A 72,089-nucleotide genomic window follows, 5' to 3' on the forward strand; every position below is an offset into this window, starting at 1 on the left:
GGTGTTCATCGGTGGATTCCGAGGAACTTGGCCCTGAAACTTTGGTAAATTCTGGAATGGCTCATCTTTGTGGATTCGACATTGGTATTGTGAATTCAACGTTAGGCAAAGCAATTCCAAAATGAAAACGGTGTTGGTAGATGCATTTCGTTCAATTCGGGCGTAAATTCTCTAAGTAATTAAGGGTTCTCGTGTGTAATTTTTGTCTTAATAGGCATTTTACCTATCTAAATATTACTATAAAGTATATATTTTATTTTGCCTATCAACTATTTCATATTTCTACTCCAACCATGCTCTTTATTTTAGCTATTCATCTAAATACTATTAATTTTATAAAATGCCACATCAGCAACAAAGATGGAGGGAAATGATCCTAATGATTAAATATATTTTGCCTAGTCTTGAAGGCTAGCTACATGTAGCTAGTGAATGTGAGTTGAGCTAAAATGCCTAATCGTATGCCTAGTGCATTGGAGTTGAAAAAAATAAGTTATACTAGGCATTTTGACTAACAAGCATGATATGCCTAGTGGGTTGGAGATGCTCAGTGGATTATCTTGTGACTTTGACCCGCGATTTTTTTATCACAATTGGAGAAGTCCAATTATAATTTTTTTCGCGTTAAATCATTGTGCCGATTTGTTATTGATTGTTTGATTATGATTATTATTTATTGTTTAAAATTAAATCATAATTGCAAATTAATATCTAGGGAGTTTTTCAAGATTTTTCAGGATTGTCGGTCTCATTCAAATCATCTTGATAATCTAAACCATTTATTTTGTAGAGTCCGCCAAACAGAAGAAATAGGTTCAATTATCCATTACAGTGATATGTCTGCCATAGAAGCTTTAAACAAGAAATAGTTTCATAATCCGTATAATGTGATATTTGCAGTGCAAAACAGGAGAACATAATAATAATACATGGATAGGCTATTGAATAGGAGCTTACCCATCCAAAGAAAGAGAAAAAAAATAAAATAAAAATGAAAATGAAAATTATATTACAATTAATAGCCAAGAAACAATGACCAATGGAAGACAGTCCAAAACCTTCGCCCAGGTGTATATTATAAATCCCATCTTTACAATCAATTGACTTTTGCCAAATAATTTTGTGGCAGACTCACAAAATCTGCTCACACTATATAGGTTTGATTTGGCCTCTTTGGACCACGTTTTGTTCGTGGGTTGGCACTGACCATGCAAGAGAAGGCATTGACAAGCTCAGAATCTTCTTCAGTAATCAGAATCTTGGCTGCACTAGGGTCAGCAAGGAGTTGTTTGGCAACAAGATATCCTGCAATTGACCAGGTCTGGAACAACCGCGATTGTTTCCCAATGAACCTTGCTCTTTTGGTGTCGTAATATTCAGGCCACTTGTCTCTGGATATGCGCTTCTCTGCAACCTCTACTGCTTTTGCAGCAATTTCTGGTCTATTCATCTTAATGCATGCAACAGTGAGCTGCAAAAGACCAGTTAAATTATTACAACATACTATTTCTAATTTTTACAAAGGAACTACTATGTACTATGTTAAAAAAATCAAATTAGACAAGCATAACTCCATTTAACCATAATTTCTGTTATCATCAAAATGATAAAGCGATGTTATGAAAAACAAAGATTACTTATCCTAGGAGATATCAAGTAAGCTCAAATCGTCTGTTCTTCACGTTCTGCAACATTGGGGGTTCTAAAGATGAATGATGGAGGGTGGAAGCCGGTTCTTAAAAAACGGAGGATGGGTCTGCAAACTGGTCGATCAAGGATGAATGATTTGGTCTCTCTTTTCGTGGATGAAGTACCAGAGGCTATGACCCCTTCAGACTTATTTAATTTGTTCAGCAAGTTTGGAGTGGTGAAGGATGTATTCATACCACTTAAAAGGAGGAAAACTACAAGCTCAAGATTTGGATTTGTTAGGTACGATTGCACGGTGGCCGCAGAGGTGGCAGTAAGCAAAGCTGATGGATTATGGTGTCATAACAAGGCCTTGAGAGTAAAGTTGGCTGAGTACAGCAAGTACAATCAAAGGAGACAGAGGTTAACAAATGCTAAACAGGGCGGCATGGCGCAGAACAAGCAGGGGATCCCCATCCAACCTATCATGGGAATCAAAGGCAAGTCCTACGCAGAAGTAGTTCAAACTGGAGGTAAAAATGGTGGAGAATATGGAAAGCAAAACATCTCAATTCGAGCTGTGGAGGCTGGGAATGGGTGGTTATACGATAGTGTTCTCGTCAAGCTTAAACCATTTTTCTCCTTTCATGATTTTCAAAAGGAGATCTATAAGAGGACTGGTAAGGAAGTAGTAGTTAGACAAGTAGGAGGAAGGGTTGCAATTTTATCATTCAGTTCCAACCAACAGATGAAGGAAGAAAGAGCAAAGATGGAGGAGTGGATTCATGACTGGAGTGATGAAGTATTTGAATGGGAAGAAAGGAAGTTCTTGGAATGTGACAGATATCTCTGGATCACTTGTGTGGGAGTTCCTCTCAATCTCTGGAGTATCAAAACTTTTGAAGCCATTGGCAAGGTATGGGGAGAAGTGGTCCAGTATGATGCAGATACAGTAGGAGGCCATCACTTTATGTTCGGTAAAGTCAGGATTCTTACAAAAAGGATGGAGCCCATTAATACGGTAATTACACTAGTAGGAAGTTTGAGGGATTATCAAGTGCGAGTGTTCGAAGAGCCATTAGTCAGTTTCTGTCAATGCAATGGTGGCTATAGCTGCCACAAAAATGAAGTATTGGAATCCAATATGCACAATGAGAGTGAACACTTGTCCAAAAGCAGCCGTCAAGTTGATCATGTTCATGCAGAGGTAGCTGTTAATGGTGTTAAAGGTGTTAAAGGTGGGGATGAAGGTGAAGTCGGTTCAGTTGCAGAGGAGGAAAATGATGATGATGATGTGGCACAAACTGATGACATGTCACACAATGGAACACACACAGCCGACAGAACTTTAGTAGTGGAGGATGGAGGCCATCATTGCATGTCTGGAGTAGCTGACAAACTAACTGAGCGTGCTCTAGGGAAAGAAAGGATGGTGCAGGCGGTCTGCTCAAGGGCTGTGGAGAATGGGATAAAGCAACGGGTGGAAAATCTGGAAGGCAACAAAGGTTTTATGTGTAGTGCATCTGGGTTGGAGTGCGGCAGGCCCAACATAAATCTAGAGGTGGTGCTACATGGAGCCCAAGTTCAGCCCATAATTAATGGGCCAAGATGGGAAGCTAATTCTAATCTAAGTGATTGCATAGCCCAATCACAGTTTCTGGCGGTAGAGGAAGCTGTAGTTCAGCAAGTTAATCACGAGAAGGGGGGCCCATATCAGCAAGCTCAGGCTAGATTAAGAAAGAAGTCTGACCTGAAGAGGAAAGGCAGTGAAAAGGGGAAAGAAAGAGTGAAGCACGGTGGTCTACCAAAACAGAAAGGGATCCTATTCAACAACTGTCTCAGAGGTGGTGTGATCCTTCGAGCGGCAGCAGCTGCTATGTCTCTACAAGCGTCACAAAACAGCAGTTCCCAAAGGAGAAGAAAGATAATCAAGGAGGCCCAAGCTACGATTGAGGTAGGGAAGGCATTAGGGCTCAACTGTGACGGGAAGGAAGAGGAAGTGGTGACTAAAATAATGGAGCTGGAGGAGAAAGATATGGAAAGAGCTGAAGGAAGAGTAAAGGCAGATTAAGCTGCCGAAAATATGAAGGAGAATAGAGGCTGTGTTGTAGATTGTTTAATGAAGATCATGTCTTGGAATGTTAGGGGGCTTAGAAAACCGGAAAAAAGGAGTAGAATAAAGGCTTTGGTGAGAGCAAAATTAGTAGATGTTTTGTTGTTGCAGGAGACTAAGAGAGAAACTATTGATGGTAATTTTGTCAAATCCTTATGGCCCGTGGATGATATGGGTTTTATGGAGGTGGGTTCAGAAGGAAGTGCAGGTGGCCTCCTTTGCATTTGGAACACCCAAATTTTTCAATTGGTAGATTGCTGCAGTACCAGGAACTTCATTCTTCTATCAGGTATCTTATCTCAATCATTTCATTGTGTTATTTGCAATATTTATGCCCCGACTGATGCATTGAAGAGGAGGAAACTATGGGAGAGTCTTGTAAAGCTTAAACTCTCTTATCCTAACCCCTGGTGTCTGGGTGGAGATTTTAATGAGATTAGAGTTATGAGTGAGAGGAAAGGTTGCTCAAGAAGGGAAAGGGGTATGAAAGATTTTAACAACTTTATAGAGAGCTTGGAATTAATTGATCTGAATATGCATGGTAGACTATTCACATGGTGTAATGCATTGGATGGGGAGAGGTGGAGTAGGATTGATAGGTTTTTGCTTGATCCTGATTGGTTGGCGAGGTACAAATTTAAACAATGGGGATTGCCTAGAGTCATTTCAGATCACTGTCCAGTTTTGCTAATGGAGGATGGAAGGGATTGGGGGCCAAAACCTTTTCGGTTTATTAATGCTTGGACATCACATCCTCAGTTTAAGAAGGAAGTGGAGAAGGTCTGGGAGGAGGTACAGATTCAGGGATGGGCTAGTTTCAGAATCATGATTAAGCTCAAAAGACTGAGAGCGTATCTGCGTAGGTGGAATATGGAGGTCTTTGGTAATATTGATGATCTACTTAAACAAGCTGAAGATGAACTTCATGAGTGGGACTTGAAGGCGGAATCTAGATCCTTGTTGGAACCAGAGGTGAATAGAAGACGTGAGATCAGAAGTCAAGTTTGGCAGCTAAGTAGAAGCAAGGAGAGGATGTGGCTACAAAAATCTAGAATGTCATGGGCACAAAATGGGGATAAAAATACTAGACTATTTCACTTGATGGCAAGCAACAGGCAGCGAAAAAATTTATTGGATTCCGTTCAGGTAAATGGTGTTGCGGTGGAAGACCCAAGCATAGTGAAGCAAGTAGTGGAGAATTATTTTACAAGGGTCTTTGCTGAAAGCTGGGAGAGTAGGCCTAAGTTGGCAGGGTCCTTTTTGGCCATTACTGATGTTGATTCAAAGGAAGTGCTAGAGGCTAATTTTAGTGAAGCAGAAATCTGGGCAGCCATTCAAGATTGTGATGGGAATAAAGCGCCTGGTCCTGATGGCTTCAACCTGCATTGCATTCAAAAGTGCTGGTCTATAATGAAAGGCGAGTTCATGCAGTTGTTCCAAGAGTTTCATCGTAATGGGAAGTTGGCTAAAGGGGTAAACAGCTCTTTCATTACCTTGATTCCTAAAAAGAAGAACCCACTAGACTTGAGTGATTTCAGGCCTATAAGTTTGGTTAGCTCGATCTATAAAGTGTTGGCTAAAGTGTTGTCTAGAAGAATAAGACAAGTGCTCCCAAAACTCATAGGAGAGGTTCAAACAGCCTTTCTTTCGGGTAGATGCATCCTTGATGGGGTCTTAATAGCTAATGAAGTGGTGGATTGGTGGAGAAAGACCAAGAAAAAAGGAATCATTCTTAAATTGGACTTTGAGAAGGCCTATGATTCAGTTAACTGGGAGTTTTTGTTGTCAATGATGGAAAATTTTGGGTTTGGAGTTAAATGGGTGGGTTGGATTAGGTCGTGTATTTCTACGTCAAGGACCTCAGTGCTTGTAAACGGGTCACCCACAGCAGAGTTCTCTCCTCAGAGGGGCTTAAGGCAAGGAGATCCACTATCGCCTTTCCTTTTTACTATGGTTGCAGAAGGTCTAAATATTCTGTTAGAGAGAGCCAAAGAACAGGGGATGATCAGAGGAGCTTCAGTTGGCCATCAAGACTTCATAATTTCTCATTTACAATTTGCAGATGACACTATTATATTTTGTGAAGCCAATTGGGATGAAATCAGGGTGCTTAAAAGAATTTTGAGGTGTTTTGAAGTCATGTCAGGCCTCAAGATTAATTTTCATAAAAGTATTGTTTGCGGAATTGGAGTGGGAGAGGAGTTAGTTAAGGAGTTTGCTAACAACCTGAATTGCCTCAGCCAGAGTCTACCTTTCTCATATCTTGGCTTACCCTTAGGGGCCAACCCAAGAAAAAAAAGTACTTGGAAACCAGTGGTGGAGAAGTTTAAAAAGAAATTAGCATCTTGGAAGAGGAGATTCTTGTCTTTTGCCGGTAGATTGACCCTAATTAAGTCTGGATTGTCAAATCTTCCAGTGTATTTTCTATCTATTTTCAAATTGCCTATTGGTGTTGCTAAAACAATTGATAGGATTCAATCAAACTTCTTGTGGGGTGGTTCGGAAGTTCAAAGGAAAATTCACTTAGTCCAATGGAAAGAGGTGTGTAAAAGTAAAGACCAAGGGGGGCTGGGTGTGAGAAGTCTCAGTGATGTTAATATCTGTCTAATGGTAAAATGGTGGTGGAGGTATGGTCATCAACAACAGTCACTATGGAAAATGGTGGTATGTAGCAGATATGGGGGGAATGGGGGCAGGTGGAAACCAGAAACAGTGTCAACTGCAATGGTATCTACAGTGTGGAAGGACATTGTATCAGTAATTTCCGCAAATAGTGTAGCGGCAGAGTTTTTCTCACAAAACTTTAGGATTATTGTGGGAAATGGGGAAAGAATCCATTTTTGGACGGATAGATGGTTCAATGATATGAGTCTTAGGAGTGAATTTCCTAGACTATTTAGCCTATCAGTGGAGAAGGAAGGTTCCTTGCAATTTTTTTACCACCGGAAAGGGCCGGGCAGTGATTGGAAGTTGGCATTTAGAAGATCACTTTTAGCTTGGGAGGAGGAGGAAGTTCATAGGCTAAATGTATTACTAGCAGAGGTACCTAATCTAAATCCTATAACTGAGGATCACTGTTTGTGGAGAGCAAGTAATTCTGGAGTATTCTCTGTGGCATCAATGTGGAAAAGGTTGGAATTAGCTAATGGACCCACAGTTCCCATTACAAAGTTCCTGTGGAAAAATGCAGCCCCCCCCAAGGCTCAGTTCTTCACCTGGCTAGCTTGGAAAGGGAGACTTAAAACAGCAGAATTCATGCAAAGGATTGGAGCTATACCTGCCAATGTCAGCCCACTTTGTGTATTTTGCAAAGCAGAGGTAGAAACCATAAATCATGTATTGCTGTTATGCCCATTGGTATGGAAGTTATGGTCTGCGTTGGTAAACTGGTGGGAAGTGCAGTGGGCAACGCCAGGATCTGTGGCTATTTTGCTTGACTGGTGGTCTGGTATGAAATTCAGGAAGAAGGAGTTCAACATTTGGAAGGTGGTCCCTTTGGCCATGCTTTGGTCCTTATGGAAACTTAGGAATGAATGCTTATTTAACAATGGTAGTGCAGATTTTGCACAGGTAGTAGAGCTACTGAAAGTAAGAATTGCATTATGGATCAAGTCATATGTTAAAGGGGTGAATTACAATGTGCATGATATTGTCGCAAATTTGAAGCAGGTGAGAGGTTGCATCTCGTAGGCTGTGCTTGGTCTGTCATTATGCAGAGTGGTAGCAGTGTGGGAAGTAGCAGATTTGCTTCTAGAAGTCTGGTCTGCAGCTATCTCTCTGGTTCCAGTGAAGCTCCTGTACGTGAAGCTTATGTTATGATGCAGAATGCTAGCAGATGGACTTGGAGCAGATTGGCATGTATGCAGTTTGATTGCAGAGTGGTAGGTACCAGCTTCGGGTCTGTCACGGCAGTGCAGAGGCCTGCGTGGTTCTGGTCTGGGCAGCAGTGCACTTGCCCTCATTTTGCGCCCTCATTCTGGAGCCCTCATGCTGACTTTCCTGCCTCACTGATGGTCTGAATCTTGTTACTGTGGGGTATGTTTGCTTTGCTGATGCTAAACAACCACTGTGTGTGGTCTGCTGCTGGATGCTCCAGCAGAGGGAAAGATGGTTAGCTTCATTGGCCGGTTGTATTTCTTTTCTGTTGGCTTTGGTCTGTTCTGATTTTGGTTGTTTTGTGGGTTGGGTTTGGTGATTGTGGTTGGTTACTCACCAACTCACCAGCTTTCCCCTACCCCTTCCCCCTCCCCTTCTCCCTTATTGATGTATTCCCTTTCTCGGTTTTCATCAATAAAGATCCTTTTCTTCGCTGATCAAAAAAAATCAAAATGATAAAGCAGTGTCAACACTAAACTACTACTAGAATGATACCCAGAATATGTGCGTGGAACAATGATGCAGATCCACATATATGAAAATAGTGTATACCCAGCTGGTCATCCTAAAGTACAAACTCATTAGTGTATAGTGCTAATTAAACATCATTACAAAGGAAAAAAGCAAATATCCTAAAGTACAAACTCATGTTCTGACTAATAGAGAGTATATGTTGAGGGTTCAGATGTATCTTAAAGCAACAGAGACCTCAGATTGTGAGGATGTGAGGGCTGTGAGGATGTGACAAGGATTATATTAAGGGTTGTGAGGATGTGATCTAAATTTATAAAACATAGTTCCTTCTCAAACTCTAAAATGGCCCTAATAGATAGTAAATTTAGCATTGTCAGGTGTTTCTTCAAAGATGCATGATAAAAAATAAGGAATAAAAAATTGAAGTACTAAAAAATAACAAAACATTTTCTGTGTTACATTAAAAGAGTAGGTCTTCCATTGAAGTTAAGCACTTGGAAACCACAAAAATAGGCAAAATAAAATGTTTCCTACAGCATTTGACGGCAGTGCATCAAAATCTTAAGAGAAAAGATACGGATCATGAAAAAATTTTCATGAAATTGATCATGAAAAATTTATGGCTCTTGGATTACCTTGGTTAGTGTGTGGTGTTTTATTTTAAGTGTAATCCAAGGGTCATAAATCTTTCATGATCATTTTCATGAAAGTTTTTTCATGATACCTAGCATTGCTCAAATCTTAATAATCAATAACAAGTGCAAACTTCGCACATACAATGAAATAGTCATGTGCAAGCATGGACATGCAGAGACTTAGTGATAATACAAGTCCTACAAAAAATAAAAATTAAACATAATAAAAGACTTATTTCCATGCTATGTGATGCTTCATCAAATTAGTGGGACAACTTCTTCTTCTTCTCTTTGAAAATTTTCTCTCTCTAAAAAAACCTCCACCTCAGGGCCTCACCGCTGGCCAGCCGGCCGCCGCCTTTGGCCATGGCGGTTGGCTGGCCTAGCTTTTCCTCTTGTGTTGTTGCTTTTTCTCCTATTAATCTTGAGCCCCCTTTTGTTTTTCGGTTTTCTCCTTTTACAGATCTAATCTCTAGATTTGATTAGGATGCTGTTTTGTCCTTTCGTTTTTGTTTAGGGTGTCTGTTCTCTCAGGTTTTCTTTTGGGTCTTTAGCTGTGTTTTCCTTGGGAGGTTTTAGATCTATCTTTGCTTCGGCCATGGTGTTCAGTTTTGGCCATGGATTTCGGTTTAGGGTGGCTGCGTTGATCATGGGTGGGTTGGTTCAGGAACTTCATTCGGGCACTTCCACTGCGAGCGGGAGTTTGAGGGGTGAAGGTTTCATAGTTGTTTAGGTTCTTCATTCGAGCGCTCCGTGCGAGTGGGAGTTTGAGGGGTGATTTCCGTTCAAATCTTTGGTGGTTGGTGCTTTTGTTCGGTTAAGAGGTGAATGGCGCCGGGTCTTCTTAGAGGGGACTGCTCAGCGTTTGTTGGTGAGGATCAACTGAGGGAGTTGTTTGGGTGAGTAAACCGTGGCAGAAGTTTAAGTTGGTAATTTGGGTTTTCAGAGTAATAGCGTGGCTGCTGAAGCAGCTCCATTTCCAGAGGCAGAGCAACTCCAACACCAGCGGCAGTAGAGGAGGCACCAGCAGCTCCATTTCCAGAGGCAGAGCCAGTGGCTGCTGAAGAAGAACCTAAGGAGGCCGCAGCAGCTGTACAGGAGGCACCAGTAGCAGTTTCCGGCGGAGGTTGAAGACGAGAGCTAGGATTTTGTTGAGCCAAGGAGGAGTAACCAGCAGGGTTTGCAGTCATGGATGGTTCTCGGCAGCAGTAGGCGTGGGGCTCAGTGTTTTAGGTGTCAGTGCTTTAGGTGGTCTTCGGCAGGTGTGGGTGTTCTTTGTGTTTCAGTGGTAGGTGTGGGGCTCAAGAGTTTGAGTTGTAGTTTTTTTGGGTTTGTTTTGTTGTTTTATTTGTATTTTAAAATATATTTTGTGAGGTTAAGGGGTCGGTTGTAAAGACGTGAGCAGTAGTAGTAGGAGAGTGAATTTTTACTCTTCGAATCTCTCTCAATACGTTTTTTTTCTTGTACCTTTTAAATTTCATGTTTTAATGGAACTTTTTCTTTGCCGATCAAAAAAAAAAAAAAAAAAAAAAAAAAAAAATTAGTGGGACAGTTACAGAAATGCACCAACCGGATTGCTGGGTGGGGTGGAGCTCAGGTTATTTATTATTATTATTATTATTATTATTTGGAACACTCGGTGGGGTGCTAGGTTTCAAACAAGTGAAAACTGCATTAAAAGAGTTAATACTAACATCACTAGCATCTTAAAGATGCTATGCAGAAGCAGTACAGACTCATTTCAGATACTCTGTAAAACGTGACAAATAACTCACAAAGAAAGCCCACTCTACCAGCTGATCAGTTTTTATAATCCAGCTGTAGTTGGAATTAGGAATGAATCCAGAGAGAAGCAAATTATAATCCCACAGAAAATTAGAAATGAAGTGGAGTCGATATAACACAGTAATAGGCCCCTCAACTCAACCCACCATCCTATCTAAAAAAAAAAAAAACTCAACCCACCATGGTTTCTGTTAAGCATCAATTGAATCAAGAAACTTAAAGCAGTAAAACATGAGCATTTAGCACCACAACCAAAAATCAAAGGCAACTGACTACCTGCCAGAGTAAAGTAGGCCAGGCACCTGCATTATGGTAGGACCAAGGACTGCACCAAAAACCACAAAGGATGGTGAGATACAATTTATTTATTTATTTTTTAAGCCTTAGTTCAAGGATGAAGAACTATCACTTCTTCAAGGTAGAAATATTACGTGTTCTTTGGATCACTGCCTGTAATAATCGGCCACTCCTGACCTTCAAGAGCAGGATAACATATCTTGAATGGCATGTCTGCTACCAAATCTGCCCATTTGGCTTCAATGAGATCCAATATTGCGTGTGACTGATCTGCTGTCGCAAGACTACTCACCACAGACCACAAGTTTCCAAGAGAAAAGAAACGGAAATCCATGTGAGCGGGTTGTAAGTTTCCAATTAAATAACCTCCTTTATTAGGCATCCATTCCACAAGCCAAGGAGAAATCTGATCTGGGTAGATATTGAACTTGTTCACAGCATCATATGAGTACTCTTCTGTCTTGTAGCGGTAAATCTCATTGAGTTTTCTCATATCAATCCAATAATACTCTCTGATATGGAACGATAATGCCACAAGACGATTGTTCACTGCTCGGATTAGGTCAGCTGATCCATCCTCCGGAGCAAGCATTTCACGTGCACAAAGTAATGCTGAATAAAATAGTGCCTGCAACAACAACATGAAACACCCTACCAAAATAATACTGTTTTATCTTACCAAGCATAAAGATGATAAAAATAAAGAAAATCTACCCTGGTACAGTTTACATATATCCAACATATAAGAGAAACATTTCAACAAATAAATAAATAAATATCAACAACATTTTGCTAGTGATATCTAAAGAACAATCAGTACCACATAGATGTCAAGATTTGTATCAAATTTTAGATTTAAATTTTTTATCAGATTCAAATGTTAACTAGAGAATCATCTGACCGCCACTGTATCTTCTCTAAAATCATCAACCTTCAGCATAGTCAACCACAACTAAAAATAACCACCTCTCTAGGACAATCATTTCTAACATTAGGATTGGCAATATGTCTTTCATAGGCACACACAATGGCCATAGCCCAAGAAACTTTCTTCTTAAAAAGAAACTGAAAACACATCCAAATAACAATAATATGAACAATTTACTAACCTGAATTTCCAGAGGGTGACCATGAATCCCCATGCAGCGATCTATCATACAAGAACCATCTGTCACTAATAAAGTTGGGAACATATCAAAACCATCAGCAAGACATAGCCTCAGAATCATTTTAATTCCAGTTTGGACATCAATTCTCTCCTGAACTGAGAGATCTCCGGAGCATTTTCCATATGCACGCAACAGTATAATCCACCACAATCCTGGAATTAATATCATAAAATGAACAGAAAAAAAAAATGCATAAAATTCTAATACCAGGATATGTATATTTTGCTTAATAGGCTTTTTGAAATAATATGTTTATTTACCAGAATCAACAGGTGCAACACGACCAATTGCTGCCTCTCCGAAATCAGGATCCAATACCTCCTCTGCTGCTGAGTCATCACCATCCAGGGGAACTGTGCGCACCTTGAAACTAGCAGGCATCAATCCTTGACCAGGACTATGACAGTCCATAGTTTTCTCCCAGCTCTACAAAATAAGGACTACACAAGTCATGCATACACAAGTCATGCACAATTATACACTAAAATGATCAATTCTAATCACATAATTAACTATGTCAGTTGTATGCATTACAAGTAAACACCTGTGGACCAAATACACAACTAAGGATTACATATATGCAGTGTATTTGCGACTAGTTCAGTACTCAGTTTCCATATGACATGAAATCCAGAATGGCATAAGCACCATTGTTCTATTATTCAACTATCCATCTTACATACAAATGCATGCAAGGAGCGTGTAACTATGTTACATGGAAAGCATATTGCTTTAGTGAGCAGGGATGAGGTATGCCACTTTTTCTAGTTAATAAGTAGCAGAACACAGTATGCCCTTCTTTTCTTCTTTGGTAAGTACAAGAACATGGTGTGCTGCATACCCTAAAACAAAGTACACTAGATGCAGACTTGTACAAGTCTCATAGTTCCAATTGGCGAGGGGTTTTTGTTATCGTACTAGTTTTCTTTTTCTTTTCTTTTCTTTTTTTGGCCCAAGTTTCATTAGAATTGTTGCCCTTTTTTAAGAAATGCAAGAGTGATTTTCTTTTAACATGTCATCAATAATGAAATAATATTATGAAAATGCATTGTTTATCGTGTTCAAACTTTCTTATACTAGAATTAGTTCCCAAAATAACATCAAAGCCCTTCATGGGCATGACAACAAACGGAAAAGGAAGTCTATGGTCGGCGACCTCTATATCACAACCGCTAACACCTTGTTTCAAGATCAGTTCACCCCCAAGAGGTGACACTACACAAATAGGAGATGCTAACTATGCTAACTCCAATTCCAAAACAGATGCAAATGCAGCACATACAAAAGAATGAGATGCACCCGTGTCTATCAACACACTAGCAACCGAGTTGCAAAACAGAAAAGTACCTCTCACTACTGATGGAGCCGATACTAAATCCTGCGCGGTAACAGCATACACGCGCCCTGTAGGCCCCTGATCCACCTGCTCACCTCTAGGAGCAAAAGACTGTGCACAGACTGGGATGACGAAGCTCCCGGATTGGCCCTCGAGGCCTGCACAGACTGAGCTGGCTGAAATCCCTGCGTCTACCTAGAACTAGACGCTCCCGATGCGGCACCCAACTGCGGGCAATACCTCTTCAGGTGCCCAGGCTGACCACACTGATAACAAGATAAGGACTGGCCCCTGCCCTGACTCTGGCCCTGAGGTCTAGCTGAAGAAGAAGCAGCTCGCTGACCCCCTCCCTTCTGCGGGCAAACCGAAGCTTTGTGACCCAGCTGGCCACACTTGTAACAAGCAAAGTCCCCCTGACTACCTCTCCCGGAGCCTGCACTCGGCACTGGAAAGGTCGATCTAGCAACACCACCCTGCAACTGCGGAGGGTTAGAACCCCTCTGCCTCCTGCCATCGCCCTGGCCATCTTGGCTCCTCTTGGAGCCTCTCTGCCCCTCATCCTCCTCCTGCATCATGAGCTCCATATGAGCTGCAGCGTCTACTAAGTGTCTATACTCTCGGATGTAAGACCCACCAACCCTCAGCTTGAGGCCCCGCCTCAACTTCCGCTCAAACTCATAACAACGGCGTTCTTCGGACGCCACCAACTCTGGTGCAAACCTGGACAAACTAGTGAAAGTGGCCTCAAACTCCGCCACAGACATGCCCTGCTGATTAAGCCGGCTAAACTGATCCCTCAGCTTCTCCCTAGCCACTGCAGACAAGAACCTCTCCTGGAAAGCATTCACAAACGCCTCCCATGTACCACCAACACGAGCCTTCTCGTACTTCCACCATTGACCCGCATCTCCCTTCAGCTGGAAGGATGCCAAGGTCACTTTCAATGCTCCGTCCTCGATGCCAAGCATCTCGAACGTCTTACTCATCTGTTCCAACCACTCGTCAGCCTTCAGTGGCTCTTTTGGATCCCCAACAAACTCATCCGGATTTGACCGGAAGAACTCCCTTTTCAAGAAGGAAGGCCCTACCTCAGCTGCCTGATTCTCAGCTCTGAGAATACCCAAAGCTTCCGCTATCTCTCGGGCCAAGGCGCCCATAGCCTGCTGACCCGCTGGCTCGGCTACATTGGCCTGACCAACTCCCTCCTGTACTGCCGGAACGTCATCCGGTACAGGTACCTCCTGCCTCGCAGGTCTACCGCGCCTAGCACCTCTTTCTCGTCCTAACATCCTAATAAAGGTGGTACAGAACGTCAGCACATTCACAAATGTGCCAAAACTAAACACTCACGTCTTAGTACATGGACAACAGTAATTCACTCCACGTAAGCACATAAACACATAAGCACTTACGAATTTCATTTCCGGATAATGATAGTCCCGAGGCGTTACTAGAGTTCCGGTTAGAAACAGCATTGATCAAGTGTTTCCAACAAGACTCCCAGAAACCCAAAGGTCCAATCAACATCCTAGAAACTAAATCCCATACCCACATAGTCACATAAGCATGTTATCAATTAAGCACATAGCATATGACACTACATCTAAGTCTCTATCAAGCGAGACAAACCCATTGTGATACTAGTCACTTCCCACGTACCCAAAGTATTCGAACCCGGTACGCTCTGATACCAAGTTGTAACGTCCTCAAAATAATGATATAAAACCCATCAATAAAGACATGCAATGGTAATAAAGATTGACATTCTTCTATTCATGGAAGTAGTTCCTTACAAAGGTATTACATGTTAACAACAAAAGCAAATGCCCTACGGGCTTACAGCTTTCCAAGTTAACACTTGGTTACAACAAAAGAGTACTAGCTCGTTTACACATTAAGCCCTTGGCTTGAGTTTACATGTAATACATCAAAAATAAGACAACAAAAGTGTGTCCGCCTCTAGCCTCCCAAGCTACGTCCTTGGAGGTGGCATGCTACCTGTACCTGAAAATGATATTCCCATATAGGGTGAGCCACAGCCCAGTAGAAACATACTAAACCAAATATGAACAATGACTAAAAGATTAGCAGTTGATAGATGGCCAACACAGATACTTTCGCTTATCACACTTTACAGTTTCATGACATGCAAGTCCATATTACAATTCATTTTCAATTCTTTTCGATTCTCAATTTACAACCATGGCTCAGAACCTGGCCAAACAACTCATATGAGACAGTAACTCATATCAAACACTTCCCATTTCATAATAGATAAGCATACTAGCTATATCACACAACAACAGATAAGCATACAAGCTATATCATCACTTCCACAGATATGCATATGAGCACTATCACACTTCCAATGACAAGCATATGAGCTCTGTCAATACATCACTAGATAAGCATATGAGCTCTATCTACGGAGTCCATCCCCTATCTCCTCCCAACACATCCGGTTTAGAGGTCCATCCCCTATCTTCCCCTAAACCGCGGAGTACATCCCCTATCTCCTCCAACACAACACAATGCATAAAAACAATAATTATACACATCATCACACAACACATAAATTTAACGTGTTCTTTCCATCATCATACTCAATGACTCATTCTAGTGATTAGTTTCCGTTTGCCTAATCATCATGCATTGTCTACAACAATCACGACTATCCTCCACCGATAGCCCAAGCAGTTATTTCTATACAGAAAGTAAATGCAACAATAGATATTTAATCAACACTTCAATTATGTGAGTGATAAATAATTCAACTACACCCTTTAACCCCTTCCCTTTTCCAATTTCCACATTCTCAACTCAATTTCTCATTCCCAACAATTAATTATACAAATTAATCAATCAATGTAATTAGGGCATTTTCCATAATTAACATTACAACCCTGAAGGTCCCATTTTCATCAATGATTCAACATTTATTCCATTTCTCTATACCAAACATGCATCTAGGTTTATTACGAATAAAACCCCAACTTTTGTAAAATTACACAAAAGCCCCAAACTTTCACAAAATTACCAAACCAACCCCAACATCTCAAAATACTAAAATTTAAAGACAAAATCCATAGAGAGGAGTAGGATATCCCTATCTCAAATTCGGAGCTCCAATGGAGATGAAGACCAAAACCAAAATGCTCCAAATTCTGAAATTTTCAGATTAAGAAGTAGCCCTCGACGATCAACAACCTTTTTGTAAAGGCCAAAGATGAGCAATTAACTCTTACTAGATCAAATCTAAGAGAGAAGGGCCGGTTTTAGAGTGAGAAGCTCTGAAAATGGCTTTTTGGAAAAGTAAGAGAGAGAAAAGGTCTTGAAAAAGTGATCCAAAAGTCGGATCTCGGATTTATATAAAAGTCTCCCCGCTCGAGCGGCCAAACCCCCGCTCGAGCGTCACTCACAGACTCCCGCTCGAGCGGCCACTCCCCAGCTCGAACGCCGGATACACACTCCCAGAACTTATGCAGACAGTTCTCCCGCTCGAGCGCTCGAATCGTCGCTCGAGCGGCACTCACACAATCCCGCTCGAGCGTCCAACACTGCACAGGAAAAACTTGATGGGTGAAATCCCCGCTCGAGCGTCAAACTCCCCGCTCGAGCGGACAGGTCAAAATCTGGGCAACTAGTTTTGGTTTCTAAACTTAACCAACCTATAACAAACCTGCCCAACACATCCTACAACTCAAATACAAAGTAAGAAGGGATGTAAACAAGATAATGATCAACTACCAACATCCACGGACATATATCCGGATCACTGTGAAACAAGGGTAAACCCGGGATCGCTATATAAATCATACAAATTATACAATTACCTGATTCACCTCATCAATTGTGTTCGAATCATTTTTCCACACTGCTGCTTCAACACTACCGTATTGGCCCATAGGCTGCTTGGAATCAGGAGAAACATCGAAAAATAGTCGTCGTTGCTTAATGTGCGGTGTACTTGGATCCACCAACCCAGTTTTGCAGCGAACGGGCAATGACTCCGCATTGTACTCACGGTCAGTTATGTGGGGTGTATCTGCATCTGAGTTAGTACCCACTGTTCGGCTAAACCGAACCTTAGGACACGTTCGCTTTGTGTGCCCAATGCATTTGCAATTCCCACATTTTCTTGGTCTTCGACAGTTGGACGAGGCCCATCCTGGGTTCCCTTTTGTCTTCACAACATCAGGATCTTCTACTCCAAATTGTCGACGGAATGAATGTTTCCCTTTGTCTCCATTCCCACCGTTCAAATTCCTCTCATATAACTCCTTCATCCGGCTCGTCATCGGAAGACATGCATCCCTAGCCTCTTTGAAACCTTCCGTTGATTGCGAGGCATAGAAACACATTTCGTTGTAGGAAGAACTCAATATCCCATACCGGGCCGTCTGTGTTGTAGTGCTATCAATTGAGGGTTGAGGCCATTGCTGGCCATCCTTGCTTGCAGCCCTTGTCCATCTATGCAGCACACAAGTTGGGGGAATTTGCGTTAAATTTTCAGCTTTCATAACACATATCATGTGGCAGCAAGGTTGCCCCAACGACTCGAACTTCATGCAAGAACATCTCATTGCAGCATCCACTGGACTGTGTGTTACTATCCATGATCTGTCCTTCACTTTGTACTTATGAATATAGTAGCATTTCTGATCATCCGGCAAAGGGAACACGTCCTTGACATTCAACTTCCCCTCTTCTAAGATTTCATCACGGAACATTCTAAATATATTTCGGGTGAATAGCTCAGCTCCATGTCTCTCTATATCTCGCAATGGAGTAATCAATACCGAAAAAGTGTTATTTGTTTCAGCATCATCTCCAGCCTCGTTATACCTTATCCTTGCAAGAGCCCGATCATAGTGCCTAACAAATTCATATAGCTTCAATTTGTGTTGGAGGAAGGGATTGAAATAAGCATTCATACACTCCGAGCGCTGAGTGCTCTTCATCCCAACAAAGAAATGTCCACACATATATGCCTCAGCCCACATATGACGCTTCTCATATGTCTCCAACACCCAACTGTTGGTTTGAAGTCCAAATTTTTCGACCATTGTCGTCCAGCCATGCTCAAACTTTGTCTCGTCCGTTTCCATGTCCATGCACTGCTTGAAAGCATGTGCTGTGAGAACCCAAATATAAAAATTAAGTAAATAATTAAATAATAACAATAATAATATTACAATCTCAAATATTTTGATGGTGAATCTTAAAGTGCAAATTAAATATTTGGAGGGTCTTTTAATTAATTTTAAAACCTAAAATAAATTTATGGTGAAAGTCTTCAATTTAAAGGCAAGATTTATTATTTTAATAAATAAATAAAATAAAATTAAGTGTCAAATTAGTAAGCATATTTTGATCTAATAGTAGTTGTATTTTATTTAAATTAATGGAGAGACAAAATAAAATAAAATAAAACAAAGGACATTTTTGTCTAGAGTCATTTATGTTATGTATAACAAAGAAAAGAAAAGAAAAAACCCTAGGTTCCTAATACATTCTATAGCAGCAGCCACAGCAGCCGCGGGGAGAAAGAAGTTGAGAGAAAAGAAGAAAAAGAAAAAAAAAAGGGATTGCAAACAAGGAGTAATTTTTGGGTGTGGTAGGTCTTCATCTTTCTTCTTTTCTTTGTTTTTGTTCTTTATCCTTACTCTATTATTATTTAGTTCATTGATGGAGAGGTTGTAGATTTATGTATTTTGTATATATGTATACTGTTAAGAAATCTAAGGAGTTAAATTCATGTATAAACAATCGGTGTGAATCTTAGTCCAAAAATTCTGCACATAATCGCAAACTTTAAAAATCAAGAAACCATATCAAACGGATGAATTTTAATCTGAAATTTTTACAGTAGATCAATTACATATTGAATTGCATATCTGAATTTTTTTCATAATTTTTGGGAGTCAAAATTCATATAAATTGAGGTATCCAAATCTGTCCAGAAAACCAGTCCGAAACAGTAAATTCGGGAGTGTTGTTCTCTTTGGGTATAAATCCAAAAATTATCAAATTAGTGTCATTAGAACCGGTTACGAGTCTAGTTTCGTACGTTTTTGGCCTTGCATTGATTGCTCGTGTATATTAAGAGAACCGTCAATTTCTTTAAAGTGCTGCAGAAAACAACCTGTTTGGATATAATAAATTGTAGATAATTATTTTGATAAGAAAATCAAGTGAAACCAATTGGGTTTGAAACTTAGGATATATTAGTTGATATCTGGAGGTTTTTGGAATTTTTCGAATAGCGTGGAGTGGGTTTTGTAATTTTCAAAGTTGGCGACTAGATTGGGAAAATTTGTTTAAAACTCTGTTTTATCTCAAAGTCACATTTAATTAAGTTTCAACCGGAACTCATGTCTTGGGTGATTTTAAACCTTGAAGAACATGAACTTAGGTAATATTTAAGAGTAACGTTGAGTTGGGTTGAGCCGTGTTAGTGCGCTTTAGTTTGAGGTTACTTAGTTCCTTTTTTTTTTTTAGTATTTTTAAATTAGTTGTGACGTGTAGTTTTTATACTTGGTTCAGGGCACTAGTTGGACTTTTACACTCTATACGAGGATTATATTATTTCATTTTTCAGGTGAGTAGTTTCATGCTACGTATTTTTATAAATGTTCCCCTACCCTGAACTGTTGGAAAATTAAATTGTTGTTTCAAGACTAAACTGTTTTGATAAATTATTATATTATCAATTGAATCAAATTATTTCTGAAACATGTGTGAACTTGGCATACTGTAAACTATTTGTTTTGGTCTCATGTTTATAATGATGAACCACCATGTTTTGCGAAAACTGATGTGTATTGATTATTGGGACCATGTGTGTATTTAGTCCAGGGAAATTATTCCACTGTGTGTGGTGACTCTGGCCACTAGGGAACAGATCCGGGTTGAGCCGTGATGACTCTAGTGCTCAACGATTGTAAGGAAAAGACCTTTAAAAACAACTAGGTGACCTTCGATCGGATCGTCTTTGAGAAAAGGCCTAGGTGCCACCCTGAGGATGACTCTTAATTCGGTATTGGATCCAACGGGGCTTATAGCCTTGAGAACTGTGTGGCAGATTATTTGTTTTTCTTGGTACCCAGAAAATTATTGGTGTTCATGTTATAATCTGTTTTAAGTGGAAAATGTCGTTTATCATGTTCTTGCGAGACATGAGTATTTTAAGTGTTGAACTGTGGAACCTTTTTTTTGAAACAGATTGTATTTGCCAAACTGTATGCCAATCTAGTTTCTGTGATATATATCTTATTTTGGAATTGAATCCTGTTTTCAAAACTGTATTTACTATCCATGTTGCTACTCACTGAGCTATCAGCTGACTTAGTTGTTTACCATTTCCAGGTGTTAGAAGGACTTAGAGTGGACTCATGGCGTAACGGGGACTTAATTGCATGGACCTCTAGGGCATTCCTTTAGTTTAGAGTGTTATGTCAAGTTTGTGCGTATTTATATTTATTCTTATCGAAGTTTATTTAGGATTATTTTTGATATGTGGGTTGTTTATATCCCATAAGTTTGGATGGTTTTTTATTACGGTTGATTTTGCCGTTTATAATTGTGACATGTCTTGATTGAGTTTTGGTTATTTATTATTGGACTATTGTTTAGTTGTTCAATGTGATTGGATTCGTGTTAGGCTTACGTGTGCCTTGGGCTAAGTCCCTATGGGCCACGGCCGGTCATGCCCGGATTTGGGGTGTGACATGTGCAAAGCCACTTATGTGAACATTTGAAACAGCATTTTTCCCAAGATGCCAATTACATAATCAATGTCTTGCGTCTGGAAATACTCTTCTGATTGCCTCTCGCATCGCCTTATCCCCATCTGTCAGTACGGACACAGGTGCTTTATTGCCCATCGCCTCCATAAATGTTTCCAAAACCCATGTGTATGTCTCAATTGTCTCATTAGCTAGCAAAACACATGCAAATATCGTGGTCCTAAAGTGGCTAGTCACACCAGCCAACATGACAGAAGGTTTCTTGTATGCATTGGTTCTGTAAGTTGAGTCAAATATCAACACATCACCAAACTTTGCGTAGTCGGCCCGCGATTTCGAATCTGCCCAGAACAGATTTTGTAACTTGTTATCGTTATACACATCATACTTGTAAAAAAAACGTGCATCAACATCAAGTTTTGCGCATAGGTAAACCAACGCACCCTGCGCATCACCATCCTCAACTTCTGCTCTACGTTCGGCTTGAATGTGGTTGTGCAGATCCGTACGGATGAAACCAACATTCTCATAAGACCCAGACTGATTTACCATATAGTCCATGATTTGGCTAGTCTTCACACCGACATTGCGCATAGCCATTGCTTGAGCGTTGTCAGCGCTGTTTAAACTGCGATGTGACCTCAGATACATCACACAGTGTTGTTCCGCCAATTCATGGTTGTGGTCTGCGACGAAGTGAGTCACAACATACTTTCCCCCTTCACCAGCATCCGCATCGTACCGTATGCGAAATTGGGCTTTGCAACCTACTCTTGTTAGTGCCTTGGGAGCTCTACTCTTCTCAGCAACACGGTCCAAGTATTTTGGTAATCTCTGACCTTCCCTTGAACACAACCACAGCCTACTAACGACCTTTCCCTCTTTATTTGTGTTAAATCTGGATTTTCGTATACTAAATCCCTTAGCTTTAGCATACGCATTGTAGAAATCTTCTCCATCTTCGACCGAATCAAATTTCTGTTCCAGAATAGCACGTTCAACATCACCAACCATGTCATTGCGATGAGCATCGTCAACCATTTCTTTTTTCACATCGACTCCGCCATCTTCAACGTTCATGTTGGTTGCTTCTTCATTGCTTGGACCAGCTTCGCAACCATGATCAGGTTCTGCCCGACTTTCATTCATCAAACGAATGTCATCTGCTTCATTTGGAATGTCATAATCATCACCTTCCCTTTTAACTTCCGTTAGGGCCATACTGCACATCACATTACTACAAACAATTACTTGATGACCGAAAAATGTTAACACAAACACAAACATAACATTTTCACACGGTTTAGCTGTTTGTGCAAACACAAACACTCGCTTGAGAAAGAGAAAGAGAATGGTTAGCTGCCAATGGAGGGGTTTCCGTTGGAGCGAAGCATAGAGCGGTTGAAGTTAGGATGGGGGTTTAGTTGAGGGAAAATAGCTGAAGTGAACGGGCCAGAGAGACAGAGAGGGAGACAGAGAGAGGGAGACAGCTCCATACCTCATATCTAGTTCGAGAGAAGGGCTTCACTTCAGCAATGGAACCAACACAGCCTTGTAGTTACGTTGTTGTTGGAAATTGCCCGTTATACTGTTCCCTACAGAGCTTCGTCAATGGAACGAACCCAACAGGGGCTTCTCCCTGTTAATGGAAATCAACAGTTACACTGACTCAACCTTACACAGAGAGGAGAACAGAGAGAGATAGAGACGAAATACAGAGAGTGAGTGGGATGCAATCATGCAAATACAAGCATTAACCGGTTGCCCCGGTTTCAACTTTTTCACGATTAAATAATTCAATGGTCTTGATCAATTATTGTAATCTAACGGCTAACAATTGGGTTGCATATGGTGTGCAACCTTAAGGGGGTTGCACACTTAAGCAGGACCCTTAAATTTAAAATAAAATTTAAAAGTTTTAATTAATTAATTTTGTTGTAAATTGGTTAGTCTTTTGACCTAATCGATTAAGCTGGATCATTTTCGATTTGACTGATTCACTAGTTTAACCACGGTTTTAGCTATTTTATCAAAATATATTCCTTAAATTTGTTAGATTTGAAATAAGCTAAGATTGAGCTTATTAAAAACTGAACGATTGAGATTGCTTGATTAGAAATGAATTTCTTGTCCAAACAATTGTTAACTTTTATTTTACAATCATACATCAGGAAAGGGATGAAAAAATGAGTTATTTCACTATATAAACCTTATGCTCCCATTTAATATTGTAGTGTTATGTATGTTTCAGTTCAAGACAGTTTTTATTTTAAAATTAAAATAAAATATAATTTTTTTTAATTAATTAATTTTTGTAAAAGTTGGTTGGTTCTTTGACCTAGCCGATAGGGTGAACTATTTTCGGTTTGACTGATTCGCTAGTTTAATTGCGATTTTAGCCGTTTTATCAAAATATATTGGTTAAATTTGTTTTATTCGAAATAAATTAAAGATTGACCTAATTAAAATTGAACGGCTAAAATTGCTTGTTTTGAAATAAATTTTCCACCCAAACAATTGTTAACTTTTAAACACTTAAGAAAATCCCCATTGACTAGCTTCCATTTAACTTTTATTTTATAATCCCACATCGAGAACAGAAAGAAAAAATGAATTATTTCACTTACATAAAGTGAATCTTATGCTCGCTTTTATATGAACAAAAGAAGATTTTTAGTGAGAAACCTTATGATCAATACCTCATACTAATTTTTTAATTTTCTTAATTTTAAACAATTAAGAACATCCCCGATTGACTAGCTTTCATTTAACTTTTATTTTACAAAATATAAAAAAATTAAATATAATTATCATATTTTTATTAAATAATATATTATTTTATTCCGTATATAACACGGGTAATATGCTAATTGATAATATATAAAAATTAAAAATTAAAATTGACACAATTTTGAAATTTTGTGAATCAAATTAATACATGCCAGTTCTTGATTTCCCTTCCCTTTACATTTTCTTCTCTTCCCAAATATCTCATCTAATTCTGAATCCAAACATACATGATTAGAGACTTGGGAGAAATTTCAAATAAAGCTCCTTTATATATCTGAGTAATTTATCATATTTATTAATTTTTAAATTGTCAAATTTATTATTTAATTATTTAATTTTATTTATTTATTTACATATTTACTTTTACAATTAAGATGAGCTTGTCACCTTTAATAATTTCTTACATATTTAGCTCTTCCCAACACCCAAAATAATGCTACATTTGATTGTGAACTATCCATCCAAAAAATTGGATTCTTTTTTTGTTTCTGAATTAAAATTACAGTACTATATATCCATTGTTACATTATTTTATAAAAAGTTCTAAATAATTCTATAATGATATTAGCTTATTTCTTTTATTATTATTAATAACACAAATAATATTACAAGTTCTTATCGAGAGAATTCTAGAGAAGAAATGAGAGTAGGAACCACTGAATATATAAACAGTTGCTGAGCTGAAGATTATATATATATATATATATATGGAGTCTCTGAACTTGTTTTGAAGTGACCTAGTGGAGCATATCAACATCTTGCTTAACAAAAATGGTACAGTAGGTGGATTTGAACACGTCTACAAGGAGAGGAAATCGCAGGAACACGAACAAAGTCGCAGGTGTACCGGGCAAGACAAGCATAGAGAAGATAAGTGTTTTAATTTGGTCCCTAATATTTAAATTATTCTTTCTTTAATTGTAAAACACGTTGAGATTTAGAGTTTTATAAAAACAAAAATAAATATCAGACAAGTTTTTATCCATAATTTTTATGAACATAAACAATAAATTATTTTTTTCAAAAAATATTATTTACACTAAGACTCCTCAACTATTAACTAATATTACTTTACTTTTCTCATATATAAACCATATATATTTTGACCCACTCAACTGTAAAAATGTATTACTTTCACCCCTGTAAATCCTCTCTAAGCCACCTCCCAAAAGGGTGTGTTTATATGATTTTCATAGTTGAGGATGTTGGGGTAGTTGGCTCGGATACTCCAAGTCAGGGTGTAGGCACCGAAAGAAGGATGCTCAAAGTCTGAACTGGTTGAAGACTTGCCATGTGCAAGTTTGTCAAAAGGAGTACCGTAAGGAAGAGGAAAAAATGGCCTCCATTAATAAAGAGGGTGAGAGATGAGCAAATATGAGCTAAAAACAGAGTGAGATCAGTGAGTAAGGTGAGGTTGAGTATAGAGAAGAACTTGTATCTCTTTGTTCAATTACTGAGAGTTTCGTTGCCCATGGACGTAGGTGATTTATCGAACCACGTAAATCTTTGTGTGTCTATTTTCTGTGTGTGTTTGGTGTTTCTTTCTGAGTCCTTGAGTCCTAGGCACAATAGAGGAGTCAATGAGTTCATCGATAAAGAAGATAAAATAATAATTTTTAATAATTAAAGGGTCTTAGTGTAATTAATCCAAAAATAAACGTTTAAAACAAGTAGTTTTGGGTTGTTTCTAAAACAACAAACATCTCATAGTTACATATGAATGAAATTTAAAAAAAAATATGAGACCTGGTAATTAATAAGAAAAGAGCATGTGAACCGTCCTTCACATGCAATGCAACGTCTTTTTAGCAGTGATCAATGTTGATAAACCTCCTACAGCCAAATCCACCCAAATCCTAACTACTTCAAAACATTTTGGACTCAGTAGATAACATTTCTGTGGCAAAAAATGTATATGTACCCAATTGAATTGTTAAGGTTTTATTAGATGCCATTAGCATATTTGTCATGTGATGTCTATTGGTTGTGTTTGGATTGGGTTGGGTCGGGTGGCTATAACATCATTTTCTTAGGAGTGTTGGCAAATCGGGTGGTTTGCGACCCGTTCAAACTTAGGCGGATTGGGAAAATGCATCCACATTCATCCGCTCAAACCATTGAAATCGTACATTCTGTAGCGGATTGGTTCGGGTCATTCGGTTTTAGCGGGTTGAATGGATGTTTGTCCTGCCCTAGATTTGAATAAGGATTTAGAAAAGAAAAGAAAAGAATATAAGTGAAATGTAACTATTTTTCATTTACATTTCACTCACATTTTTCTTTTTTCTTTTCAAATTGTGTTTGGATTTAAGATTTGAGATTTATAGGGAAAAAATAAAAATAAAAAGTAAATAAAATAGAATTTTTATTTTCCTCAACAAATCGTCTCAAATCCTTAATTCAAAAACCACTTTGCTTTCGTCTAAAATGTTTTTTTTTTTTTTATCGGTCAAAAAGGATCTTTATTAATGAATAAATGTACAACCATTTGAATTACGTCAACAAAGTGGAGGAATGCAAAGAGCATTACAATAGACTTACGTCATTCCAACTAAGTTGACGCTGTGAAGCCTACCCCGATTCTATGCTAGCACAACCCCAAAGTTGGTGACTAACCAACACTACAGCCAAGAAAAACAAAACAAAAAACAAACAGCAGAGCTAATAAACTAGCCTAATCCCTGGGCCACCCCCATTAGCAAATCACCCCCAACTCATTGCATCACAACTCCTCCCGAACACATCCTGATCTGCCTCAAGTTGAGAATGAAGTCATCGACTGTAAATGAAAATCCTTAAAGAGTGGTTTCAACCACAAAGCTATCATAATCTTAATCAAGTCACACAACTCAGTTTGGTTTGGATTAGATGCTCTGAAAACACACTCATTTCTATGTTTCCAAACTGACCACAACACAACCAATGGGATAGCACTCCATATCTTTCTCTCCATCTTCTTCATACTCCCCCCTGCCCACCATAACAGGAAATGATCCACAGAACCTGGTGAATCACCTTGAGCATTCCACAATTTCAGCATTTCGTCTAACATGTGATGTGTAGAGACAATAACAAGAAAATAATAAAGTTAAAAACGGGTAATGTTATGGTAGATACCCTCAATAGTTTGATCTAAATTTTATTTTAGTTTTTTGTAGTTTAAATCTAAATAATTTGATTCATATACTTTAAGGCTATGTTTGTTTGGGTGGACTGGATTAGCATTCTCATGACTAATAGTCCTAGGACTACGAATCCGTTGGATTATGTATCCTATCTTAACTAATAGTCAAGTTTAAAATAATTAGTCCATACTTCAATTGTTTAACCAAACATCGGATTAATAATTTTATTGGACTATTAGTCCAATCCCAAGCTCATGTCCACCCAAACAAACATGGAGTAAGTCTACAGGACTGAAAAGGATAATTAACTCAAATAATTATTTGTTCTATTTAACAAGAAAACAATAAAGTCAAAAAGGGGTAATGTTATAGTACACACCCTCAATAGTTTGACCTAAATTTCATTTCAGTTTTTATATTTTCAAGTTGAACAATTTGATCCCTACACTTTAAGTCTGCCAGAGTGAAAAATGTAATTAACTCAAATAATTATTTGTTCTATTTTTTTTTTGGGGGGGGGGGACATTTATGTATAAATCTTTTTTCACCTACTTATGTTCCACTTAATTTAAATTATTTTTTCTATGTTCTATTAAGTCCTATGGATAATATAGTTATCAAAATATCCCTAATAATAATAAGGTGAAATGTGCATTAATATTCACATTGACAATGTGAATATTTTATAATGCGAACATTCATATTGTCAAATTTATTTAATGTGGATGTTCACGTCACCAAGTTACTAAGGGTTTAACAAATATTTGTAAGGGTAAAATTGTCCATAACCTTAAATATGAGAATTAGAATTTGGTAGATCAAATGTCCAAAATAATAAGACTTATTAGAATATATATAAGAATATCTTATAAACTAATTAAGATACAAATACTTCAAAGAATTTTTTTTAATAAATTTCCTTTAATAAAAAATTAAATATAAATACCATTTGTGAATCCCATCATAAAAGAAATAGAGAGAAAATAGCCAAACCAATACCAACAGCAATAACTCACATACATGACTACCACTCACATATTTTGTTATTGAAATTTGACAACAATGACAAAATAATCAAACAGTAATAACTCATTAGTTACAAAGCAATTGAATAATCAAATAGCAATTGTAATTTGAAATACCATTGAATACTAGAGGAGTTTGGAGAAGATATGTTTTCACACTCTCAACATTTGATGCTTTTTAAATTTTTACCTACATGAGCATACGATCACTTCGCTTGCCAAAGATGCCCGAACCCGAAATGGATTTTATCATCACTACAAGGAGAGGAAATTGCAAGACTGCAAACAAGGTCACAGGTATGCAGGAGAATCCAACGACAGGAGCAAGAATCCAGACCTTATTATCTCCAAACATTAGATAGAGTGTGGCTCCAAAGGCAATCATCATGGATAATATAGAGACAAATAACATAACAAGACCAATGATTAATCTTTTGGGGAGAGCATAGAGAAAATCCTCTTCTGCGTAGCGAGCAGTAAGGATGGACAAGAACATCAACACAGAAGTAATGGATGAGAAAAGAGCCAATGCATCAAATATGCCGAAGATTAAAAAGGCTTTATGTTTGGAAAAATATGGATGTCCGTCATTGTTGTTTCCACCTGGCACTGTAATGGCAGCCGCAAAAACCACGGTGACAATGAGGGCAGCTACAATTGTGCATGAAGTGGCAGTGTCTTTCATCCACCTCTCTCCTTCCTTTACCAACTCCTGGTGTGTATCAGTAAATACTTCTGCAGGTGTCATTCCATTAGTGTTCCTCACTTCTTTGTCTCTAGGCTGTACCAATTTTTCCACTTCCTGTACAAATTAACAAAAAATAGCTTTCGAATGATAAAGGCAATTTTCATAAAAACTCAATGACCTTTAATCTGAGTAGTGGGAAAGGGTTGTCATGAGACATATCAGTCGAGAAAGTTTTTGCATCAAAACTTGGGGATTTTGGAATCAGAAAGCAACTTTCATCTATTTCAGACTTAGATGTTTTTGGATCATAGATTTAGATAAGGATTTAAAAAGGGAAAGAGAAAACGTGAAAATAATGTGAATGAAACATATAAGAAGAAGAAAAAAAAATTTTGATTTTCTTTTCTATTTCTAAATCTCTATCGAAATCCATGATTCAACACAGCTTTAAGATCAACAACCTCTAGTTTGAGTATGGTAGGGGTTGTCCTAAGACATCTGAATTGACAAAGTTCATAGTTAAAAACATGGATAGTAATATGGGCATATGTAACTTGTGTGGTAAGTCAAGTAATTAAGAGAAGAATGAAATATAAAGAAATTGCTTGATCATTTTATTTATTTCCTTTGGGGAATGGAAAATTTTACCTTAAACCATTGCAATTCGCGCTGCATTTGTAGAGCTGCACCAGCTGCACTTACTCTGATACTGAGTTGCTGCCGAGGTCCCAACAATGCAGCCAAATGCAGAGCATTGTTCCCTGACACGTCTTGTCGTGACAGAAATATATAACTAGACTCCACAAGTTGATATACGAGGTTGAACACATTTTCACGACGACATATGTAACGCCCTCAAAATAATAACTTTAAACCCATTAAATAAGACATGCATTGATATTCAAAAGCTTCACATTCTTTCATTTATCAGAGTTTCATTACAAAAAGTATTACATGTTAACAACAAAAGCAAATGCCCTATGGGCTTACAGCTTTCCAAGTTAACACTTGGTTACAACAAAAGAGTACTAACTCAAACACGTTAAGCCCTTGGCTTGAATTTACAAGTAATACATCAAAAGTAAAACAACAAAAAGATCCGCCTCTGGCCTCCCAAGCTACGTCCTTGGAGGTGGCATGCTACCGGTACCTGAAAATGATATTCCCATATAGGGTGAGCCACAGCCCAGTAGAAATACACTAAACCAACCATGAACAATGACTAAAAGATTAGCAACTGATAGTTGGTCAACACTGACACTTCCATTTACATCTCCCTACGTTACCATGACAGCCAAGTCTATGTTACAATTAACTTTTCATTTTTTGTTCAACTTTGAGTTTGAAAACAAGGTTCAGTACTCTGGCCAGAACGTTTGATGAGATTATAGTTCATCACTAGAACACTTTCGAAATCCAAGGTGGATACACATTATGGTGTTGTATCAATAACACATAAACTACTCCCATACTTCGCAAACAATGATGATATACATTTTAGTGCTATATCAAATCAAACAAACTTTTCAATAGATAAGCATATGAGCTATATCACTATTACAACAGATAAGCATATGAGCTGTATCAACACTTCAACCGATAAGCATATGAGCTATATCAACATTCCAACAACCGGTTTAGAGGTACATCCCCCATCTTCCCCTAAACCATTAACCGGTTTAGAGGTACATCCCCCATCTTCCCCTAAACCGTGGAGTACATCCCCTATCTCCTCCCATACACAAGTAATGCATATAAACACAGAATCACATATGCAATCAATCAATACATAAAATTAATGTATTCTATCAACCGACATGCTCTATGACACATCCAATTGATTAGTTTTAGTTTGCCTAATCATCAAGCATTGTCTACAACAATCAACACTACCCTCCACCGGTAGCCCAAAGCAATTATTTCTAAGCAGGAAATAAATGCACAATGGATATTCAATCGACATTTCAATTCGGTGAGTGATAAATAATTCAACTACACCCTTCAACCCCATGCACTCCCAATCTCAACAATTCCATTTCATTTCCTCATTTCCCACAATTAATTATCTCAATTAATTAAACAATGTAATTAGGTCATTTTCCATAATTACCATCACCACCCTTAGGTCCCATTTTCATCAATGATTCAACATTTATTCCATTTCTCTATACCAAACATGCATCTAGGTTTATTACAAATAAAACCCCAACTTTTGTAAAATAACACAAAAGGCCCAAACTTTCACAAAATTACCAAACCAACCCCAACATCTCAAATTACCAAAATTTAAAGACAAAATCCATAGAGAGGAGTAGGATATCCCTACCTCAAATTCAGAGTTCCAAGGGAGAAGATGAGTAAAACTCAGAAGTGCTCCAAATCCCAAATTTCTCAGATCTCAACAAAGCCCTCGACGATCAACACACTTCTTACAAAGGCCCAAGGTGAGGAAAACACTCTAGGTAGATCAATCCTAAGAGAGAAGTTCGGTTTTAGAGTGAGGTGCTCTCCAATGGAGGTTTTGAAAAAGTAAAAGAGAGAAAGGAAATCAAAAAGTGATCAAAAAGGTGGTTTCACGAACTGATATAAAAGCAGGTCCGCTCGAGCGTACAACACCCCGCTCGAGCGTACAGACACAGGTTCACGCTCGAGCGTCCAAAGATCCGCTCGAGCGCCGGGTGCACTCTCCCAGAATTTTCTGCAGACGACCAAAATGCTGAGAGAAGGAAATTCACGCTCGAGACTCCACAAGTTGATATACGAGGTTGAACACATTTTCACGACGACATACAATTGCATATTGGAATATGCTTTGCGTCTTTGTGGTAGGAAACTGAATCATAGTAGGGCATGAATCTATAATATTTTCAACAATTTCATGAATCCCAGCCGATGTTGCTTCTTGTAACGCTCGTGCAAATATCCTAACAACTTCTGGGAATTTTTTTTTTGCAACTTCCATGCAAATGCATTCGACAAGCTTCTGTGCTTGACAGTGTACCAATTTCTTTTCTCGGATGTGCTTTATGTGTGGCACTATAATTAAAATGAACTTTTTTTAAAGATTTAGTTTAAAAAATGAATTATAGTCTAGCAAAAACATTTTTTTAAAAAAAAGGGTATATATTCACCCCGATCCCTACCAATTTTTTCAACAACTTTCCAAAACATTGTACGCAATCTTTGATTCACTGCACAACAAATACTAAACCAGTTAAAATATGAGAGGCAATAATGCCATGGTGGCAAACTTACTGCTACCAAATCAAAGCCAAGATTTCAAAAACATAGATTTTCAATCACAAGTAATGCTCATAATGAATCATTTTAATCAATAATTATAAATGTATTTTTTTCCCAAGCTATGATTTAAATTTTATCATTACTTTTTTGTGGATACGCATTGTGGTATGGATTTAGTAATAAGTGAAAAGGGATGACATGACAGAGCAAAATGAAATGTATTTTCCTTTTTGACAATAGTGGAAAGCAAGAGGGCCGCGAGTTGGAAAATTTGAGGAGAATGATAAATTATTTGGGTTGTTTTGTTTGATTGACAGGTTTAGAGGGGGATTAGTGAGGTTTTTGAAATTACACTACTTGTCAACATTCTTTGTTATCCAAAATGCCAATTTTACCTTAAAAAATAATGTTTAATAAACAATCAAATTTTTCCTACAACCAAACACACCATATTTCATTAATTTTTTGTCCCTATAAATATATGGTATTTTGTGGGGATGGAGTTAGATTAAAGGTTACCATAAATCAAGCAGTCGATAGGATTCTTAATATCTCCTCCGCTTTGGGGCTTTGCAATGTTTTCCAATTCCACAGGAACATCTACATGAGAGAGAGAGACTGGAAAGTTCAGTGAATTATTTTAGTCTAGCAAAATAATTAGCAAAGATATTGAGCACAAATATTGTAGTAACAGAGACAATAAATAATATATAGACAAAAACATGAGTAGAGAAAAATAGATGTAAGATTTTGAGAGTCGGATTGTCACTATCTTAAAATTGTTTTTCATTCCCTCGTCAAGTTACAATTAGAGTAAAGCAGTTTTAAGATAAAACTCAAAATGCTCATAACGTCTTTCATCCAATATTCATTACCATCCAAAACTTGAATCATGTCAAGAACCAGAGGTGCCCAAAACATATAAAATATACAAAAGTACTATAAAACTCTCTAAAAAAACATTCCACCTTTCAATTCACTCTTCTTCTCCAAGATAACCCATAATTTGTGTAATGGGTCTCATCACTCATATTTATATCAAATGATGTGCTAACACATAAGGTGGTACATTGAAAATGATATAAACAAGTAGTAAGTGTAGCATTACTCTTTTCAAAATAGGTGTAGAGGATGGGTTTATATTGGAGTTGTATAATCAATAGAATTAATAATGAATTTAATCCTTCATAAATATTAAAAGTTTCTAATAAATACATATTATGTACAATATTAATTTGTAATAAAACTATAATTATTTTATCAAATATAATTTATTTTTGTTAAAATATCCCAACAAATTATGCTCGTATAAAATGATTTATGGATTGAAATTCATAGAATTTTTTTGCTTAACTAGATTATATATCCTCTTTCCTTAACTAAAGTGCAAGAAAGTACAATTTTGGGAACCACTGGTATAGGTAGTCCATCATTTTGCCAACAAATGGATTAAAAAAAAAAAAAAATCAATAAAGAAAATTTTAAGAATAGGTAATAGATAAGAAAGAATATTGAAGAGACTAACACGTATAGATTAAATTCTGCCAAAAGTTTAAGGAGGTTCCACTTCGAAATGAAGAACATTTTGCAGCAATTTTCTCCAAAGGAGAGACTTCTTCTATGCATGCCAAATTAGGGTAGCGCTGAACCAAGGTTAGAGCAATGTCTGTAAGATTAATGAAAAATATGTAATTAGTAGGAAGTCATTCAATTTTAACAATGTCATACCATTTTTAATTATTTTTTTTCCAATTTCAAGTTCATTTTATGAAAATGTGAAAAATATTGCAACAAGTCATTTTTGCCATTCAAATGTGCTAAAATTTGACTTTTTGCAAAAAGTCAAATTTTTGTCTACAATGACCAAAAAAAATTATAATGGATAAATTAAAGCTATAGTTCCTAAAGTTTAACACATTTTTGTTTAAGTCCCTCAAGTTTGATTTTGTTAATTAAATTTTTAAAATATTAAATTCAAATCAATTTAGTCATAATACTTTAGTCATTGTGTCATTTTGGTCTTTATAATTTTAATTGGCTCAATTTTGATCCTGAATTTATAATTTCGTGTCAATTTATGTAATTAACACGTGTCGCGTTTTTATAGGCAAAATTGTAAATTTGTTCAACTTACTAAGTTAATCTCAAACAACTAGCCGCCATTTTTCTTTGAAAACTCTAATCGGTGTTATTAATTGGACTAATTTGACCAAAAAAATCTAAAATTAATGATCAAAATCGAGCTAATTAAAATGGCAGAGACCCAAATGGCACAATAAGCAAAATATAGGGATTATCGATCTAGTTTACTCTAAAGAAAATGAAACATAACCTTCTAGTATTGAAAGGCGAAATTGACAAAATTGATACTTTAGGAATCAAAATGACACAAAATATATACTTTATGAATCATAGTTAATATTTATAATTTTTCCATTAACCATTTAAACAATGGTTTGAAATTGGATTAAATTAACTCAAATTGACAACTTTAAGACCAAAATGACTGAAGGGACTAAGATGACAAGGAAAGGAACATATAAAATAATTTTTAACCTTTAAACTATTAGAGGACTAACCTTGTAAATTTACAGTTTTAGTTAATAATCACTTACCATTGAGTCCAGAACTTGACAGATCACACAACAGCACAGCACCTAATTTATCGTCAAATGGTTGATGCTGTTGGTCTTGTTTTGTGGCGTCCAATAAGTAAAGAACAACCTCTCTTTTCCCACAGGCAGCAGCGTAATGGAGAGCTATTCTTCCACGAACGTCACAAACATTAGACAGTGTCGGGTTCTTCTCTAGCAACAGTTTGGTTGCCTCAATGTTGCCCACTCCTGCAGCAATGTGAAGGGCAGTATGGCCAACAGCATCATGTTGAGCAAGATCTTCTGGTACCATCTTCTCCAACAGCTTCTTCACAAAATGGTTTCTTCGAATAATCCTGACGGCGATCATGAGTGCCGTTTCTCCAAAACGAGTGATGGGAACCCTGACTGCATATGGTACTTCTTCTATGAATTTAATGGCGCTCCCCCAATCACCTTTGATTGCCGCTATTTCCAGTGGCTGATATTCCAAAAGAATCTCCTCTGTTTCTTCGTCTGTCATCCATTTAACACGTACGTCACTACAACATATAATAATTAAGAATTTTACCAACTAAACATTTTTTTTTTTTTGCCTCCAAACAAAGGAAGAATTTTATTGAAAAAAAAAAAAAAAAAAAAAAACCTTAGGATATTGACTCCCATTGTCATGAAAAGGTTGTTGGGAAAAAATAATAACACTTTGCTTGGTTCAATTTTTTCAAAAATACTTTTCAGAAAATCTTATTTTTTTACTTTCCGTGTTTTTTGGTTTTTAATGAATTTTTTTAATATTTTAAGTACTTTTTTTTACTTTTTAGACGTACCTAACATAAATATACCTAAAAAGTAAAAAAGTTGTGAAAAAAAACCTTTTAAAAATTCACTAAATACTAAAAATACAAAAAATATTAAAAAAAATACAAGAATTCAGTACATTTTTTGTATTTTTATGCATTTATTAATTTTTTAAAATATTTTTTTTACAAATTTTTTACTTTTTAGATACATCTAAGTAAGGTGCATCTAAAAAGTAAGGTGCATCTAAAGTACGAAAACTTTTTAGATGATTGATTTGATGTATATGTAGAGTAGTTTTTGAGATAAAAAGTACGAAAACTTGTTTGGTTTACCTTTTTCAGAAATGGTTTTAGAAAATTATTTTGGAGAGAGAGTTTTAAAAAAGCGATTGATTTGATGTATATGAGAGAGAGTGATTTTGAAAAGTAGGTAACCAAACCAAATTTTAAGATTTTTTTTGAAAAATTTATTTAATTTAATTACTCTTAAAAATTTATTTGTAGAGAATTTTTTTCAAAAAATTTTCTGAAAAAGAAACCAAACAAGCCCAAAACCTTTAAAAAGTGATTACCAAAGGTAATAGGTCGTGAGTGGAAAATTGCATACAACTTTGCCCACACTTCCTCAGCAGTTTTAAAGGGCAGAACTCGCGTCAAGATTTCTTTGGTGAGCGTTGTGAGAATCCATCCCCGTACGAGACTGTCTGATCTTTTCCAGGACCTGTACTGTTCCTCATTCTCAGGTGGAGCAGAAGGAGGAGCCTCAACTGTGCCATCGATGAAACCAACCAAGCCTCGACTCTCAATGAAGTCCAACATCAGTTCCTTCCACTCTTCGTAGTTGCTGTCAGAGAGTTTGTCGGGGACAAAATCCGTCACGTTAAAGTCCGAGGGGTATGGGTATAATGGGTAATTCTCAATTGAGGAAGCCATTGATGAAAAAGCTTGCTTAGCTAGCTAGTTTACACAGATGGTTCCTATTTCAGTGTCTAATGCAATGCTTATGATCAGCAATTTATATTTGCTCAGCCCTTTCGTATGATTCCATCCTTGTCCATGGTAGCTATTTTTATCCTTCTTGTTTTGTCCATTGAGTGTTGCATTTGTTTACTTCAATGATGCTTTGTATCATGATTATTTTATTTTATTTTATTTTTTTAAGTGAGGCAGAAAAAGAAAAAAATATACAAATACAGAGGGAGTTGCGCCCCATTGATGAATTGCACCCTTCATTTTTATTTTATTTTTTTGGTCCCACTGTTGAGTGATTCCATTTTTTTTTTGTGCCTTGCTCTTACAACAGACTGGTATCTCCACTTTTTGTTTTGTCCTCTTGCGTGTGGGATTTGTTTACGTTAATGATCTTTGCACCATATGATTTTCGTTTTTTTTTTAATGCCTTGCTCATAACAACGTACTGGTATCCAGTGGGGTGAACAACAGTTTCATACCAACCAAACAGTAAGTATTTCGGAGAGGGAAGATCAATGATCCACATGCTTCAAACAAGGGGTTGGATTTGTAAGATTTTTATAAATGGCAATCTCATTGGATAAAACTTTATTCAGTTGTATTTTTATTCACTCTAGTATATCTATGAGTTATGAGAGTTTAGATACGAATCCAACCCGAATTGTATTAGAGAAGTTTGTACAGACATATCATATTTTGACTTCAGTATTCTTTATTTGCCACTTTATATTAAACAGCGCCTCCAAAGCCAAGAAGAGTTCAAAATTGTTTGACTGCTCGAGTGTGCTCGAACAGTGAAGTAGTTCATCCAGTATTTCTATCTGTGTTCTAAACTTCTCGAAAAGATGTTTCACCACTCAAGCAATGGATGTTGCGCTCGAGCGGTTGGCCTATATGTGAGCACCACCTTTAGTTAAACCGCTCGAGTGCACGAGCGGTAAAGTGTGCGCTCAAGTGGTTTTCGCGACTCTATTTAGTATAAAGTATGCCATTTGTTATTTTTAAGATTTACCTGTCCAGATTTTAAGAGATGTGTAAAATATAAAGTGTTCTATATTAGAGGGTATTTTATATGAGTTTCCATGATGTATAGAAGGTGATTCATTGATCAATGAACTACATATTGACAAACATCAACGGTTATTTCATTCTTTCATTCACAAAAAGAGATAGGTGTTCATCGGTGGATTCCGAGGAACTTGGCCCTGAAACTTTGGTAAATTCTGGAATGGCTCATCTTTGTGGATTCGACATTGGTATTGTGAATTCAACGTTAGGCAAAGCAATTCCAAAATGAAAACGGTGTTGGTAGATGCATTTCGTTCAATTCGGGCGTAAATTCTCTAAGTAATTAAGGGTTCTCGTGTGTAATTTTTGTCTTAATAGGCATTTTACCTATCTAAATATTACTATAAAATATATATTTTATTTTGCCTATCAACTATTTCATATTTCTACTCCAACCATGCTCTTTATTTTAGCTATTCATCTAAATACTATTAATTTTATAAAATGCCACATCAGCAACAAAGATGGAGGGAAATGATCCTAATGATTAAATATATTTTGCCTAGTCTTGAAGGCTAGCTACATGTAGCTAGTGAATGTGAGTTGAGCTAAAATGCCTAATCGTATGCCTAGTGCATTGGAGTTGAAAAAAATAAGTTATACTAGGCATTTTGACTAACAAGCATGATATGCCTAGTGGGTTGGAGATGCTCAGTGGATTATCTTGTGACTTTGACCCACGATTTTTTTATCACAATTGGAGAAGTCCAATTATAATTTTTTTCGCGTTAAATCATTGTGCCGATTTGTTATTGATTGTTTGATTATGATTATTATTTATTGTTTAAAATTAAATCATAATTGCAAATTAATATCTAGGGAGTTTTTCAAGATTTTTCAGGAATGTCGGTCTCATTCAAATCATCTTGATAATCTAAACCATTTATTTTGTAGAGTCCGCCAAACAGAAGAAATAGGTTCAATTATCCATTACAGTGATATGTCTGCCATAGAAGCTTTAAACAAGAAATAGTTTCATTTTTTTTTTTGATCGGCAAAAAGAATACTTTATTGATGGAAAAACAAGAAATAGTTTCATAATCCGTATAATGTGATATTTGCAGTGCAAAACAGGAGAACATAATAATAATACATGGATAGGCTATTGAATAGGAGCTTACCCATCCAAAGAAAGAGAAAAAAAATAAAATAAAAATGAAAATGAAAATTATATTACAATTAATAGCCAAGAAACAATGACCAATGGAAGACAGTCCAAAACCTTCGCCCAGGTGTATATTATAAATCCCATCTTTACAATCAATTGACTTTTGCCAAATAATTTTGTGGCAGACTCACAAAATCTGCTCACACTATATAGGTTTGATTTGGCCTCTTTGGACCACGTTTTCTTCGTGGGTTGGCACTGACCATGCAAGAGAAGGCATTGACAAGCTCAGAATCTTCTTCAGTAATCAGAATCTTGGCTGCACTAGGGTCAGCAAGGAGTTGTTTGGCAACAAGATATCCTGCAATTGACCAGGTCTGGAACAACCGCGATTGTTTCCCAATGAACCTTGCTCTTTTGGTGTCGTAATATTCAGGCCACTTGTCTCTGGATATGCGCTTCTCTGCAACCTCTACTGCTTTTGCAGCAATTTCTGGTCTATTCATCTTAATGCATGCAACAGTGAGCTGCAAAAGACCAGTTAAATTATTACAACATACTATTTCTAATTTTTACAAAGGAACTACTATGTACTATGTTAAAAAAATCAAATTAGACAAGCATAACTCCATTTAACCATAATTTCTGTTATCATCAAAATGATAAAGCAGTGTCAACACTAAACTACTACTAGAATGATACCCAGAATATGTGCGTGGAACAATGATGCAGATCCACATATATGAAAATAGTGTATACCCAGCTGGTCATCCTAAAGTACAAACTCATTAGTGTATAGTGCTAATTAAACATCATTACAAAGGAAAAAAGCAAATATCCTAAAGTACAAACTCATGTTCTGACTAATAGAGAGTATATGTTGAGGGTTCAGATGTATCTTAAAGCAACAGAGACCTCAGATTGTGAGGATGTGAGGGCTGTGAGGATGTGACAAGGATTATATTAAGGGTTGTGAGGATGTGATCTAAATTTATAAAACATAGTTCCTTCTCAAACTCTAAAATGGCCCTAATAGATAGTAAATTTAGCATTGTCAGGTGTTTCTTCAAAGATGCATGATAAAAAATAAGGAATAAAAAATTGAAGTACTAAAAAATAACAAAACATTTTCTGTGTTACATTAAAAGAGTAGGTCTTCCATTGAAGTTAAGCACTTGGAAACCACAAAAATAGGCAAAATAAAATGTTTCCTACAGCATTTGACGGCAGTGCATCAAAATCTTAAGAGAAAAGATACGGATCATGAAAAAATTTTCATGAAATTGATCATGAAAAATTTATGGCTCTTGGATTACCTTGGTTAGTGTGTGGTGTTTTATTTTAAGTGTAATCCAAGGGTCATAAATCTTTCATGATCATTTTCATGAAAGTTTTTTCATGGTACCTAGCATTGCTCAAATCTTAATAATCAATAACAAGTGCAAACTTCGCACATACAATGAAATAGTCATGTGCAAGCATGGACATGCAGAGACTTAGTGATAATACAAGTCCTACAAAAAATAAAAATTAAACATAATAAAAGACTTATTTCCATGCTATGTGATGCTTCATCAAATTAGTGGGACAGTTACAGAAATGCACCAACCGGATTGCTGGGTGGGGTGGAGCTCAGGTTATTTATTATTATTATTATTATTATTATTATTTGGAACACTCGGTGGGGTGCTAGGTTTCAAACAAGTGAAAACTGCATTAAAAGAGTTAATACTAACATCACTAGCATCTTAAAGATGCTATGCAGAAGCAGTACAGACTCATTTCAGATACTCTGTAAAACGTGACAAATAACTCACAAAGAAAGCCCACTCTACCAGCTGATCAGTTTTTATAATCCAGCTGTAGTTGGAATTAGGAATGAATCCAGAGAGAAGCAAATTATAATCCCACAGAAAATTAGAAATGAAGTGGAGTCGATATAACACAGTAATAGGCCCCTCAACTCAACCCACCATCCTATCTAAAAAAAAAAAAAACTCAACCCACCATGGTTTCTGTTAAGCATCAATTGAATCAAGAAACTTAAAGCAGTAAAACATGAGCATTTAGCACCACAACCAAAAATCAAAGGCAACTGACTACCTGCCAGAGTAAAGTAGGCCAGGCACCTGCATTATGGTAGGACCAAGGACTGCACCAAAAACCACAAAGGATGGTGAGATACAATTTATTTATTTATTTTTTAAGCCTTAGTTCAAGGATGAAGAACTATCACTTCTTCAAGGTAGAAATATTACGTGTTCTTTGGATCACTGCCTGTAATAATCGGCCACTCCTGACCTTCAAGAGCAGGATAACATATCTTGAATGGCATGTCTGCTACCAAATCTGCCCATTTGGCTTCAATGAGATCCAATATTGCGTGTGACTGATCTGCTGTCGCAAGACTACTCACCACAGACCACAAGTTTCCAAGAGAAAAGAAACGGAAATCCATGTGAGCGGGTTGTAAGTTTCCAATTAAATAACCTCCTTTATTAGGCATCCATTCCACAAGCCAAGGAGAAATCTGATCTGGGTAGATATTGAACTTGTTCACAGCATCATATGAGTACTCTTCTGTCTTGTAGCGGTAAATCTCATTGAGTTTTCTCATATCAATCCAATAATACTCTCTGATATGGAACGATAATGCCACAAGACGATTGTTCACTGCTCGGATTAGGTCAGCTGATCCATCCTCCGGAGCAAGCATTTCACGTGCACAAAGTAATGCTGAATAAAATAGTGCCTGCAACAACAACATGAAACACCCTACCAAAATAATACTGTTTTATCTTACCAAGCATAAAGATGATAAAAATAAAGAAAATCTACCCTGGTACAGTTTACATATATCCAACATATAAGAGAAACATTTCAACAAATAAATAAATAAATATCAACAACATTTTGCTAGTGATATCTAAAGAACAATCAGTACCACATAGATGTCAAGATTTGTATCAAATTTTAGATTTAAATTTTTTATCAGATTCAAATGTTAACTAGAGAATCATCTGACCGCCACTGTATCTTCTCTAAAATCATCAACCTTCAGCATAGTCAACCACAACTAAAAATAACCACCTCTCTAGGACAATCATTTCTAACATTAGGATTGGCAATATGTCTTTCATAGGCACACACAATGGCCATAGCCCAAGAAACTTTCTTCTTAAAAAGAAACTGAAAACACATCCAAATAACAATAATATGAACAATTTACTAACCTGAATTTCCAGAGGGTGACCATGAATCCCCATGCAGCGATCTATCATACAAGAACCATCTGTCACTAATAAAGTTGGGAACATATCAAAACCATCAGCAAGACATAGCCTCAGAATCATTTTAATTCCAGTTTGGACATCAATTCTCTCCTGAACTGAGAGATCTCCGGAGCATTTTCCATATGCACGCAACAGTATAATCCACCACAATCCTGGAATTAATATCATAAAATGAACAGAAAAAAAAATGCATAAAATTCTAATACCAGGATATGTATATTTTGCTTAATAGGCTTTTTGAAATAATATGTTTATTTACCAGAATCAACAGGTGCAACACGACCAATTGCTGCCTCTCCGAAATCAGGATCCAATACCTCCTCTGCTGCTGAGTCATCACCATCCAGGGGAACTGTGCGCACCTTGAAACTAGCAGGCATCAATCCTTGACCAGGACTATGACAGTCCATAGTTTTCTCCCAGCTCTACAAAATAAGGACTACACAAGTCATGCATACACAAGTCATGCACAATTATACACTAAAATGATCAATTCTAATCACATAATTAACTATGTCAGTTGTATGCATTACAAGTAAACACCTGTGGACCAAATACACAACTAAGGATTACATATATGCAGTGTATTTGCGACTAGTTCAGTACTCAGTTTCCATATGACATGAAATCCAGAATGGCATAAGCACCATTGTTCTATTATTCAACTATCCATCTTACATACAAATGCATGCAAGGAGCGTGTAACTATGTTACATGGAAAGCATATTGCTTTAGTGAGCAGGGATGAGGTATGCCACTTTTTCTAGTTAATAAGTAGCAGAACACAGTATGCCCTTCTTTTCTTCTTTGGTAAGTACAAGAACATGGTGTGCTGCATACCCTAAAACAAAGTACACTAGATGCAGACTTGTACAAGTCTCATAGTTCCAATTGGCGAGGGGTTTTTGTTATCGTACTAGTTTTCTTTTTCTTTTCTTTTCTTTTTTTGGGCCAAGTTTCATTAGAATTGTTGCCCTTTTTTAAGAAATGCAAGAGTGATTTTCTTTTAACATGTCATCAATAATGAAATAATATTATGAAAATGCATTGTTTATCGTGTTCAAACTTTCTTATACTAGAATTAGTTCCCAAAATAACATCAAAGCCCTTCATGGGCATGACAACAAACGGAAAAGGAAGTCTATGGTCGGCGACCTCTATATCACAACCGCTAACACCTTGTTTCAAGATCAGTTCACCCCCAAGAGGTGACACTACACAAATAGGAGATGCTAACTATGCTAACTCCAATTCCAAAACAGATGCAAATGCAGCACATACAAAAGAATGAGATGCACCCGTGTCTATCAACACACTAGCAACCGAGTTGCAAAACAGAAAAGTACCTCTCACTACTGATGGAGCCGATACTAAATCCTGCGCGGTAACAGCATACACGCGCCCTGTAGGCCCCTGATCCACCTGCTCACCTCTAGGAGCAAAAGACTGTGCACAGACTGGGATGACGAAGCTCCCGGATTGGCCCTCGAGGCCTGCACAGACTGAGCTGGCTGAAATCCCTGCGTCTACCTAGAACTAGACGCTCCCGATGCGGCACCCAACTGTGGGCAATACCTCTTCAGGTGCCCAGGCTGACCACACTGATAACAAGATAAGGACTGGCCCCTGCCCTGACTCTGGCCCTGAGGTCTAGCTGAAGAAGAAGCAGCTCGCTGACCCCCTCCCTTCTGCGGGCAAACCGAAGCTTTGTGACCCAGCTGGCCACACTTGTAACAAGCAAAGTCCCCCTGACTACCTCTCCCGGAGCCTGCACTCGGCACTGGAAAGGTCGATCTAGCAACACCACCCTGCAACTGCGGAGGGTTAGAACCCCTCTGCCTCCTGCCATCGCCCTGGCCATCTTGGCTCCTCTTGGAGCCTCTCTGCCCCTCATCCTCCTCCTGCATCATGAGCTCCATATGAGCTGCAGCGTCTACTAAGTGTCTATACTCTCGGATGTAAGACCCACCAACCCTCAGCTTGAGGCCCCGCCTCAACTTCCGCTCAAACTCATAACAACGGCGTTCTTCGGACGCCACCAACTCTGGTGCAAACCTGGACAAACTAGTGAAAGTGGCCTCAAACTCCGCCACAGACATGCCCTGCTGATTAAGCCGGCTAAACTGATCCCTCAGCTTCTCCCTAGCCACTGCAGACAAGAACCTCTCCTGGAAAGCATTCACAAACGCCTCCCATGTACCACCAACACGAGCCTTCTCGTACTTCCACCATTGACCCGCATCTCCCTTCAGCTGGAAGGATGCCAAGGTCACTTTCAATGCTCCGTCCTCGATGCCAAGCATCTCGAACGTCTTACTCATCTGTTCCAACCACTCGTCAGCCTTCAGTGGCTCTTTTGGATCCCCAACAAACTCATCCGGATTTGACCGGAAGAACTCCCTTTTCAAGAAGGAAGGCCCTACCTCAGCTGCCTGATTCTCAGCTCTGAGAATACCCAAAGCTTCCGCTATCTCTCGGGCCAAGGCGCCCATAGCCTGCTGACCCGCTGGCTCGGCCACATTGGCCTGACCAACTTCCTCCTGTACTGCCGGAACGTCATCCGGTACAGGTACCTCCTGCCTCGCAGGTCTACCGCGCCTAGCACCTCTTCCTCGTCCTGACATCCTAATAAAGGTGGTACAGAACGTCAGCACATTCACAAATGTGCCAAAACTAAACACTCACGTCCTAGTACATGGACAACAGTAATTCACTCCACGTAAGCACATAAACACATAAGCACTTACGAATTTCATTTCCGGATAATGATAGTCCCGAGGCGTTACTAGAGTTCCGGTTAGAAACAGCATTGATCAAGTGTTTCCAACAAGACTCCCAGAAACCCAAAGGTCCAATCAACATCCTAGAAACTAAATCCCATACCCACATAGTCACATAAGCATGTTATCAATTAAGCACATAGCATATGACACTACATCTAAGTCTCTATCAAGCGAGACAAACCCATTGTGATACTAGTCACTTCCCACGTACCCAAAGTATTCGAACCCGGTACGCTCTGATACCAAGTTGTAACGTCCTCAAAATAATGATATAAAACCCATCAATAAAGACATGCAATGGTAATAAAGATTGACATTCTTCTATTCATGGAAGTAGTTCCTTACAAAGGTATTACATGTTAACAACAAAAGCAAATGCCCTACGGGCTTACAGCTTTCCAAGTTAACACTTGGTTACAACAAAAGAGTACTAGCTCGTTTACACATTAAGCCCTTGGCTTGAGTTTACATGTAATACATCAAAAATAAGACAACAAAAGTGTGTCCGCCTCTAGCCTCCCAAGCTACGTCCTTGGAGGTGGCATGCTACCTGTACCTGAAAATGATATTCCCATATAGGGTGAGCCACAGCCCAGTAGAAACATACTAAACCAAATATGAACAATGACTAAAAGATTAGCAGTTGATAGATGGCCAACACAGATACTTTCACTTATCACACTTTACAGTTTCATGACATGCAAGTCCATATTACAATTCATTTTCAATTCTTTTCGATTCTCAATTTACAACCATGGCTCAGAACCTAGCCAAACAACTCATATGAGACAGTAACTCATATCAAACACTTCCCATTTCATAATAGATAAGCATACTAGCTATATCACACAACAACAGATAAGCATACAAGCTATATCATCATTTCCACAGATATGCATATGAGCACTATCACACTTCCAATGACAAGCATATGAGCTCTGTCAATACATCACTAGATAAGCATATGAGCTCTATCTACGGAGTCCATCCCCTATCTCCTCCCAACACATCCGGTTTAGAGGTCCATCCCCTATCTTCCCCTAAACCACGGAGTACATCCCCTATCTCCTCCAACACAACACAATGCATAAAAACAATAATTATACACATCATCACACAACACATAAATTTAACGTGTTCTTTCCATCATCATACTCAATGACTCATTCCAGTGATTAGTTTCCGTTTGCCTAATCATCATGCATTGTCTACAACAATCACGACTATCCTCCACCGATAGCCCAAGCAGTTATTTCTATACAGAAAGTAAATGCAACAATGGATATTTAATCAACACTTCAATTAGGTGAGTGATAAATAATTCAACTACACCCTTTAACCCCTTCCCTTTTCCAATTTCCACATTCTCAACTCAATTTCTCATTCCCAACAATTAATTATACAAATTAATCAATCAATGTAATTAGGGCATTTTCCATAATTAACATTACAACCCTGAAGGTCCCATTTTCATCAATGATTCAACATTTATTCCATTTCTCTATACCAAACATGCATCTAGGTTTATTACGAATAAAACCCCAACTTTTGTAAAATTACACAAAAGCCCCAAACTTTCACAAAATTACCAAACCAACCCCAACATCTCAAAATACTAAAATTTAAAGACAAAATCCATAGAGAGGAGTAGGATATCCCTATCTCAAATTCGGAGCTCCAATGGAGATGAAGACCAAAACCAAAATGCTCCAAATTCTGAAATTTTCAGATTAAGAAGTAGCCCTCGACGATCAACAACCTTTTTGTAAAGGCCAAAGATGAGCAATTAACTCTTACTAGATCAAATCTAAGAGAGAAGGGCCGGTTTTAGAGTGAGAAGCTCTGAAAATGGCTTTTTGGAAAAGTAAAAGAGAGAAAAGGTCTTGAAAAAGTGATCCAAAAGTCGGATCTCGGATTTATATAAAAGTCTCCCCGCTCGAGCGGCCAAACCCTCGCTCGAGCGTCACTCATAGACTCCCGCTCGAGCGGCCACTCCCCAGCTCGAACGCCGGATACACACTCCCAGAACTTATGCAGACAGTTCTCCCGCTCGAGCGCTCGAATCGTCGCTCGAGCGGCACTCACACAATCCCGCTCGAGCATCCAACACTGCACAGGAAAAACTTGATGGGTGAAATCCCCGCTCGAGCGTCAAACTCCCCGCTCGAGCGGACAGGTCAAAATCTGGGCAACTAGTTTTGGTTTCTAAACTTAACCAACCTATAACAAACCTGCCCAACACATCCTACAACTCAAATACAAAGTAAGAAGGGATGTAAACAAGATAATGATCAACTACCAACATCCACGGACATATATCCGGATCACTGTGAAACAAGGGTAAACCCGGGATCGCTATATAAATCATACAAATTATACAATTACCTGATTCACCTCATCAATTGTGTTCGAATCATTTTTCCACACTGCTGCTTCAACACTACCGTATTGGCCCATAGGCTGCTTGGAATCAGGAGAAACATCGAAAAATAGTCGTCGTTGCTTAATGTGCGGTGTACTTGGATCCACCAACCCAGTTTTGCAGCGAACGGGCAATGACTCCGCATTGTACTCACGGTCAGTTATGTGGGGTGTATCTGCATCTGAGTTAGTACCCACTGTTCGGCTAAACCGAACCTTAGGACACGTTCGCTTTGTGTGCCCAATGCATTTGCAATTCCCACATTTTCTTGGTCTTCGACAGTTGGACGAGGCCCGTCCTGGGTTCCCTTTTGTCTTCACAACATCAGGATCTTCTACTCCAAATTGTCGACGGAATGAATGTTTCCCTTTGTCTCCATTCCCACCGTTCAAATTCCTCTCATATAACTCCTTCATCCGGCTCGTCATCGGAAGACATGCATCCCTAGCCTCTTTGAAACCTTCCGTTGATTGCGAGGCATAGAAACACATTTCGTTGTAGGAAGAACTCAATATCCCATACCGGGCCGTCTGTGTTGTAGTGCTATCAATTGAGGGTTGAGGCCATTGCTGGCCATCCTTGCTTGCAGCCCTTGTCCATCTATGCAGCACACAAGTTGGGGGAATTTGCGTTAAATTTTCAGCTTTCATAACACATATCATGTGGCAGCAAGGTTGCCCCAACGACTCGAACTTCATGCAAGAACATCTCATTGCAGCATCCACTGGACTGTGTGTTACTATCCATGATCTGTCCTTCACTTTGTACTTATGAATATAGTAGCATTTCTGATCATCCGGCAAAGGGAACACGTCCTTGACATTCAACTTCCCCTCTTCTAAGATTTCATCACGGAACATTCTAAATATATTTCGGGTGAATAGCTCAGCTCCATGTCTCTCTATATCTCGCAATGGAGTAATCAATACCGAAAAAGTGTTATTTGTTTCAGCATCATCTCCAGCCTCGTTATACCTTATCCTTGCAAGAGCCCGATCATAGTGCCTAACAAATTCATATAGCTTCAATTTGTGTTGGAGGAAGGGATTGAAATAAGCATTCATACACTCCGAGCGCTGAGTGCTCTTCATCCCAACAAAGAAATGTCCACACATATATGCCTCAGCCCACATATGACACTTCTCATATGTCTCCAACACCCAACTGTTGGTTTGAAGTCCAAATTTTTCGACCATTGTCGTCCAGCCATGCTCAAACTTTGTCTCATCCGTTTCCATGTCCATGCACTGCTTGAAAGCATGTGCTGTGAGAACCCAAATATAAAAATTAAGTAAATAATTAAATAATAACAATAATAATATTACAATCTCAAATATTTTGATGGTGAATCTTAAAGTGCAAATTAAATATTTGGAGGGTCTTTTAATTAATTTTAAAACCTAAAATAAATTTATGGTAGTTGTATTTTATTTAAGTGTCAAATTAGTAAGCATATTTTGATCTAATAGTAGTTGTATTTTATTTAAATTAATGGAGAGACAAAATAAAATAAAATAAAACAAAGGACATTTTTGTCTAGAGTCATTTATGTTATGTATAACAAAGAAAAGAAAAGAAAAAACCCTAGGTTCCTAATACATTCTATAGCAGTAGCCACAGCAGCCGCGGGGAGAAAGTAGTTGAGAGAAAAGAAGAAAAAGAAAAAAAAAAAGGGATTGCAAACAAGGAGTAATTTTTGGGTGTGGTAGGTCTTCATCTTTCTTCTTTTCTTTGTTTTTGTTCTTTATCCTTACTCTATTATTATTTAGTTCATTGATGGAGAGGTTGTAGATTTATGTATTTTGTATATATGTATACTGTTAAGAAATCTAAGGAGTTAAATTCATGTATAAACAATCGGTGTGAATCTTAGTCCAAAAATTCTGCACATAATCGCAAACTTTAAAAATCAAGAAACCATATCAAACGGATGAATTTTAATCTGAAATTTTTACAGTAGATCAATTACATATTGAATTGCATATCTGAATTTTTTTCATAATTTTTGGGAGTCAAAATTCATATAAATTGAGGTATCCAAATCTGTCCAGAAAACCAGTCCGAAACAGTAAATTCGGGAGTGTTGTTCTCTTTGGGTATAAATCCAAAAATTATCAAATTAGTGTCATTAGAACCGGTTACGAGTCTAGTTTCGTACGTTTTTGGCCTTGCATTGATTGCTCGTGTATATTAAGAGAACCGTCAATTTCTTTAAAGTGCTACAGAAAACAACCTGTTTGGATATAATAAATTGTAGATAATTATTTTGATAAGAAAATCAAGTGAAACCAATTGGGTTTGAAACTTAGGATATATTAGTTGATATCTGGAGGTTTTTGGAATTTTTCGAATAGCGTGGAGTGGGTTTTGTAATTTTCAAAGTTGGCGACTAGATTGGGAAAATTTGTTTAAAACTCTGTTTTATCTCAAAGTCACATTTAATTAAGTTTCAACCGGAACTCATGTCTTGGGTGATTTTAAACCTTGAAGAACATGAACTTAGGTAATATTTAAGAGTAACGTTGAGTTGGGTTGAGCCGTGTTAGTGCGCTTTAGTTTGAGGTTACTTAGTTCCTTTTTTTTTTTTAGTATTTTTAAATTAGTTGTGACGTGTAGTTTTTATACTTGGTTCAGGGCACTAGTTGGACTTTTACACTCTATACGAGGATTATATTATTTCATTTTTCAGGTGAGTAGTTTCATGCTACGTATTTTTATAAATGTTCCCCTACCCTGAACTGTTGGAAAATTAAATTGTTGTTTCAAGACTAAACTGTTTTGATAAATTATTATATTATCAATTGAATCAAATTATTTCTGAAACATGTGTGAACTTGGCATACTGTAAACTATTTGTTTTGGTCTCATGTTTATAATGATGAACCACCATGTTTTGCGAAAACTGATGTGTATTGATTATTGGGACCATGTGTGTATTTAGTCCAGGGAAATTATTCCACTGTGTGTGGTGACTCTGGCCACTAGGGAACAGATCCGGGTTGAGCCGTGATGACTCTAGTGCTCAACGATTGTAAGGAAAATACCTTTAAAAACAACTAGGTGACCTTCAATCGGATCGTCTTTGAGAAAAGGCCTAGGTGCCACCCTGAGGATGACTCTTAGTTCGGTATTGGATCCAACGGGGCTTATAGCCTTGAGAACTGTGTGGCAGATTATTTGTTTTTCTTGGTACCCAGAAAATTATTGGTGTTCATGTTATAATCTGTTTTAAGTGGAAAATGTCGTTTATCATGTTCTTGCGAGACATGAGTATTTTAAGTGTTGAACTGTGGAACCTTTTTTTTGAAACAGATTGTATTTGCCAAACTGTATGCCAATCTAGTTTCTATGATATATATCTTATTTTGGAATTGAATCCTGTTTTCAAAATTGTATTTACTATCCATGTTGCTACTCACTGAGCTATCAGCTGACTTAGTTGTTTACCATTTCCAGGTGATAGAAGGACTTAGAGTGGACTCATGGCGTAACGGGGATTTAATTGCATGGACCTCTAGGGCATTCCTTTAGTTTAGAGTGTTATGTCAAGTTTGTGCGTATTTATATTTATTCTTATCGAAGTTTATTTAGGATTATTTTTGATATGTGGGTTGTTTATATCCCATAAGTTTGGATGGTTTTTGATTACGGTTGATTTTGCCGTTTATAATTGTGACATGTCTTGATTGAGTTTTGGTTATTTATTATTGGACTATTGTTTAGTTGTTCAATGTGATTGGATTCGTGTTAGGCTTACGTGTGCCTTGGGCTAAGTCCCTATGGGTCACGGCCGGTCATGCCCGGATTTGGGGTGTGACATGTGCAAAGCCACTTATGTGAACATTTGAAACAGCATTTTTCCCAAGATGCCAATTACATAATCAATGTCTTGCGTCTGGAAATACTCTTCTGATTGCCTCTCGCATCGCCTTATCCCCATCTGTCAGTACGGACACAGGTGCTTTATTGCCCATCGCCTCCATAAATGTTTCCAAAACCCATGTGTATGTCTCAATTGTCTCATTAGCTAGCAAAACACATGCAAATATCGTGGTCCTAAAGTGGCTAGTCACACCAGCCAACATGACAGAAGGTTTCTTGTATGCATTGGTTCTGTAAGTTGAGTCAAATATCAACACATCACCAAACTTTGCGTAGTCGGCCCGCGATTTCGAATCTGCCCAGAACATATTTTGTAACTTGTTATCGTTATACACATCATACTTGTAAAAAAAACGTGCATCAACATCAAGTTTTGCGCATAGGTAAACCAACGCACCTTGCGCATCACCATCCTCAACTTCTGCTCTACGTTCGGCTTGAATGTGGTTGTGCAGATCCGTACGGATGAAACCAACATTCTCATAAGACCCGGACTGATTTACCATATAGTCCATGATTTGGCTAGTCTTCACACCGACATTGCGCATAGCCATTGCTTGAGCGTTGTCAGCGCTGTTTAAACTGCGATGTGACCTCAGATACATCACACAGTGTTGTTCCGCCAATTCATGGTTGTGGTCTGCGACGAAGTGAGTCACAACATACTTTCCCCCTTCACCAGCATCCGCATCATACCGTATGCGAAATTGGGCTTTGCAACCTACTCTTGTTAGTGCCTTGGGAGCTCTACTCTTCTCAGCAACACGGTCCAAGTATTTTGGTAATCTCTGACCTTCCCTTGAACACAACCACAGCCTACTAACGACCTTTCCCTCTTTATTTGTGTTAAATCTGGATTTTCGTATACTAAATCCCTTAGCTTTAGCATACGCATTGTAGAAATCTTCTCCATCTTCGACCGAATCAAATTTCTATTCCAGAATAGCACGTTCAACATCACCAACCATGTCATTGCGATGAGCATCGTCAACCATTTCTTTTTTCACATCGACTCCGCCATCTTCAACGTTCATGTTGGTTGCTTCTTCATTGCTCGGACCAGCTTCGCAACCATGATCAGGTTCTGCCCGACTTTCATTCATCAAACGAATGTCATCTGCTTCATTTGGAATGTCATAATCATCACCTTCCCTTTTAACTTCCGTTAGGGCCATACTGCACATCACATTACTACAAACAATTACTTGATGACCGAAAAATGTTAACACAAACACAAACATAACATTTTCACACGGTTTAGCTGTTTGTGCAAACACAAACACTCGCTTGAGAAAGAGAAAGAGAATGGTTAGCTGCCAATGGAGGGGTTTCCGTTGGAGCGAAGCATAGAGCGGTTGAAGTTAGGATGGGGGTTTAGTTGAGGGAAAATAGCTGAAGTGAACGGGCCAGAGAGACAGAGAGGGAGACAGAGAGAGGGAGACAGCTCCATACCTCATATCTAGTTCGAGAGAAGGGCTTCACTTCAGCAATGGAACCAACACAGCCTTGTAGTTACGTTGTTGTTGGAAATTGCCCGTTATACTGTTCCCTACAGAGCTTCGTCAATGGAACGAACCCAACAGGGGCTTCTCCCTGTTAATGGAAATCAATAGTTACACTGACTCAACCTTACACAGAGAGGAGAACAGAGAGAGATAGAGACGAAATACAGAGAGTGAGTGGGATGCAATCATGCAAATACAAGCATTAACCGGTTGCCCCGGTTTCAACTTTTTCACGATTAAATAATTCAATGGTCTTGATCAATTATTGTAATCTAACGGCTAACAATTGGGTTGCATATGGTGTGCAACCTTAAGGGGGTTGCACACTTAAGCAGGACCCTTAAATTTAAAATAAAATTTAAAAGTTTTAATTAATTAATTTTGTTGTAAATTGGTTAGTCTTTTGACCTAATCGATTAAGCTGAATCATTTTCGATTTGACTGATTCACTAGTTTAACCACGGTTTTAGCTATTTTATCAAAATATATTCCTTAGATTTGTTAGATTTGAAATAAGCTAAGATTGAGCTTATTAAAAACTGAACGATTGAGATTGCTTGATTAGAAATGAATTTCTTGTCCAAACAATTGTTAACTTTTATTTTACAATCATACATCAGGAAAGGGATGAAAAAAATGAGTTATTTCACTATATAAACCTTATGCTCCCATTTAATATTGTAGTGTTATGTATGTTTCAGTTCAAGACAGTTTTTATTTTAAAATTAAAATAAAATATAATTTTTTTTAATTAATTAATTTTTGTAAAAGTTGGTTGGTTCTTTGACCTAGCCGATAGGGTGAACTATTTTCGGTTTGACTGATTCGCTAGTTTAATTGCGATTTTAGCCGTTTTATCAAAATATATTGGTTAAATTTGTTTTATTCGAAATAAATTAAAGATTGACCTAATTAAAATTGAACGGCTAAAATTGCTTGTTTTGAAATAAATTTTCCACCCAAACAATTGTTAACTTTTAAACACTTAAGAAAATCCCCATTGACTAGCTTCCATTTAACTTTTATTTTATAATCCCACATCGAGAACAGAAAGAAAAAATGAATTATTTCACTTACATAAAGTGAATCTTATGCTCGCTTTTATATGAACAAAAGAAGATTTTTAGTGAGAAACCTTATGATCAATACCTCATACTAATTTTTTAATTTTCTTAATTTTAAACAATTAAGAACATCCCCAATTGACTAGCTTTCATTTAACTTTTATTTTACAAAATATAAAAAAATTAAATATAATTATCATATTTTTATTAAATAATATATTATTTTATTCCGTATATAACACGGGTAATATGCTAATTGATAATATATAAAAATTAAAAATTAAAATTGACACAATTTTGAAATTTTGTGAATCAAATTAATACATGCCAGTTCTTGATTTCCCTTCCCTTTACATTTTCTTCTCTTCCCAAATATCTCATCTAATTCTGAATCCAAACATACATGATTAGAGACTTGCGAGAAATTTCAAATAAAGCTCCTTTATATATCTGAGTAATTTATCATATTTATTAATTTTTAAATTGTCAAATTTATTATTTAATTATTTAATTTTATTTATTTATTTACATATTTACTTTTACAATTAAGATGAGCTTGTCACCTTTAATAATTTCTTACATATTTAGCTCTTCCCAACACCCAAAATAATGCTACATTTGATTGTGAACTATCCATCCAAAAAATTGGATTATTTTTTTGTTTCTGAATTAAAATTACAGTACTATATATCCATTGTTACATTATTTTATAAAAAGTTCTAAATAATTCTATAATGATATTAGCTTATTTCTTTTATTATTATTAATAACACAAATAATATTACAAGTTCTTATCGAGAGAATTCTAGAGAAGAAATGAGAGTAGGAACCACTGAATATATAAACAGTTGCTGAGCTGAAGATTATATATATATATATATATGGAGTCTCTGAACTTGTTTTGAAGTGACCTAGTGGAGCATATCAACATCTTGCTTAACAAAAATGGTACAGTAGGTGGATTTGAACACGTCTACAAGGAGAGGAAATCGCAGGAACACGAACAAAGTCGCAGGTGTACCGGGCAAGACAAGCATAGAGAAGATAAGTGTTTTAATTTGGTCCCTAATATTTAAATTATTCTTTCTTTAATTGTAAAACACGTTGAGATTTAGAGTTTTATAAAAACAAAAATAAATATCAGACAAGTTTTTATCCATAATTTTTATGAACATAAACAATAAATTATTTTTTTCAAAAAATATTATTTACACTAAGACTCCTCAACTATTAACTAATATTACTTTACTTTTCTCATATATAAACCATATATATTTTGACCCACTCAACTGTAAAAATGTATTACTTTCACCCCTGTAAATCCTCTCTAAGCCACCTCCCAAAAGGGTGTGTTTATATGATTTTCATAGTTGAGGATGTTGGGGTAGTTGGCTCGGATACTCCAAGTCAGGGTGTAGGCACCGAAAGAAGGATGCTCAAAGTCTGAAGTGGTTGAAGACTTGCCATGTGCAAGTTTGTCAAAAGGAGTACCGTAAGGAAGAGGAAAAAATGGCCTCCATTAATAAAGAGGGTGAGAGATGAGCAAATATGAGCTAAAAACAGAGTGAGATCAGTGAGTAAGGTGAGGTTGAGTATAGAGAAGAACTTGTATCTCTTTGTTCAATTACTGAGAGTTTCGTTGCCCATGGACGTAGGTGATTTATCGAACCACGTAAATCTTTGTGTGTCTCTTTTCTGTGTGTGTTTGGTGTTTCTTTCTGAGTCCTTGAGTCCTAGGCACAATAGAGGAGTCAATGAGTTCATCGATAAAGAAGATAAAATAATAATTTTTAATAATTAAAGGGTCTTAGTGTAATTAATCCAAAAATAAACGTTTAAAACAAGTAGTTTTGGGTTGTTTCTAAAACAACAAACATCTCATAGTTACATATGAATGAAATTTAAAAAAAAATATGAGACCTGGTAATTAATAAGAAAAGAGCATGTGAACCGTCCTTCACATGCAATGCAACGTCTTTTTAGCAGTGATCAATGTTGATAAACCTCCTACAGCCAAATCCACCCAAATCCTAACTACTTCAAAACATTTTGGACTCAGTAGATAACATTTCTGTGGCAAAAAATGTATATGTACCCAATTGAATTGTTAAGGTTTTATTAGATGCCATTAGCATATTTGTCATGTGATGTCTATTGGTTGTGTTTGGATTGGGTTGGGTCGGGTGGCTTCACCGGATTGGGTTGGGTCGGGTGGCTATAACATCATTTTTTTAGGAGTGTTGGCAAATCGGGTGGTTTGCCACCCGTTCAAACTTAGGCGGATTGGGAAAATGCATCCACATTCATCCGCTCAAACCATTGAAATCGTACATTCTGTAGCGGATTGGTTCGGGTCATTCGGTTTTAGCGGGTTGAATGGATGTTTGTCCTGCCCTAGATTTGAATAAGGATTTAGAAAAGAAAAGAAAAGAATATAAGTGAAATGTAACTATTTTTCATTTACATTTCACTCACATTTTTCTCTTTTCTTTTCAAATTGTGTTTGGATTTAAGATTTGAGATTTATAGGGAAAAAATAAAAATAAAAAGTGAATAAAATAGAATTTTTATTTTCCTCAACAAATCGTCTCAAATCCTTAATTCAAAAACCACTTTGCTTTCGTCTAAAATGTTTTTTTTTTTTTTTTATCGGTCAAAAAGGATCTTTATTAATGAATAAATGTACAACCATTTGAATTACGTCAACAAAGTGGAGGAATGCAAAGAGCATTACAATAGACTTACGTCATTCCAACTAAGTTGACGCTGTGAAGCCTACCCCGATTCTATGCTAGCACAACCCCAAAGTTGGTGACTAACCAACACTACAGCCAAGAAAACAAAACAAAAAACAAACAGCAGAGCTAATAAACTAGCCTAATCCCTGGGCCACCCCCATTAGCAAATCACCCCCAACTCATTGCATCACAACTCCTCCCGAACACATCCTGATCTGCCTCAAGTTGAGAATGAAGTCATCGACTGTAAATGAAAATCCTTAAAGAGTGGTTTCAACCACAAAGCTATCATAATCTTAATCAAGTCACACAACTCAGTTTGGTTTGGATTAGATGCTTTGAAAACACACTCATTTCTATGTTTCCAAACTGACCACAACACAACCAATGGGATAGCACTCCATATCTTTCTCTCCATCTTCTTCATACTCCCCCCTGCCCACCATAACAAGAAATGATCCACAGAACCTGGTGAATCACCTTGAGCATTCCACAATTTCAGCATTTCGTCTAACATGTGATGTGTAGAGACAATAACAAGAAAATAATAAAGTTAAAAACGGGTAATGTTATGGTAGATACCCTCAATAGTTTGATCTAAATTTTATTTTAGTTTTTTGTAGTTTAAATCTAAATAATTTGATTCATATACTTTAAGGCTATGTTTGTTTGGGTGGACTGGATTAGCATTCTCATGACTAATAGTCCTAGGACTACGAATCCGTTGGATTATGTATCCTATCTTAACTAATAGTCAAGTTTAAAATAATTAGTCCATACTTCAATTGTTTAACCAAACATCGGATTAATAATTTTATTGGACTATTAGTCCAATCCCAAGCTCATGTCCACCCAAACAAACATGGAGTAAGTCTACAGGACTGAAAAGGATAATTAACTCAAATAATTATTTGTTCTATTTAACAAGAAAACAATAAAGTCAAAAAGGGGTAATGTTATAGTACACACCCTCAATAGTTTGACCTAAATTTCATTTCAGTTTTTATATTTTCAAGTTGAACAATTTGATCCCTACACTTTAAGTCTACCAGAGTGAAAAATGTAATTAACTCAAATAATTATTTGTTCTATTTTTTTTTTTGGGGGGGGGGGGACATTTATGTATAAATCTTTTTTCACCTACTTATGTTCCACTTAATTTAAATTATTTTTTCTATGTTCTATTAAGTCCTATGGATAATATAGTTATCAAAATATCCCTAATAATAATAAGGTGAAATGTGCATTAATATTCACATTGACAATGTGAATATTTTATAATGCGAACATTCATATTGTCAAATTTATTTAATGTGGATGTTCACGTCACCAAGTTACTAAGGGTTTAACAAATATTTGTAAGGGTAAAATTGTCCATAACCTTAAATATGAGAATTAGAATTTGGTAGATCAAATGTCCAAAATAATAAGACTTATTAGAATATATATAAGAATATCTTATAAACTAATTAAGATACAAATACTTCAAAGAATTTTTTTTAATAAATTTCCTTTAATAAAAAATTAAATATAAATACCATTTGTGAATCCCATCATAAAAGAAATAGAGAGAAAATAGCCAAACCAATACCAACAGCAATAACTCACATACATGACTACCACTCACATATTTTGTTATTGAAATTTGACAACAATGACAAAATAATCAAACAGTAATAACTCATTAGTTACAAAGCAATTGAATAATCAAATAGCAATTGTAATTTGAAATACCATTGAATACTAGAGGAGTTTGGAGAAGATATGTTTTCACACTCTCAACATTTGATGTTTTTTAAATTTTTACCTACATGAGCATACGATCACTTCGCTTGCCAAAGATGCCCGAACCCGAAATGGATTTTATCATCACTACAAGGAGAGGAAATTGCAAGACTGCAAACAAGGTCACAGGTATGCAGGAGAATCCAACGACAGGAGCAAGAATCCAGACCTTATTATCTCCAAACATTAGATAGAGTGTGGCTCCAAAGGCAATCATCATGGATAATATAGAGACAAATAACATAACAAGACCAATGATTAATCTTTTGGGGAGAGCATAGAGAAAATCCTCTTCTGCGTAGCGAGCAGTAAGGATGGACAAGAACATCAACACAGAAGTAATGGATGAGAAAAGAGCCAATGCATCAAATATGCCGAAGATTAAAAAGGCTTTATGTTTGGAAAAATATGGATGTCCGTCATTGTTGTTTCCACCTGGCACTGTAATGGCAGCCGCAAAAACCACGGTGACAATGAGGGCAGCTACAATTGTGCATGAAGTGGCAGTGTCTTTCATCCACCTCTCTCCTTCCTTTACCAACTCCTGGTGTGTATCAGTAAATACTTCTGCAGGTGTCATTCCATTAGTGTTCCTCACTTCTTTGTCTCTAGGCTGTACCAATTTTTCCACTTCCTGTACAAATTAACAAAAAATAGCTTTCGAATGATAAAGGCAATTTTCATAAAAACTCAATGACCTTTAATCTGAGTAGTGGGAAAGGGTTGTCATGAGACATATCAGTCGAGAAAGTTTTTGCATCAAAACTTGGGGATTTTGGAATCAGAAAGCAACTTTCATCTATTTCAGACTTAGATGTTTTTGGATCATAGATTTAGATAAGGATTTAAAAAGGGAAAGAGAAAACGTGAAAATAATGTGAATGAAACATATAAGAAGAAGAAAAAAAAATTTTGATTTTCTTTTCTATTTCTAAATCTCTATCGAAATCCATGATTCAACACAGCTTTAAGATCAACAACCTCTAGTTTGAGTATGGTAGGGGTTGTCCTAAGACATCTGAATTGACAAAGTTCATAGTTAAAAACATGGATAGTAATATGGGCATATGTAACTTGTGTGGTAAGTCAAGTAATTAAGAGAAGAATGAAATATAAAGAAATTGCTTGATCATTTTATTTATTTCCTTTGGGGAATGGAAAATTTTACCTTAAACCATTGCAATTCGCGCTGCATTTGTAGAGCTGCACCAGCTGCACTTACTCTGATACTGAGTTGCTGCCGAGGTCCCAACAATGCAGCCAAATGCAGAGCATTGTTCCCTGACACGTCTTGTCGTGACAGAAATATATAACTAGACTCCACAAGTTGATATACGAGGTTGAACACATTTTCACGACGACATACAATTGCATATTGGAATATGCTTTGCGTCTTTGTGGTAGGAAACTGAATCATAGTAGGGCATGAATCTATAATATTTTCAACAATTTCATGAATCCCAGCCGATGTTGCTTCTTGTAACGCTCGTGCAAATATCCTAACAACTTCTGGGAATTTTTTTTTTGCAACTTCCATGCAAATGCATTCGACAAGCTTCTGTGCTTGACAGTGTACCAATTTCTTTTCTCGGATGTGCTTTATGTGTGGCACTATAATTAAAATGAACTTTTTTTAAAGATTTAGTTTAAAAAATGAATTATAGTCTAGCAAAAACATTTTTAAAAAAAAAGGGTATATATTCACCCCGATCCCTACCAATTTTTTCAACAACTTTCCAAAACATTGTACGCAATCTTTGATTCACTGCACAACAAATACTAAACCAGTTAAAATATGAGAGGCAATAATGCCATGGTGGCAAACTTACTGCTACCAAATCAAAGCCAAGATTTCAAAAACATAGATTTTCAATCACAAGTAATGCTCATAATGAATCATTTTAATCAATAATTATAAATGTATTTTTTTCCCAAGCTATGATTTAAATTTTATCATTACTTTTTTGTGGATACGCATTGTGGTATGGATTTAGTAATAAGTGAAAAGGGATGACATGACAGAGCAAAATGAAATGTATTTTCCTTTTTGACAATAGTGGAAAGCAAGAGGGCCGCGAGTTGGAAAATTTGAGGAGAATGATAAATTATTTGGGTTGTTTTGTTTGATTGACAGGTTTAGAGGGGGATTAGTGAGGTTTTTGAAATTACACTACTTGTCAACATTCTTTGTTATCCAAAATGCCAATTTTACCTTAAAAAATAATGTTTAATAAACAATCAAATTTTTCCTACAACCAAACACACCATATTTCATTAATTTTTTGTCCCTATAAATATATGGTATTTTGTGGGGATGGAGTTAGATTAAAGGTTACCATAAATCAAGCAGTCGATAGGATTCTTAATATCTCCTCCGCTTTGGGGCTTTGCAATGTTTTCCAATTCCACAGGAACATCTACATGAGAGAGAGAGACTGGAAAGTTCAGTGAATTATTTTAGTCTAGCAAAATAATTAGCAAAGATATTGAGCACAAATATTGTAGTAACAGAGACAATAAATAATATATATACAAAAACATGAGTAGAGAAAAATAGATGTAAGATTTTGAGAGTCGGATTGTCACTATCTTAAAATTGTTTTTCATTCCCTCGTCAAGTTACAATTAGAGTAAAGCAGTTTTAAGATAAAACTCAAAATGCTCATAACGTCTTTCATCCAATATTCATTACCATCCAAAACTTGAATCATGTCAAGAACCAGAGGTGCCCAAAACATATAAAATATACAAAAGTACTATAAAACTCTCTAAAAAAACATTCCACCTTTCAATTCACTCTTCTTCTCCAAGATAACCCATAATTTGTGTAATGGGTCTCATCACTCATATTTATATCAAATGATGTGCTAACACATAAGGTGGTACATTGAAAATGATATAAACAAGTAGTAAGTGTAGCATTACTCTTTTCAAAATAGGTGTAGAGGATGGGTTTATATTGGAGTTGTATAATCAATAGAATTAATAATGAATTTAATCCTTCATAAATATTAAAAGTTTCTAATAAATACATATTATGTACAATATTAATTTGTAATAAAACTATAATTATTTTATCAAATATAATTTATTTTTGTTAAAATATCCCAACAAATTATGCTCGTATAAAATGATTTATGGATTGAAATTCATAGAATTTTTTTGCTTAACTAGATTATATATCCTCTTTCCTTAACTAAAGTGCAAGAAAGTACAATTTTGGGAACCACTGGTATAGGTAGTCCATCATTTTGCCAACAAATGGATTAAAAAAAAAAAAAATCAATAAAGAAAATTTTAAGAATAGGTAATAGATAAGAAAGAATATTGAAGAGACTAACACGTATAGATTAAATTCTGCCAAAAGTTTAAGGAGGTTCCACTTCGAAATGAAGAACATTTTGCAGCAATTTTCTCCAAAGGAGAGACTTCTTCTATGCATGCCAAATTAGGGTAGCGCTGAACCAAGGTTAGAGCAATGTCTGTAAGATTAATGAAAAATATGTAATTAGTAGGAAGTCATTCAATTTTAACAATGTCATACCATTTTTAATTATTTTTTTTCCAATTTCAAGTTCATTTTATGAAAATGTGAAAAATATTGCAAAAAGTCATTTTTGCCATTCAAATGTGCTAAAATTTGACTTTTTGCAAAAAGTCAATTTTTTGTCTACAATGACCAAAAAAAATTATAATGGATAAATTAAAGCTATAGTTCCTAAAGTTTAACACATTTTTGTTTAAGTCCCTCAAGTTTGATTTTGTTAATTAAAATTTTAAAATATTAAATTCAAATCAATTTAGTCATAATACTTTAGTCATTGTGTCATTTTGGTCTTTATAATTTTAATTGGCTCAATTTTGATCCTGAATTTATAATTTCGTGTCAATTTATGTAATTAACACGTGTCGCGTTTTTATAGGCAAAATTGTAAATTTGTTCAACTTACTAAGTTAATCTCAAACAACTAGCCGCCATTTTTCTTTGAAAACTCTAATCGGTGTTATTAATTGGACTAATTTGACCAAAAAAATCTAAAATTAATGATCAAAATCGAGCTAATTAAAATGGCAGAGACCCAAATGGCACAATAAGCAAAATATAGGGATTATCGATCTAGTTTACTCTAAAGAAAATGAAACATAACCTTCTAGTATTGAAAGGCGAAATTGACAAAATTGATACTTTAGGAATCAAAATGACACAAAATATATACTTTATGAATCATAGTTAATATTTATAATTTTTCCATTAACCAGTTAAACAATGGTTTGAAATTGGATTAAATTAACTCAAATTGACAACTTTAAGACCAAAATGACTGAAGGGACTAAGATGACAAGGAAAGGAACATATAAAATAATTTTTAACCTTTAAACTATTAGAGGACTAACCTTGTAAATTTACAGTTTTAGTTAATAATCACTTACCATTGAGTCCAGAACTTGACAGATCACACAACAGCACAGCACCTAATTTCTCGTCAAATGGTTGATGCTGTTGGTCTTGTTTTGTGGCGTCCAATAAGTAAAGAACAACCTCTCTTTTCCCACAGGCAGCAGCGTAATGGAGAGCTATTCTTCCACGAACGTCACAAACATTAGACAGTGTCGGGTTCTTCTCTAGCAACAGTTTGGTTGCCTCAATGTTGCCCACTCCTGCAGCAATGTGAAGGGCAGTATGGCCAACAGCATCATGTTGAGCAAGATCTTCTGGTACCATCTTCTCCAACAGCTTCTTCACAAAATGGTTTCTTCGAATAATCCTGACGGCGATCATGAGTGCCGTTTCTCCAAAACGAGTGATGGGAACCCTGACTGCATATGGTACTTCTTCTATGAATTTAATGGCGCTCCCCCAATCACCTTTGATTGCCGCTATTTCCAGTGGCTGATATTCCAAAAGAATCTCCTCTGTTTCTTCGTCTGTCATCCATTTAACACGTACGTCACTACAACATATAATAATTAAGAATTTTACCAACTAAACATTTTTTTTTTTTTGCCTCCAAACAAAGTAAGAATTTTATTGAAAAAAAAAAAAAAAAAAAAAAACCTTAGGATATTGACTCCCATTGTCATGAAAAGGTTGTTGGGAAAAAATAATATTTGCTTGGTTCAATTTTTTCAAAAATACTTTTCAGAAAATCTTATTTTTTTACTTTCCGTGTTTTTTGGTTTTTAATGAATTTTTTTAATATTTTAAGTAATTTTTTTTACTTTTTAGACGTACCTAACATAAATATACCTAAAAAGTAAAAAAGTTGTGAAAAAAAACCTTTTAAAAATTCACTAAATACTAAAAATACAAAAAATATTAAAAAAAATACAAGAATTCAGTACATTTTTTGTATTTTTATGCATTTATTAATTTTTTAAAATATTTTTTTTACAAATTTTTTACTTTTTAGATACATCTAAGTAAGGTGCATCTAAAAAGTAAGGTGCATCTAAAGTACGAAAACTTTTTAGATGATTGATTTGATGTGTATGTAGAGTAGTTTTTGAGATAAAAAGTACGAAAACTTGTTTGGTTTACCTTTTTCAGAAATGGTTTTAGAAAATTATTTTGGAGAGAGAGTTTTAAAAAAGCGATTGATTTGATGTATATGAGAGAGAGTGATTTTGAAAAGTAGGTAACCAAACCAAATTTTAAGATTTTTTTTGAAAAATTTATTTAATTTAATTACTCTTAAAAATTTATTTGTAGAGAATTTTTCTCAAAAAATTTTCTGAAAAAGAAACCAAACAAGCCCAAAACCTTTAAAAAGTGATTACCAAAGGTAATAGGTCGTGAGTGGAAAATTGCATACAACTTTGCCCACACTTCCTCAGCAGTTTTAAAGGGCAGAACTCGCGTCAAGATTTCTTTGGTGAGCGTTGTGAGAATCCATCCCCGTACGAGACTGTCTGATCTTTTCCAGGACCTGTACTGTTCCTCATTCTCAGGTGGAGCAGAAGGAGGAGCCTCAACTGTGCCATCGATGAAACCAACCAAGCCTCGACTCTCAATGAAGTCCAACATCAGTTCCTTCCACTCTTCGTAGTTGCTGTCAGAGAGTTTGTCGGGGACAAAATCCGTCACGTTAAAGTCCGAGGGGTATGGGTATAATGGGTAATTCTCAATTGAGGAAGCCATTGATGAAAAAGCTTGCTTAGCTAGCTAGTTTACACAGATGGTTCCTATTTCAGTGTCTAATGCAATGCTTATGATCAGCAATTTATATTTGCTCAGCCCTTTCGTATGATTCCATCCTTGTCCATGGTAGCTATTTTTATCCTTCTTGTTTTGTCCTTTGAGTGTTGCATTTGTTTACTTCAATGATGCTTTGTATCATGATTATTTTATTTTATTTTATTTTTTTAAGTGAGGCAGAAAAAGAAAAAAATATACAAATACAGAGGGAGTTGCGCCCCATTGATGAATTGCACCCTTCATTTTTATTTTATTTTTTTGGTCCCACTGTTGAGTGATTCCATTTTTTTTTTGTGCCTTGCTCTTACAACAGACTGGTATCTCCACTTTTTGTTTTGTCCTCTTGCGTGTGGGATTTGTTTACGTTAATGATCTTTGCACCATATGATTTTCGTTTTTTTTTTAATGCCTTGCTCATAACAACGTACTGGTATCCAGTGGGGTGAACAACAGTTTCATACCAACCAAACAGTAAGTATTTCGGAGAGGGAAGATCAATGATCCACATGCTTCAAACAAGGGGTTGGATTTGTAAGATTTTTATAAATGGCAATCTCATTGGATAAAACTTTATTCAGTTGTATTTTTATTCACTCTAGTATATCTATGAGTTATGAGAGTTTAGATACGAATCCAACCCGAATTGTATTAGAGAAGTTTGTACAGACATATCATATTTTGACTTAAGTATTCTTTATTTGCCACTTTATATTAAACAGCGCCTCCAAAGCCAAGAAGAGTTCAAAATTGTTTGACTGCTCGAGTGTGCTCGAACAGTGAAGTAGTTCATCCAGTATTTCTATCTGTGTTCTAAACTTCTCGAAAAGATGTTTCACCACTCAAGCAATGGATGTTGCGCTCGAGCGGTTGGCCTATATGTGAGCACCACCTTTAGTTAAACCGCTCGAGTGCACGAGCGGTAAAGTGTGCGCTCAAGTGGTTTTCGCGACTCTATTTAGTATAAAGTATGCCATTTGTTATTTTTAAGATTTACCTGTCCAGATTTTAAGAGATGTGTAAAATATAAAGTGTTCTATATTAGAGGGTATTTTATATGAGTTTCCATGATGTATAGAAGGTGATTCATTGATCAATGAACTACATATTGACAAACATCAACGGTTATTTCATTCTTTCATTCACAAAAAGAGATAGGTGTTCATCGGTGGATTCCGAGGAACTTGGCCCTGAAACTTTGGTAAATTCTGGAATGGCTCATCTTTGTGGATTCGACATTGGTATTGTGAATTCAACGTTAGGCAAAGCAATTCCAAAATGAAAACGGTGTTGGTAGATGCATTTCGTTCAATTCGGGCGTAAATTCTCTAAGTAATTAAGGGTTCTCGTGTGTAATTTTTGTCTTAAATAGGCATTTTACCTATCTAAATATTACTATAAAGTATATATTTTATTTTGCCTATCAACTATTTCATATTTCTACTCCAACCATGCTCTTTATTTTAGCTATTCATCTAAATACTATTAATTTTATAAAATGCCACATCAGCAACAAAGATGGAGGGAAATGATCCTAATGATTAAATATATTTTGCCTAGTCTTGAAGGCTAGTTACATGTAGCTAGTGAATGTGAGTTGAGCTAAAATGCCTAATCGTATGCCTAGTGCATTGGAGTTGAAAAAAATAAGTTATACTAGGCATTTTGACTAACAAGCATGATATGCCTAGTGGGTTGGAGATGCTCAGTGGATTATCTTGTGACTTTGACCCACGATTTTTTTATCACAATTGGAGAAGTCCAATTATAATTTTTTTCGCGTTAAATCATTGTGCCGATTTGTTATTGATTGTTTGATTATGATTATTATTTATTGTTTAAAATTAAATCATAATTGCAAATTAATATCTAGGGAGTTTTTCAAGATTTTTCAGGATTGTCGGTCTCATTCAAATCATCTTGATAATCTAAACCATTTATTTTGTAGAGTCCGCCAAATAGAAGAAATAGGTTCAATTATCCATTACAGTGATATGTCTGCCATAGAAGCTTTAAACAAGAAATAGTTTCATAATCCGTATAATGTGATATTTGCAGTGCAAAACAGGAGAACATAATAATAATACATGGATAGGCTATTGAATAGGAGCTTACCCATCCAAAGAAAGAGAAAAAAAATAAAATAAAAATGAAAATGAAAATTATATTACAATTAATAGCCAAGAAACAATGACCAATGGAAGACAGTCCAAAACCTTCGCCCAGGTGTATATTATAAATCCCATCTTTACAATCAATTGACTTTTGCCAAATAATTTTGTGGCAGACTCACAAAATCTGCTCACACTATATAGGTTTGATTTGGCCTCTTTGGACCACGTTTTCTTCGTGGGTTGGCACTGACCATGCAAGAGAAGGCATTGACAAGCTCAGAATCTTCTTCAGTAATCAGAATCTTGGCTGCACTAGGGTCAGCAAGGAGTTGTTTGGCAACAAGATATCCTGCAATTGACCAGGTCTGGAACAACCGCGATTGTTTCCCAATGAACCTTGCTCTTTTGGTGTCGTAATATTCAGGCCACTTGTCTCTGGATATGCGCTTCTCTGCAACCTCTACTGCTTTTGCAGCAATTTCTGGTCTATTCATCTTAATGCATGCAACAGTGAGCTGCAAAAGACCAGTTAAATTATTACAACATACTATTTCTAATTTTTACAAAGGAACTACTATGTACTATGTTAAAAAAATCAAATTAGACAAGCATAACTCCATTTAACCATAATTTCTGTTATCATCAAAATGATAAAGCAGTGTCAACACTAAACTACTACTAGAATGATACCCAGAATATGTGCGTGGAACAATGATGCAGATCCACATATATGAAAATAGTGTATACCCAGCTGGTCATCCTAAAGTACAAACTCATTAGTGTATAGTGCTAATTAAACATCATTACAAAGGAAAAAAGCAAATATCCTAAAGTACAAACTCATGTTCTGACTAATAGAGAGTATATGTTGAGGGTTCAGATGTATCTTAAAGCAACAGAGACCTCAGATTGTGAGGATGTGAGGGCTGTGAGGATGTGACAAGGATTATATTAAGGGTTGTGAGGATGTGATCTAAATTTATAAAACATAGTTCCTTCTCAAACTCTAAAATGGCCCTAATAGATAGTAAATTTAGCATTGTCAGGTGTTTCTTCAAAGATGCATGATAAAAAATAAGGAATAAAAAATTGAAGTACTAAAAAATAACAAAACATTTTCTGTGTTACATTAAAAGAGTAGGTCTTCCATTGAAGTTAAGCACTTGGAAACCACAAAAATAGGCAAAATAAAATGTTTCCTACAGCATTTGACGGCAGTGCATCAAAATCTTAAGAGAAAAGATACGGATCATGAAAAAATTTTCATGAAATTGATCATGAAAAATTTATGGCTCTTGGATTACCTTGGTTAGTGTGTGGTGTTTTATTTTAAGTGTAATCCAAGGGTCATAAATCTTTCATGATCATTTTCATGAAAGTTTTTTCATGGTACCTAGCATTGCTCAAATCTTAATAATCAATAACAAGTGCAAACTTCGCACATACAATGAAATAGTCATGTGCAAGCATGGACATGCAGAGACTTAGTGATAATACAAGTCCTACAAAAAATAAAAATTAAACATAATAAAAGACTTATTTCCATGCTATGTGATGCTTCATCAAATTAGTGGGACAGTTACAGAAATGCACCAACCGGATTGCTGGGTGGGGTGGAGCTCAGGTTATTTATTATTATTATTATTATTATTATTATTTGGAACACTCGGTGGGGTGCTAGGTTTCAAACAAGTGAAAACTGCATTAAAAGAGTTAATACTAACATCACTAGCATCTTAAAGATGCTATGCAGAAGCAGTACAGACTCATTTCAGATACTCTGTAAAACGTGACAAATAACTCACAAAGAAAGCCCACTCTACCAGCTGATCAGTTTTTATAATCCAGCTGTAGTTGGAATTAGGAATGAATCCAGAGAGAAGCAAATTATAATCCCACAGAAAATTAGAAATGAAGTGGAGTCGATATAACACAGTAATAGGCCCCTCAACTCAACCCACCATCCTATCTAAAAAAAAAAAAAACTCAACCCACCATGGTTTCTGTTAAGCATCAATTGAATCAAGAAACTTAAAGCAGTAAAACATGAGCATTTAGCACCACAACCAAAAATCAAAGGCAACTGACTACCTGCCAGAGTAAAGTAGGCCAGGCACCTGCATTATGGTAGGACCAAGGACTGCACCAAAAACCACAAAGGATGGTGAGATACAATTTATTTATTTATTTTTTAAGCCTTAGTTCAAGGATGAAGAACTATCACTTCTTCAAGGTAGAAATATTACGTGTTCTTTGGATCACTGCCTGTAATAATCGGCCACTCCTGACCTTCAAGAGCAGGATAACATATCTTGAATGGCATGTCTGCTACCAAATCTGCCCATTTGGCTTCAATGAGATCCAATATTGCGTGTGACTGATCTGCTGTCGCAAGACTACTCACCACAGACCACAAGTTTCCAAGAGAAAAGAAACGGAAATCCATGTGAGCGGGTTGTAAGTTTCCAATTAAATAACCTCCTTTATTAGGCATCCATTCCACAAGCCAAGGAGAAATCTGATCTGGGTAGATATTGAACTTGTTCACAGCATCATATGAGTACTCTTCTGTCTTGTAGCGGTAAATCTCATTGAGTTTTCTCATATCAATCCAATAATACTCTCTGATATGGAACGATAATGCCACAAGACGATTGTTCACTGCTCGGATTAGGTCAGCTGATCCATCCTCCGGAGCAAGCATTTCACGTGCACAAAGTAATGCTGAATAAAATAGTGCCTGCAACAACAACATGAAACACCCTACCAAAATAATACTGTTTTATCTTACCAAGCATAAAGATGATAAAAATAAAGAAAATCTACCCTGGTACAGTTTACATATATCCAACATATAAGAGAAACATTTCAACAAATAAATAAATAAATATCAACAACATTTTGCTAGTGATATCTAAAGAACAATCAGTACCACATAGATGTCAAGATTTGTATCAAATTTTAGATTTAAATTTTTTATCAGATTCAAATGTTAACTAGAGAATCATCTGACCGCCACTGTATCTTCTCTAAAATCATCAACCTTCAGCATAGTCAACCACAACTAAAAATAACCACCTCTCTAGGACAATCATTTCTAACATTAGGATTGGCAATATGTCTTTCATAGGCACACACAATGGCCATAGCCCAAGAAACTTTCTTCTTAAAAAGAAACTGAAAACACATCCAAATAACAATAATATGAACAATTTACTAACCTGAATTTCCAGAGGGTGACCATGAATCCCCATGCAGCGATCTATCATACAAGAACCATCTGTCACTAATAAAGTTGGGAACATATCAAAACCATCAGCAAGACATAGCCTCAGAATCATTTTAATTCCAGTTTGGACATCAATTCTCTCCTGAACTGAGAGATCTCCGGAGCATTTTCCATATGCACGCAACAGTATAATCCACCACAATCCTGGAATTAATATCATAAAATGAACAGAAAAAAAAATGCATAAAATTCTAATACCAGGATATGTATATTTTGCTTAATAGGCTTTTTGAAATAATATGTTTATTTACCAGAATCAACAGGTGCAACACGACCAATTGCTGCCTCTCCGAAATCAGGATCCAATACCTCCTCTGCTGCTGAGTCATCACCATCCAGGGGAACTGTGCGCACCTTGAAACTAGCAGGCATCAATCCTTGACCAGGACTATGACAGTCCATAGTTTTCTCCCAGCTCTACAAAATAAGGACTACACAAGTCATGCATACACAAGTCATGCACAATTATACACTAAAATGATCAATTCTAATCACATAATTAACTATGTCAGTTGTATGCATTACAAGTAAACACCTGTGGACCAAATACACAACTAAGGATTACATATATGCAGTGTATTTGCGACTAGTTCAGTACTCAGTTTCCATATGACATGAAATCCAGAATGGCATAAGCACCATTGTTCTATTATTCAACTATCCATCTTACATACAAATGCATGCAAGGAGCGTGTAACTATGTTACATGGAAAGCATATTGCTTTAGTGAGCAGGGATGAGGTATGCCACTTTTTCTAGTTAATAAGTAGCAGAACACAGTATGCCCTTCTTTTCTTCTTTGGTAAGTACAAGAACATGGTGTGCTGCATACCCTAAAACAAAGTACACTAGATGCAGACTTGTACAAGTCTCATAGTTCCAATTGGCGAGGGGTTTTTGTTATCGTACTAGTTTTCTTTTTCTTTTCTTTTCTTTTTTTGGGCCAAGTTTCATTAGAATTGTTGCCCTTTTTTAAGAAATGCAAGAGTGATTTTCTTTTAACATGTCATCAATAATGAAATAATATTATGAAAATGCATTGTTTATCGTGTTCAAACTTTCTTATACTAGAATTAGTTCCCAAAATAACATCAAAGCCCTTCATGGGCATGACAACAAACGGAAAAGGAAGTCTATGGTCGGCGACCTCTATATCACAACCGCTAACACCTTGTTTCAAGATCAGTTCACCCCTAAGAGGTGACACTACACAAATAGGAGATGCTAACTATGCTAACTCCAATTCCAAAACAGATGCAAATGCAGCACATACAAAAGAATGAGATGCACCCGTGTCTATCAACACACTAGCAACCGAGTTGCAAAACAGAAAAGTACCTCTCACTACTGATGGAGCCGATACTAAATCCTGCGCGGTAACAGCATACACGCGCCCTGTAGGCCCCTGATCCACCTGCTCACCTCTAGGAGCAAAAGACTGTGCACAGACTGGGATGACGAAGCTCCCGGATTGGCCCTCGAGGCCTGCACAGACTGAGCTGGCTGAAATCCCTGCGTCTACCTAGAACTAGACGCTCCCGATGCGGCACCCAACTGTGGGCAATACCTCTTCAGGTGCCCAGGCTGACCACACTGATAACAAGATAAGGACTGGCCCCTGCCCTGACTCTGGCCCTGAGGTCTAGCTAAAGAAGAAGCAGCTCGCTGACCCCCTCCCTTCTGCGGGCAAACCGAAGCTTTGTGACCCAGCTGGCCACACTTGTAACAAGCAAAGTCCCCCTGACTACCTCTCCCGGAGCCTGCACTCGGCACTGGAAAGGTCGATCTAGCAACACCACCCTGCAACTGCGGAGGGTTAGAACCTCTCTGCCTCCTGCCATCGCCCTGGCCATCTTGGCTCCTCTTGGAGCCTCTCTGCCCCTCATCCTCCTCCTGCATCATGAGCTCCATATGAGCTGCAGCGTCTACTAAGTGTCTATACTCTCGGATGTAAGACCCACCAACCCTCAGCTTGAGGCCCCGCCTCAACTTCCGCTCAAACTCATAACAACGGCGTTCTTCGGACGCCACCAACTCTGGTGCAAACCTGGACAAACTAGTGAAAGTGGCCTCAAACTCCGCCACAGACATGCCCTGCTGATTAAGCCGGCTAAACTGATCCCTCAGCTTCTCCCTAGCCACTGCAGACAAGAACCTCTCCTGGAAAGCATTCACAAACGCCTCCCATGTACCACCAACACGAGCCTTCTCGTACTTCCACCATTGACCCGCATCTCCCTTCAGCTGGAAGGATGCCAAGGTCACTTTCAATGCTCCGTCCTCGATGCCAAGCATCTCGAACGTCTTACTCATCTGTTCCAACCACTCGTCAGCCTTCAGTGGCTCTTTTGGATCCCCAACAAACTCATCCGGATTTGACCGGAAGAACTCCCTTTTCAAGAAGGAAGGCCCTACCTCAGCTGCCTGATTCTCAGCTCTGAGAATACCCAAAGCTTCCGCTATCTCTCGGGCCAAGGCGCCCATAGCCTGCTGACCCGCTGGCTCGGCCACATTGGCCTGACCAACTCCCTCCTGTACTGCCGGAA

At 37.0% G+C, this 72,089-nt stretch overlaps 5 protein-coding genes across 5 annotated transcripts; all 5 read right to left on the minus strand.

The window, feature by feature from the left end:
• Window positions 1-1,144: 1,144 nt before the first annotated feature.
• On the minus strand, window positions 1,145-26,892 carry LOC114317471 (alkaline/neutral invertase E, chloroplastic). The gene is made up of 9 exons (XM_082915973.1): window positions 26,762-26,892; window positions 22,137-22,284; window positions 21,518-21,896; window positions 17,148-17,359; window positions 12,239-12,404; window positions 11,919-12,130; window positions 10,944-11,437; window positions 10,789-10,837; window positions 1,145-1,471 (listed from the first exon to the last, which is right to left on the minus strand). The coding sequence occupies exons 1-9, from the start codon at window positions 26,890-26,892 to the stop codon at window positions 1,145-1,147; spliced, it is 2,118 nt and encodes a 705-aa protein (XP_082772099.1).
• Window positions 26,893-28,192: 1,300 nt separating this feature from the next.
• Window positions 28,193-29,510, minus strand: LOC145820431 (ankyrin repeat-containing protein ITN1-like). Its single transcript, XM_082916045.1, has 2 exons — window positions 29,339-29,510; window positions 28,193-28,804 (listed from the first exon to the last, which is right to left on the minus strand). The coding sequence occupies exons 1-2, from the start codon at window positions 29,363-29,365 to the stop codon at window positions 28,193-28,195; spliced, it is 639 nt and encodes a 212-aa protein (XP_082772171.1). The 5' UTR covers window positions 29,366-29,510.
• A 9,165-nt stretch (window positions 29,511-38,675) lies between these two features.
• Window positions 38,676-42,605, minus strand: LOC145789574 (alkaline/neutral invertase E, chloroplastic). Its single transcript, XM_082866411.1, has 5 exons — window positions 42,028-42,605; window positions 41,709-41,920; window positions 40,734-41,227; window positions 40,579-40,627; window positions 38,676-39,002 (listed from the first exon to the last, which is right to left on the minus strand). Exons 1-5 carry the CDS (start codon window positions 42,176-42,178, stop codon window positions 38,676-38,678), a joined length of 1,233 nt encoding a protein of 410 aa, XP_082722537.1. The 5' UTR covers window positions 42,179-42,605.
• Window positions 42,606-57,866: 15,261 nt separating this feature from the next.
• Window positions 57,867-59,545, minus strand: LOC114296822 (ankyrin repeat-containing protein ITN1-like). The gene is made up of 2 exons (XM_028241163.2): window positions 59,116-59,545; window positions 57,867-58,581 (listed from the first exon to the last, which is right to left on the minus strand). The coding sequence occupies exons 1-2, from the start codon at window positions 59,482-59,484 to the stop codon at window positions 57,970-57,972; spliced, it is 981 nt and encodes a 326-aa protein (XP_028096964.2). The 5' UTR covers window positions 59,485-59,545; the 3' UTR covers window positions 57,867-57,969.
• Window positions 59,546-66,426: 6,881 nt separating this feature from the next.
• Window positions 66,427-70,372, minus strand: LOC145789575 (alkaline/neutral invertase E, chloroplastic). Its single transcript, XM_082866429.1, has 5 exons — window positions 69,795-70,372; window positions 69,476-69,687; window positions 68,501-68,994; window positions 68,346-68,394; window positions 66,427-66,769 (listed from the first exon to the last, which is right to left on the minus strand). The coding sequence occupies exons 1-5, from the start codon at window positions 69,943-69,945 to the stop codon at window positions 66,443-66,445; spliced, it is 1,233 nt and encodes a 410-aa protein (XP_082722555.1). The 5' UTR covers window positions 69,946-70,372; the 3' UTR covers window positions 66,427-66,442.
• Between the last annotated feature and the right edge of the window lie 1,717 nt (window positions 70,373-72,089).

This window comes from Camellia sinensis, chromosome 1 (genome assembly GCF_055761805.1).
Source record: "Camellia sinensis isolate YWXY chromosome 1, ASM5576180v1, whole genome shotgun sequence".
Taxonomy (NCBI): Eukaryota; Viridiplantae; Streptophyta; class Magnoliopsida; order Ericales; family Theaceae; genus Camellia; species Camellia sinensis.

What these genes read in the sequence shown, in the direction of transcription:
- LOC114317471 (XM_082915973.1), bottom strand. Translation starts at nt 26,892, where the DNA reads ATGCTGAAATTGTGGAATGCTCAAGGTGATTCACCAGGTTCTGTGGAT. An exon ending in AAGAAGCAACCAACATGAAC is followed by an intron (nt 21,897 to 22,136) that starts GTTGAAGATGGC and finishes AGGGAAGGTCAG; the next exon opens with AGATTACCAAAATACTTGGA. An exon ending in GGCCTACTTTACTCTGGCAG is followed by an intron (nt 1,472 to 10,788) that starts GTAGTCAGTTGC and finishes GGTCTTTTGCAG; the next exon opens with CTCACTGTTGCATGCATTAA.
- LOC114296822 (XM_028241163.2), bottom strand. Translation starts at nt 59,484, where the DNA reads ATGGAAGTTGCAAAAAAAAAATTCCCAGAAGTTGTTAGGATATTTGCA. An exon ending in GCGAATTGCAATGGTTTAAG is followed by an intron (nt 58,582 to 59,115) that starts GTAAAATTTTCC and finishes TAATTTGTACAG; the next exon opens with GAAGTGGAAAAATTGGTACA.
- LOC145789575 (XM_082866429.1), bottom strand. Translation starts at nt 69,945, where the DNA reads ATGGACTGTCATAGTCCTGGTCAAGGATTGATGCCTGCTAGTTTCAAG. An exon ending in TGTTGCACCTGTTGATTCTG is followed by an intron (nt 69,688 to 69,794) that starts GTAAATAAACAT and finishes TATTAATTCCAG; the next exon opens with GATTGTGGTGGATTATACTG. An exon ending in GTCACCCTCTGGAAATTCAG is followed by an intron (nt 68,995 to 69,475) that starts GTTAGTAAATTG and finishes TTGTTGTTGCAG; the next exon opens with GCACTATTTTATTCAGCATT.
- LOC145789574 (XM_082866411.1), bottom strand. Translation starts at nt 42,178, where the DNA reads ATGGACTGTCATAGTCCTGGTCAAGGATTGATGCCTGCTAGTTTCAAG. An exon ending in TGTTGCACCTGTTGATTCTG is followed by an intron (nt 41,921 to 42,027) that starts GTAAATAAACAT and finishes TATTAATTCCAG; the next exon opens with GATTGTGGTGGATTATACTG. An exon ending in GTCACCCTCTGGAAATTCAG is followed by an intron (nt 41,228 to 41,708) that starts GTTAGTAAATTG and finishes TTGTTGTTGCAG; the next exon opens with GCACTATTTTATTCAGCATT.
- LOC145820431 (XM_082916045.1), bottom strand. Translation starts at nt 29,365, where the DNA reads ATGCAGCGCGAATTGCAATGGTTTAAG. An exon ending in GCGAATTGCAATGGTTTAAG is followed by an intron (nt 28,805 to 29,338) that starts GTAAAATTTTCC and finishes TAATTTGTACAG; the next exon opens with GAAGTGGAAAAATTGGTACA.